We start from the raw sequence: 72089 nt of genomic DNA, 5'->3' as shown, positions 1-72089 counted from the left end.
CAATCATTCGTTTGATTATTTAAAAAAGGGCAGGTAAAACTTGTACTTTATGTTCAATACCAACAACAATGATGTTTAAACTAACTGTCAACTGTAAGAAAAGTAAATAATGTCCGTTCTTTTTCCATTTTGTTTTGAAATACAAGAAAAACTCTGAAATGTTCCGAAATTTTCGTAATCTTCAAAGTGTTTATGTATTTTTACTATAAAGTGTCGATTCAATTTTTTTAAGACATCTTTTCGAAACACCGCACTATGTATTTTGTGTAATTTTAAGATGTACATGCCAATTAAAATTATATAAAAACAACACAAAAAAAAAACCCCACTTAAAAATGAATTTCTGATCCATGATTATCAATGAATAATTACTGAATAATCAGTGGCGGATCCAGGACTTTTCATAAGGGAAAAAAGGGGGACGCTGACTTAAATAGGGGGGTCGCTCCCGTCATTATTCAGTGATCAACCAAATTTTCCACACCAAAAGGGGGGACCAGTCCCCCTAGATCCGCCTTTGAAAATTAATATATAACAATTTATAATTGAGACTATTTAGCATAGTTTAGTTTCTTCTTAATACATGTAGTTATCAAAGGTACCACTGAGGATTTAAGACGTGCGTTTCATCTACATAAGACTCATTAGTGATGCTCAGATCAAAACATCTATAAAGCCAAACAAGTACAAAGTTTAAGCACTGTGCCATGGAATATAACGACTGACTAACTTATTCCGGTTAAGAAATAAAACCCCTTAAATTGACTCCCCAAAAAAATATCGGCTGCGCAATTACGAGTGACAGGAAATAAAAGATGATGTTTTAGATTTACTACCTCATTGTTTTCGATACAATGTAAAAATAAGTTGTCTTTTAATTTTCAAATTAACACTTTATCAATTACGGGTCTCACTAATTAGCGACAACAAGCGTCAAGAAGCGACAACAAGCGTCAACAAGCGACAAGAAGCGACAACAAGAATTATTTTAGCGACAACAAGCGACAAGAAGACTACTTAGCGACAAGAAAACATTTTTTTTTATTAGATATAAAGAAATTTGTATTTAATGTTTTTTTTTAAATATACGAGCAGATATGTCTAATTAAAATGTTTTATTATATAGATAGACAAAGAAATGAAACATTTGTGAGGAAGAAAGAGATTGTGAAGTTTATATTAGTATATTGGTAGATGAAGAAATTTAACATTTGTGAAGAAGAAATTAAGAGATTGAGCTTCTTTTTCTTATTTTTAAATATGAAGAATATGCAATATGTGAATCTGTTATTTTTCTCTACTGTTGAAGCATATGATAAAAAGATCATAACATGTCATTTTTCATATCGCATGTATTATCAGCCCTCGGTCAATATCAGCCCTCGAGCCGTGCGGCTCTAGGGCTGATATTGAACCTAGGGCTGATAATACATGCGATATGAAAAATGCCATGTAATAATCTGATAATATAGTGTTCACATGACCAGTCCAGTGTGAGGTGTCAAGATGGACATAGTCAAATCTGAGACAAACAGAGGAAATAATTCTGTGATATTTGATGACCACATATATAGGTTATCAAATGTTTAAAATAATGAAAATAAATCCTTCAGGTGTACCAAAAAAACCTGTAAAGCCAGGATTACGACTGATGCGGACAGCAAAACAATTATAAAAACTTTAAACGAGCATAACCATGGAGTAAACCATCAGAAAGTAGAATCTCAACAACTCAGAGTCAGAGTTCGGAAAGCATCTGCATGGTGATATATGTTTTGGAAACTTATATAAGCCCGGAATCTAGATATCCACCGTCATTTTGGGCTGTTACACCCACTGCAAATTTCAAAAGAACCAACAATGGACCGGAGTAATTCCATACACATTTTAATGAACAATTTTATTCAAAACATCAAGGTTTTATTCAGGTTTTAACATTACTTGTATGAATTTAGCATTACTTGTATGATTTTATCGAGGTTTTAACATAACTTGTATGGTTTTATGATAACTGATTTCTGAGGAATATGTTTAAAACTTTCTTTATTATTAAAAGACTTTTTGAAAAAATGTATGTTTTATACTATTATTACCTGTATCTACATGTATTTACCTGTATTTACCTGTACTTACCTGTGATATTGGCGCAAATGAAAGATTTAATTTTTGGCGCAAATGAAATATGGTTTGTGGCGCAAATGAAAGATTTTTTTGGCGCAAATGAAATGCCAATTGGCGCAAAAGCAAAGCACCGCGCGTCAGACTATACAATTACACGCGCCAGAATATACAATCATTGTAAATAGTGAACACCTGTTGAAAACTCAAGATTGTCATTAATTTCCTTTCATCTTCAATCAATATGCATAAACATGATAAATATCGTTTAATCAGGCAATAAACAAATAAAAAGATGAAAACATTCACATTTCAATTTTCTTTTCCTCCTGTTTGATTTCAGTTCTTTGTATTTCACAATTTGTGTCAATATTTTCAGGACAATGATGCACAAATAATTCATTTTGCGAGCGTAATATATATTGTACGAAAAGAGTTTTAAAAAACAAATTATAAGATTAATAATATGTTCTAAAACACAAGGAAAAGTAATCTCATAATACAATAATTAAACGTAATACTGGCTGTTATTCATAATAGATGATAAAATATTATGTAAATAATGTTTCATTTTTTTCTATCAATTTTAACTTTCTTGTCGCTAAAATTATTTTCTTTTGCATATTCTTTTAATATTTATTGCAATAATTAATTTTAATTAAAAAAAAATGTTTTCTTGTCGCTAAATAGTTTCTTGTCACTTGTTGTCGCTAAAATAATTCTTGTTGTCGCTTCTTGTCGCTTGTTGACGCTTGTTGTCGCTAAAATTCTTGTTGTCGCTAATTAGTGAGACCGTCAATTACTGTTCTTTTAAGCGTCTCATTGATACCGATCATATCCTTTCGGAATCCAAAGTATAAACAAAAACCACAAAAAATATTATAATGAGATTGAATATTTTCAGATGTATGTTTTATTTTGTAAGTTAATATTATAAGCACAAAAGAAGGGCTTTTATCTGAATACTTATATATCTCCCAAAAAGTGTACTGCCTGTAAAGAAAAAAATCCCACCTGCATCAAACAGCATTGTCAGGGAATTTTCTTTATTGGAAAAATATATTTGATCAGTGTTTTTAGACAATGAAACCCCCCTTTTTTTGATGATCAATAAATTTGAATGTGGATATATAGATAGAACCCACCCTTTAATCTGGGTTGGGAACACCCTTTTAAAAATGGCTGGATCTGCATGCCCCTGTAATTTAATATGAGGCATTACATGCACATTACCTGTTAATGGGGACGAAGTCTGTATGAATTATTTTTTTGTAATTACATATTTGTTAAAAAAAAAAACGAAAATACTGTAACGTTTAGGAAATAACTGTATTGTATTTTAAGCTCCGACGGCATCAATTGGGGATTTAATGGTCGCAAATTAAGTTTACTGGCGATGCGTTAGCGTTAGTTTCTAATGAAACTGACAGAAAACAACGTTAAAACATGTATTTAAAATCTGTCATATGCCGTCTGTGCTTGCGCGTATATCCCATAGCATCAATTGTCAATTGATGCCATGTAAGAAAGTGACGTTATCCAATCAAAAATGAACGTTTTTTTCATATCAAGGAATTATTAAAAAATGAAATTGGTATTCTAATATGACGTGCTTCTTTAGCTTTGTAAACAACACTGTGATAAAATTCTCGATAAAATATACTTAGCGCAGACTCAGAGATATACATAATAATGGCTGTTACAATATACTTCCCGCGTAAATCTACATGTATTGGAACCTATTTGCAGACTCTCTGTCGATTTTATTGTTTTAAAAAGGACAATTAGAAAACGACAAAATATCTTTTTTTCTTATTCGTATGCATAATAAAAAGAAGTAATGCACAAGAGCTGGGAGAAATCAACGAAATAAAAATTAAATAAAATTCTGCGAAAGTCTATTAATCTTTTTGGCGCATTTAAGTCATTTCAAAACATTACGTCATACAAATGAAACCGCTAAAGTTGAAAGTTTTCTGTTGCGTAAACCATCGGAATTCGTATGATATTGTATTACAACTGATTTTTGAGGTAGGTTTTGTTTTATTTTCTATTCTATTGCATTATTCACATATTTACTCGTTACAGCAAGGCAACATGGCGGCTCCTTAGTTACAAAATGTCAACTTTGGATTTAACGGAAGCTTACGAGAAAAACATGTAAATCAAAAATGGCAAATGTTGGGTTTGAGAATTTAAAGAATTCAAAAGTTTTTTTTCTAGCAGTTATTCACGAACTAACCTACGCAGGCTACATATTTATAAAGATATTTGAGCTTTATTTAGCAGAGAGTAAAAAAGAACAGCCACACACACAGCACACCCACCCTTGCTTCAGTTTTTTAATGACCATATTTGTCCTATTAGAATCGAAATAATTCATGGAAGCCATATATTGTTGGAAATTTACACATGGCCTGGGCCATGTGTAAATTTCCAACAATATATGGCTTCCATGAATTATTTCTTAATTGCGTTCCTTCCTATTTTATACTAGACTGATATATAAATATATATTTTACTCAAACATGTCAAAGTTTCATACAAACGAGACCGAAAAAAGGAAGTACATTGTAGATTTCTGCGCAGATACGGGAATTCAATACATGACATCAAAAAAATTGAAAGAGTTCATTGGTCATGTTAGTACAATAAAAATTTTGTGAAAATTTTGCTGATTTTTTTTTTTTTTTTTTTAATTTTATTGATTTTTCTACTGTTATTGGGGACTTTATCCCCATATTAATTGAACACTTCTGGTACGGTTAGTAACTAATTGTGAAGGCAGAGATGTAGAGTTTTCTCCCTTAGTCATCTATTTTTTTTTTTCATTTATAACAGACATACATCATATCATGTACAAAATGATGTATGTAGTTCCTGAAATTGGCATGTGTTAACAATTGCTCCAAGCCATTAATTTCCTACTGAAATAACTTAGACGATTCCATCATGTCCATAAGACTGTACTTTGCCCAGACACATCTTGGAAATTTTACTTGTATTTGTAAAAAAATCTGCTGAATTGAACATCATTTTATATATTCTCAGGTTTTTATTTATGCCTATAAAGGTAGATCTTTTTCAGAACATCTATTTTGGTCATCTTTCAAAAATACTTTTTTTTTTTTTTATCTTAAAACATCATGAACATGAACATTAAACCAAGTATCTATCATTCAATGTACAACAAAACATCTAAAACTTGAAATTCAAATAGTAAACTATTGAATAATTAAAGATGTACTTAAATAATTTTAGGTTAATTTAGGTCTTTTCATGTAAGACTTCAATAGCTCATCATGCTCATAAAAGGTCATGTACCAAATTCCCCCAATGTGTACCAAAATTTTAGCTGATTCTAGATTTCTCTATTTGATTTGAAATCCAAATAATACCGGTGCAAAAATAAGGTAAAACTTATGCCTTGTTCACACGTTCATTTAATTTGAATTGAATGCTAATCGAATTCGCAAATCGCGTTCACACATTCTTCTTTTTTTAAGCCAAGATTTTGGGGATCAGGACCCCTCCCAACCCCTCCCCCATGATCAAATTAATTCGAATTGGCTAAATCTCAGTGGCCATGGTGGCGGATCCAGCCATTTTAAAAAGGGTGGGTTTCCAACTATATGCTCCCATTCAAATGCATTGGTCGTCCAAAAAAAAGGGGGGTTCCAACCCCCGGAACCCCCCCCCCCCCCTGGATCCGCCACTGAATCTCATTATCCAATTCCCTTTCGAAATGCATTTTTGTTAATACGAATTAAAAGTTAACGTTGTTCAGACAGTAAAGCGAATTTGATGCGCATTGTAATTCGAATCAGAATTTGTGTTTGGACGTGAAACGTTTCAAATGCAAATTAAACTATTTTGAATTAGTTAATGAAAATCTCATTAATTTACATGGTTGATTAAAAATATATTGATTGAATTGAAAAATTAGCTATCAACATGATCAAGGTTATCTATTAACATGATTAAGTTCAACAAAGTTACTGCCCAAAGTTTTCAAGAATTCTAAAGTGCCCACTAAAAATAAGAATATTTATGGTAACAAAACTGTAACCACAGATTAAGAAAAACAGATAATACAACTCATGAAATTATCTGTACATGCTGTAATAACACATGTATGTTATTTTACTCTAATAACTTATTTAAATTACACCATTGTACACCTTTACCATTCAAAGGAGAATACTAACAGCTCCTGACTTGACAGACACATAAAGAATGGACTAATAGAACCTCAATTTTCCATTAGGTTATCAGTCGATGTTTAAAATCATTAATGACATGTCAACTGCAAATGTTTTTTTATTTGATAGGAGTTATTGTGTTGACATATTGAGAACAGATGTGGATATGTGATTCAGAAGCAATGACAGAATATTTCGGAACAATTTTCACTTTCCTGTCCTTTCTTGCTCTGACAGCATGTAGGGTACCAGGTAAGGTTCATCTATCTACAAGTCATTGCTAGTAACTTAAATGTATGGTACCTAGGTAAAGTTAAGCTATTACACTTACTTGTAGGGCACCAGGTAAAGTTAAAGAATTTCATTCAAGAAAAGTACAAAATGATATCAAAGAATAAAATGAAGAACTATAAATCTCCTGTGTTATATTTGTATATTAAAGGTAACATTGGGAAAATATGAAGGTCACCAAAGTTATATTACAAAACAGAGGTGAAATATTTTAAAAGGATATTCAAGCTCATATTAAGTGGAAAGCGACCAAAAGACAAACTACTGTACACAATACACATAAAAGACAAACTACTGTACACAAGACACATAAAAGACCAACTACTGTACACAATACACATAAAAGACAAACTACTGTACACAATACACATAAAAGAAAACTAAAGACTGAACAACATGCATCCAACCAATACATGTAGTTTGAGTGATTTCATGTACTGTTGAAGGTGAGCAGATTCTGCTCAACATGGGCATGATTTGGCACCTTTCATGAAGTTGTCATCTTTCTGTGGACAAAACACATGATCAATTATATATAATACATATATTACATATATATTCTAACATTGATAGGATTGGATTATCGGCAAGGACTTTAAAATTGATAATTTAACTATCGAGATTGGATAAATCCGATAATCCACGAGTGATTATGTAAGAATCTGTTTCTCTAATGATTAAAAAATAAATTTTCTTTTTTTGTTAAACGAAAATCCCCTTCAAGTGCCTTTCACATTCCACAAAGTTTTCAATTTCATTAACACCTGTTAGCATACTTTGATTCATCCAGCTAGCTAAAAAGGTTATGACCCTTAAAATCATCCAATGATCTTTTTAGATCACTTTTGATTAAATTTTTTTGCCGGTATACAATGGGTTCAGAAAGGGATAAATTTCTGTAGAATTAGAGAAATGTACTTATAGCTAAAAAAATGTATGGCATAAGAATTGTTATAAATGATTAATAATTAAACCACTGGTATTTTATTATTTAAGAAATATAGATACAAAATACAATGAATTGTTTTAGTTACAATAATTATATACAATACATATTTATCAAGTATAAATCGACATTATAGACATCATAAATATCTTGTTTCAAAAAATTGAATTTTTCATTGTAGTTGTGACACTGAGGACAAAAGAAAATTGTACGACCTACATTCTAGTACACAACGTCTTACAGATTGAATGGTTTGCCGACATGTTATTAAACTGTACTGTAGAAGTGGATACCATTAAAACATTATCTGCATATGAATATTTGTGTATACAGCCTAAAACTTTGTACTTTCCTAAATGTATTGCTAAAGTTACAGTTTATGAGAAGTTCACCTCAGATCCACCAGTCATGGTAAGTAAAAGATCATAATCACTGTTGGGGGAGGGTTGGCACTTTTTTTTGCTATTTATAAGTAATCCTGCATCTTGTGAATATTCTTCTAAATTAATTGGTATCAATACATTCAATATGGGGTTCTTGTTTGAATTGATTGATATTTTGTTGTGTTGGGATTTTAATAAACTTATACATCTATTTCATTTGGTTTATGGTGGATATTGTCTCATAGGCAATCAAACCTGATCCATTTGTTTTTGATATTAACATTAGATTTATTTAATGTGTGTTTTTAGAATATTGGTAGTTAGGAATCTTGTGGTTATTTTGACAAGATAAAAGTCCCTGAACATCAGGAATTTTGTAATATATTTGGATAATTCAATTCCAATCATACATACACATTCATTTGTTGTATAAATTAGTGATTCACTCGCATGAAAAAAGAAAAGGAACACACAAATCTACAATGAAAAAGCATTGACACAAAAATTATATGGTACACATGTATATGTAAAAATGGTATACTGTGGATTCATTTTTATTCGTGGTATACCAATTTTCGTGGGTTTCGTGGGTCACAGCGAACCACGAATTTAAGAATTCAACGAAGAATAATCCCGAGAAATGTGTATGGAGTTGGATGTTTATTTCCGGTTATGTTATGCAGTTCTAGTATAGTGTTGACTAGCGATAAACATTGTAACATAACACGTGATTTTTATTGAAAGAAGATACAAGTTTTTTGATTAAATCTATAATAAATATATCGAATATCAGTTATAATTTACTTTTTAAAATTGATTAAAACTGTTCATGGAAAATAACTGCAAGTTGTTAATTACCGTGTCATAGTTTGGTTTACCTGTGATTAAAAATCAATAGGATTAAGTACGGGGATATTGCCCGTAGGTAATATTGTTTATGACAGGAACATTTATTTTCACACCTTATACTTATATCGCTGTTTATTATATCGTGATTAGGGAAATTAGCTTTCAATCATAAAGTTTTGAATGCCTTATAGAATTCAGACAAGAATTTATATAAATTGTAAAACAAACAAATAATTAGTTGTCTCTGCCCATTATTGTTATCAATGAACACTTTAACCTAGAATGACCAATTAAGCGAGGATTTTGACAATTCAAAACTTTTTCAATGAATTCCTTCTTTTTTTGGTTTTTTTTTTATTATTGATCGAACCAAGGATGTTATATGATCTCCTAAATCAAAAAGAAATCCACGAATTACGTATCTAATTTTTTTTGTTGTAATCAGTGATCCACGAATTTACGTATACCACGAAACGTCTTTTTTTCTCTATCCACGAAAATTGATACCCACGAAAATAAATGAATCCACAGTACACATTGCTGGATCAAAATTTTATGACAGCATTATTCACATGTCATTAGACAGTCAGATGTAAGAAAACTATTCAGACAAGCAACCGTACAGGCATGTTTTTAATCCAATCTAAACAAATCATAAAAAAAGTATGATGTATCTATTTTTTTTTCTCGACAGACACGTAATTGTGTGAACAACCTGGATCCTACATTTTGTACCCTAGGAAACAACCCATTCCTTATCAAGTTTGAGGCTCAGCAGAAATCTGGTGCCCACGTTGTTTTCAGAATAGAAGGCAAAAATGGACAGTATAGTACAGGTAATGTGTTGTTATTTGAAAATAAATTTTGAAAGTCTGTTTGTGCGATAACTTACTCATTGACCTTATTTATCTGTTTTAAAATTTGCAATATAAAAGACAAAACAGTTCGATACAAATTGTAAATAAAGTGTGTGTATGAGAATTGAGAATTTTGCTTATGATATAGAGAAGTGTACAGGGGCGTAGCTACCCGGAGGCACGACAGCACGTGCATCCACGTCGTTTTCACAACAACAAAAAATGATGAGTTGGTCAATCGGAATCGGAGACTTTTGGTGTCTTTTCCGTCTATCCCGGATATTAGTTTGACAACCTAGTTACAAGTGTTGATGGAGCTGTTCATTCAGAAAAAGATCGTAGCTCTGAAGTTGCGTGCACATTGATTCGGCATGCAAAAAAAGAAATGGCAAAATAAAAATTTATAAATTGAATGTTAAAGGAAACAACTATGTTGTCACTTTTTTTAATTGATGAAATATCATTAAATAACGACATTTGGTTTCAAAATAATTGGTTTTTTTTGGAGATTATGACAAAATAGGAAGGTTACTTGTATCTTTTACAAGATTTTTACTTTTGAATTTGTAATACTCAGTCTAAGATATGTAGTTTTGGAGCACATTTTACAGTGTACAGTTCATCAGTTTGGAATGAGATGTACCAATCGGCATTAGAATTATCAGATCCCTTCGATATAGTGAAAATATGCCGAGGTGATGTGGTTGACAGACTACCGGAGCCAATCACCCTGCAACCACGCCAAAACAGTATTGGAAAGTCTCATTATTTTTTGCGTTCATAGACCATATATGATAAGGCAACTGGAGAGTGGGGTCGCGTCAAGTTATCAGAAAAATGCTTCTTTGTGCTGTATCTGCTTCATCGTGTTGTAGGAAATATCACAAACGAACAAATCTCAATATTGTCTGAAACATCCGAAACTGACCTAGCATGTAATTTTGACGAATTCTATTGGGAGGTCGCTCGATGCCGAACACGTTCGCTGTTTTATAACATCTCACGAGTGCTACCATGCCATGATGGTCCTGAGATCTATCAGTCACGGTACTACGTATGTAATTGAAAACAAATGTACGATCAACAATGAACAACGAAAGTTACATAGCATTACTGCATATTCATAGGGATTTCAGTGTGAATGTTGACAAAGTAATAGAGAAGTTTGTTTCTGGCCAGTCAGGGGCGTAGCTGAGTTGAAATAAAGTGCAAGCATATATCGCAGAGCGGATGGAGGCGAAAATTTTTTTGGACCATTTTATGATGAAAATGATAAATACCCTATCTGTTTCTTACTATACCATATTTCAAGAAACGATAGTAACATCCTAGTGGGTTTCGTAATTTGGAAACCCGGGAACAGATAAGACACAAAATGACAAGCAAAAACTTTCAACATTGAAAACTAACTACAGATGAAAAACCATTGTCATTTCGTCCAAAAGACTATCGAAATCGAACGGCTACTATTTTGATTTCTACCGGGGTTAAACTTTGTGTCGTGATTGTAGTTGCAAGTACAGACACCGCCAGACACGATAATCCGGAAAGACTAAAGACTATCCGAAATTCAATTTCAGGATATTTTTTTTTTTTTTTTTGTGAAAAACATGTGCAAGCAAATGATTTTTTGCGTAAAGGCAGCTACGCGCCTGCCAGACCCGAAGAGCAGATTTTGGACAATTTTGAGTAAATTCTGTATCACAAATATGTGTTGTTTATGTATTACTATATTCAGAAGATTTATTAATAGTTTTACATTCATAAATTTTTATCTACATATAGCTGCTCTTTTAACCGTCCTATGACCGAAAACCGAAAAAAAAAAATTTGCTGCATAATAGGGTCCCAAAATTTTTTTGCCTCGCTCCGCTCGGCAGTAGTTGCTTCCACATTGTTTCTTTCTAGCTACGCCCCTGGTGTATGTATCAGAATTCCTAAGACAGAAATTTGTGTAAATCTTTCAAGGAAAAGATTTTTTTTTTCTTCAGAGGATGATGACGATGATGATGACCACAGTGCTGATGCCTTAGTGACACAAATTGTCTTAGCTGTTGGTTCCATAACTACATTCCTAGCCATTGTCATTTGTATATTTGTCTCCTGTCGACATTCCAGATACCGTAATTGTGATTCAGCATCCGAGAGATCATCTCCAAGAACTGTACAAACAGAGATGGCAGAAGGGGAGGTAACTCGTCCAGGTTCCTTGCCAGAACTTGACAGTTTGATTGGAAGTAAAAATAAACAAACAGGTAATGAAAAAATATTGAACATTTAAGAAATTTCAAAAGATTCTCATAATGCATAATAAGAATTATCTTGAATATATAACTACACAATAGACCACACTAATACTAACGACTATCTTCCAAATATCACCAAAAAATTTCTCATCTGTGTCATAGGCTATCTTAACTGTTTTCATTTATTTAGGTCAGACTCAATTATCTATCCATTGTAATGTAATACATATTTATTATTTTCACTGAAGCGGCGGCCAGGTCATTATGATCCAAACTTAGAAAGTAAGATACAAACTATTCTCATTAACTGGGAAATAGAAGTAAAGTCACTTAGGACTTATTCCAATGCTGGCAGTAAACATACTAGCCAAATTGGGGTGCAGTTTAGGCTACGAGGAATGTACACAGCCATGTCGGTCGTTAGGAAAAAATGGGAATGCTTATTTTGATGCCTTCTGTAAAGAGACTGCCACTCTCTCTGCAAGTTATAAATTCTAGCAAATAAACTGTAGCAACAAACCTTTGGAGGGGTCTGTAGGTAGGATATTTGAAGACAAAATTTCTTTCCCCAGTTGCAATCCAAATTTCCCAAATATTTATTGAAGAATGTCTCTTTTACAGGACCTATCTTTTGTTTTAAGAACATATCCTGAACATGCATGCATTTTTGCCACCCCACTTGCAAGACCCATACATTATAGTAAGCATTAAATGACCCCAGCATGACAAAATGTGAAACAATTCATATCTGAAAACAACAGCCTGATTTTTTTAAATTGTTTATTGAAGAACATTGAGTACAGTCTTTACTATAAATTAATGAAAAAATGTTGACTTTTTTAGTTTCATTAATGAGCCAACCAGGTCAGAGAGACACACCTCCACCTTCCTACTGGGATGTTTTGGTAGATGATGCTGTTGTAAAGTGATAATTCAATTAATCCTTTTTGTATGATAAAGTGATGATTTGTATGTGAGAATCTGTTTTTGTATGAAGTAACTTGTGTAACAACAATGAACAAGAGAATTGACAACAAATATATGTGCTGAACACTGGTTTACATCATATCATGTTTTTTTTTGTGCAGGGTTGTAGTTATTTTTCATTAAATCTTTCAATCAGGATATAGTGATGATTAAATAGTTCAAATTTCCTCCAGAACCATATAACAATAGGATAGATATGAAAAATATTGGTTATGAAGGCAGGTCTTAAAAAACATTTTTATATTATAAAACCACAATGTATGTCATACTTTGTAAAACAAAGTTAAAATAATATCTACACTTGTCTACTGTTGAAGTCCATATATTGCCTTCTAAATGTTTTGTCCATTTAATATATATTCTAGATTGAGTTATCCACGTCTGTATAATTATTCTTCTAGTTTATCTCATATTGTTTACACATGATATTTTTGTTGTTGTACTTGGATTTTTCAAAACATAGTTATGGCCAAGGTACAATCGTAGTGGCTATGTAGCTGCTATCAATATCTATGTATCAACTAGTCTATAGCTACACGTTCAATAGTCAAAATCTAAGTAGCACTCCATAGCTGCTACGATATTGAACTCAACCCTGTTCTACTAGTCAAATAAAATTCCATGTAATGACACGTTGTATCAAACATATCATTTTGAAATGTAAAATTGTTATTTGTGGGTAGTTGCAATTTTGTATATATCTACTCAGTGGTTCTGTTCATGAATGATGTTTGTTATTTTAATTATATGCTTGTGTAATTTACAAATTTGTGCTTTTAGATTCTTTTTTAATGTTAGATGATTTTTTTTACATGGGAGCAAGCATGCACAGTCTAAAACACAAATCAAGCCAACTTATACTTATAAGATACAACTGACCGCACATGATGTAATTTCTATGAAGACAGAAGTGATATTTGCCGAAGTCGAGAATACATATTTTCAATTACTATATTGATTGTGCAGTGTTATTATATAAAATTTCAAAATCTACTATTCAAAGAACATTTTGCAATACATCAATTTAGATTAATGAGAGACAATATTTGAGGACTTGAATTTTGATTTAAAAAGTGTTCAAAATAATCAAAAATGAAAAGCATCCCCGTTTTAATGATATTGAATAGGTTAGAGAGGAAAACTGTAAAAAAAAAATATATGCCATCAGATCAACCACTTGATCAATTTTGTGCATTGTATGCGTTTTTGATAAGACCTTCTTCAAAAAGTTTTAAAAATAGTGGCATTTAATTCTGACCGTCACCTTCAAGTTTGTGAGCAGTGTAGCTCTCTTTTATAAGTATAACTGTAATGCAGATTTACATAGTAACTCAAAGAGTTTGAGATGAAATCAGTAATAGTTGATTAAATAAGATACAATAGTGATCAGTTTGTTATATTGTCATTCACAGCACAATAACTGTTAGGGGACTATTAAGGATATTTGAACTAAAAATGTCTCTCTGATATAACTCCTAAGCTCTTTTATGTTTATAGTGATTTATAACCTTGCCTGCTTGGTTATAACTATACTTTCATAATAGCATCAAGGACTTAAATACTCAGTTCATTTGAATTAAATTATTACCTATTTTGAATGTGTCTTGATAATTGATCATGAGAGCTTGAGCTTTTCAAGCCAAAAACTCTATTTATAAATATTTTCCTTGTGCAATTTCTGTTTCTTTAATATGCAACATCAAAATATGTTTTTAATTTAAGTGTTTTGTTGTTTAATTGATCTCATTAGTTGTAAGAAAGTTCCAATTTAGTCATAATTTACATAAGTGTTCATTGTTATTGATGTTTATTTATATATACTACAATTTTGTCCTTATTTACATGTGTTTTTTTATTTATTTTCATTTTATAATTTAAGACTTATTTTTTATCAAATTACTTTGAGTATTTTGATATTGATTAATATATTAAAAATACTTAGAAGAAATTAATGTCGTTTCATTTATCATTTGGTCATTTATCTCGGTACTAAAAGCTCCCTCGCACTTATGTCACCTTTATAGTGTGTGGACCTGTTTTAGAAAAAGGCTTGATTTAATATCCTAGCTATATAAAATCATCTGTGATGAATATGATTTGCAAAGCTTATCCAGTAGCTATGCTTATTATGTGATGTCAGTTAATATTGGAATGAGTATATAAATTTATGTAATACCAACGATATAAAGTATCATAACAAAGTATAACTAACTATATTTATATTCCAGATGCCCATTTCTGGATAAACTGTTTTCAAGCTATAACATTTAAGGTTTTGAACCGCCTTGATTGTTTTATGGAAGAGTGCCTGCTTCGAAAACTTGAAGTCATGAATTCAATTCCTCACAGAATTAAACTTTACAAGGACTTCAAAATTGGTATTTACTGCTGTTTAAAGCAAGGTGCACATTATGTGGTATATGGAATGATTGCAAGGGGTAAGGTTCAGTTTAGTAGGTTTCATCTGTCCTTAACCTCATTTTCATGGTTCATTGGTCAATTTAAGGTTTTGTGTTTTGGTCTATTTTCAAGTACTTTAAGCAAGATGTCAGCTAATAGTGATTGTAAGGTCTGCATGTCTATTCAATAGAATGTATCTGTTTGAACAGCGGTAAACTACTTTTGCCTTTATTGGCCTCAATATTGTATTGAATACAAAATAACAACTGAAGATATCATGTTTATGCAATATTTTTAGGTAAACCTTTATCCTTAAGACTTTCAACATAAAAATCAATGGTTGGTTAAGGTAACACGATACCGAATGACGTTACGCCACGAGTTATCGTTCCTGACGTTATCGAATAACGTTCACACATACAAGCCAATGCAGCAAAGTGATTACATAATAAAGAAAAAAATATTTTTGATAATCATAACTATGTGACATTTTTAACGGTTACTTTTTCTAAATGCAGAGTGCCGAGAGTTTTGATGCAATACGTAACGGTTAACTTTTCGACATAGATTGTTTTATCGTTTTCCGGCAATTCTTCTGCTCATTGTTAACCTTTAAAAATGTATTACTTTACTTTTACTTTTAATTCATATTCTGTTTCTTTAATATTTTAGCATCTGGACGATTTATCTATATATGTTCTTACTCTTAGTTTATTTTTGCAATAAAAACTTTGTTCTTACTCTTAGTTTATTTTTGCAATAAAAACTTTTTCATGATGCACGCCGTATCCCAATGAAATTTTGTTTTTTTGAAAATAGAAATCTTGTCTATAGAAACTTAGGATGATGTGTAAAAAAACGGGGAATTGTACAACTATTAATTGGTGTTATAATGGTAGTCAAAAACACCGCTCGGGCAAAATGGAAAAAGGAAATTTATCTGGATGAGAATACGGATAGAATAAGGCAAAAAAGCACAATACAAGCAGACTTTGAAACTCATACAGAAAATAGTTTGTTAGTATGGAATGTAGAAAAGCGGTTTAACTTGGTTATTTTGCCGAATAACATTTCCTGTGTTCCAAGTGTAAACATTCTCATTGGTCTGTACAGAGTAAATCCGATATACTTTCGGAAACATTTTAAAAATAAAGTGCTAGCTTCGTAATATCATAGAACAAGTCTACACAGGACAGACAGCAACATAAGAATGAGGCCCGAGAAAGTTACCGTAGGCTGAGAAATACATTTGAACTTGATTCGGCAAACATTTAAAAAAAATAAAATCAGGTCCCGTTAGAGTCTGATTAATGCCAGTCCCAAGTATCCACTTGCATCTATAAATATTTTTGTGTGATTTGAGTTGGAAATGATGTACATGTACAAGATCGGAGACAAAATGACTGATAGATAATTAACATAGTTGCGTTTTTAGGTCATGGGTGGCATATTGCTCACATGATATACCGTCATTTTCCAGTGTTAGTCCAAATTTTCTCAACCATCTTCCCGGATCGCCTCTATTACAAAACTTATCTCTTATTGTATTAATGTTAACTTGTTCTCGTCCTGAACATGCATGACATATTTGCCACTGGACGTTTAAGCAACCAACAATCAATCCTACAATTTACACCCGTCACTTGAAACTTCAGTTGTTAAAATTTAAATCATTGCCTCTATTTTTTTCAACGAAATCGACAAAGTTTACGAATATTTACGCAAAAAGAAATATCTACGTTTCCGCTTGCTAATTATGGAAGTGGGGTAACATGAAACTTTATTTGTAAAAGTACAAGTACAAATAAAACAAAAAAATATATGGAACATGTCATTTGTACAAAGAATGATAAATAGAGATATGGGATTTGCAATTAATGAGATAGCAACATCTGGACATTTAACGACATTAAAACCAAAGACATCAAGCAAATTGTGACTAGTGGTAATTGGACGAGCATCTTTTTATTTCTAATTTGTAGTTTAAGTAAACGTTGACCCCCTAAATTGGAAAGTATAATTATCACAGTAACATTTCAGTCTCCTAGTACATATGTGTTTAAATCCTAAAACTTTTGTTCTTCTAGAGAAAATTTACTCGGAATTATTATAGAATGCTTTTTTTCTCCGCGTCCGTTCTACCGTCAATCCCGCACTTGGTGTATATAGGGTTTACAGTCTTTTTGCTTCAGGTTTAAATTATGTACCTGGTGTTACTACTCATATTAAAAGTGCGCATATCGTCTGGATTTTCCTTATTTTTTGTTCATGACAGGTTGCTGAATTAGGCGTTTTGATAAAATATAAAAGGCACGCAGACTCAGGCTTACATCTCCTACATGTGGAATTTCAAGCTGAAACTTTTATATTTCGCATTTGCAATTTGTTTTACTTATACAGAATGCATATATGATCTCAAGATTTGTTCGTAAATAATTTTCCACAAATGACACTGTGAAATTTTGCATACAGTTTGCAAGGTTTGTCCGACTTGTTGAGCAGCCAACTCACACATTTACACCACGCTAAACCAATGTGTGTAGCAAGTCAAGAATATGACGGCTGTTTATCTATCATTCTTTTAATGTATTTGAGCTTATGATTTCGTCATTTGAAAAGGGACTTTTAAGTTTTGAATTTTTTCTTTGAGTTTTGTTATTTTATTTTTTAGAATGTGCATTTTATCAGGATCATTATTTTCCCTCATAATATTCACAACTAACAGAATGTTAAACCTTTTTTGACTGGTGCATCAAATGTGTCTTTTATTAACAACTGTTTTCAAAATTGTATTGTATCGTCCCGAACATGCATGAACTATTTGCCACTGAACGTTGAAGAACTATCAAAAACCGATCAGTTATAAAACTGTTAACTGAATCAAATTTTTAAAGTACTCTAGTTCTGCATGGATGAAGCAACGACACCACCATTGTCTTAAATGATGGAGTTAAAAACTCAGTAATTCAAATGAATCCCACGTTAAATTTTTCATGTTATTTTCACGTGAACTTTACAAAAATATGAAGGTATTCTTCATGATTTTAATTAATTTTTTTAATCATCTTATTTTGAAAATTTACGTGAATTTAACGTGTACCTGATTTATGCATGATTCACGTGGAACCAACCAGTTCAAGCAAGTTTCAAGTATATGCTCGTTGTGAAAATCATGTGAGTGAAATTTCCAGGTGCAGAACGAAATAAATTATATCAGCAGAATTGTGTATTTCATTACTAGGATATTTACGAAACCCGACAGCGGAAATAAAAATAAAATAAACACCATTCAGATCCCGACACATATTTTGTTTTCAATATCTCTGAGTAGTAATACCGTAACGTTACATTCTGTATTCAATAACGTCACACGTTTTCGGTCCAATTCTAATGGTATCAATCAACTTTGAAGCCATTTATCTCAAAAACAAGGATGGTGACATATGAGTTTCTATACATGTATGGATTCAGTATGCAATTCTGGATATTATGTTAGTTTTTTTTTTATTTTCTCCGTATATAAGAACATAGCCATCCATTGGAAAATCTAAAAAGTTAAGCCGAAAAAAAGGCATTTCCCCTATATACCTAGGTAAATTTGTCGCCAAAATTGACGTTTTCCAATGAAAATACCAAGAAAACAAAAATGGTGACCCCCATTTTTTATTACATATTCCGATGTAACTTGATTCAAAGAACACGTGTGCCAAAAAGTTTGGAAATCGGGAGATATGCCATTCGGTATCGTGTTACCTTAATTAAGTCGATGAGACTTATCTGTGTGTGAACTTTTGTTTGTTCTTGCGGTTTACCACAGGTTAAGTTAGGAAATTTAAATTACATAACCCAAAGGTAGCATTGGGAAACTACTAAAACAGATCCAAAAGGTTAAATTATTTATCCAAAAGGTAACATATATGAGAATATATGAAGGTCACTAAATTTTTATTACAAAAGGGAGGCCAAAATATACCAAAAGTGTATGTATTCAAGCTCCCAGGTCGTCAACAAACTAACAAAGTCATGGCAAAAAAAAAAATGAAAAAACAACCAATAGACAAACTACAATATGTAATGTACACAAAACACGACAGAGAAAACTAAACACTGACGAGCACGAACCCTACTTAAAACCAAGGTTGATCTCAGTTGCTCTGTAAGAGTCAACATACCCTTCTTCACATGGCACATATCACCTACTGGAATTCTGGTCTTTCATAAAATTAGGAATATATATTTGAATAAAATTCATAAATTCCTGTATTTTCCTACATAAACATATATATAAAGTACAAAAGTCTTGGATTGAAAAGTATTAAAGTATTAATTTGGCTTGTTTAATTTTCATCAATTTTGACAAAATGTTTGCTTTGATCCATTGACAAAAATATAAAATTTCAAAGTACCACCCACTTTATCAGAACAAAATTCGTTGGTTATATAACGGTATGACAAACACCAATTTTGATCATTGAGAAGCTTATTATTTCCTAAGCAAAACAACGTGATTTAAACGCTTAGCTGACTTTTACAGAGTTATCTCCCTTTAGTGATAGGTACAACCTTATTTATCTAATGTTGATTAAAAGACCCTAGATGAACCTGATGTATAACATAAAGTCTAACATCATTGTATCACATCTAACAAAATCGCTCTCCACCCGTAACTGTAAATTGACTGTCTTTAATGATAATTACTCGCCTGATCCTTATGAACTTAACATATCACAAGATTTCCATCTCAATACACATATGATGCAGGATGATTGCAAAACTTAGTTACTTCCTCACTTCTTCTTTTTCCGGGCGTATGACATTTGCGCCGATTTTGAAAATTTTCATTCTTTCATTTGCGCCGATTTCATTTTTTCATTTGCGCCGATTTTATATTTTTTCTTAATTGGATTTACAGGTAAGTTACAGGTAAGTTCATACTTTTACATTGGCTGAGCACAGAGTATACAGACAAATCAAGTGACATTGCAATTGGTAAATGGCTATCCCAATGTTTCGGGTTACGGTTCCTTTCTCTAAATGAAATCGATGACTGCTTCACGTTTGACATTGTCTGACGCTCTTTCTGATGGCAAATGTCATACATTCTTAGACAACGTACAAGTACACATTCCATAACGGTCAACCAATTCGTGATGGCGTCCATAAATTAAAGAAGGGATTTTTTCAACTTCACCATTTGGAACTCTTGGTTTAATAGCTTCCTTGTGAGAAAATGCAAACTCTAGAAATGTCCCCACAAGTACGTATGCCAGACAAAGAAAAGAGACCTTCGTTATCGACAATTTTGCCAAATATAGAAGAAATAGAGACGAAATCATAAGAAAGGAATACATTAGATGTGTTGCCTATACATACTCGGCAAGAACAGATTTATGATTTGAATGGATTCCGTTTTTATGGATTTAAATGCTGCTACATATATTTTTAATTCGTCATTTTAGTATAAACAAAGTTCTTTTATCTTAGGTTTTTTACTTCTTGATTTTAAGCAGGAGACAACAGTTATATACATGTTTTGATTGACAATTCATAACACATGTACAACTGGCTAACGGAAGAAGTCTTTAATGATAAATGAAAATAACATTACTGGGATGGAGAGGTGTCTCATTGGCTCTCATACCACATCCTCTTATATCATTTCACCTGTAATTTACCTGTTATTTACCTGTAAAAAAATCGGCGCAAATGAAAAGAAAAATCGGCGCAAATGAAAGAAAAAATCGGCGCAAATGAAATGCAGATCGGCGCAAATGCAAAACGCCGCTTTTTCCATTCAATCATTTCCTTAGCTTTCAGTAAATGATTTTAAGTTCCTTATTTATAGATACAATATAAATGCTAAGTAAGACAATATTTTATTTATTTATGATATCTAAATATTTATATTGGATTAAAAAGACATCTTGACTACATGTAGTTTTGCATCTGTCCTATGAGTATACCCAGAATAACATCCCACCCATAACTGTCCTTTTGTATCAATATCCAGTGACACTGGATATATAATCCCCTGATCTCCCATTACCTTACATGCCAGTACATCTCCCTCCGCTGACAAGACATGTAAGGCAGAGTTGTTAAAATCACTCACGATGACATGACCTACTGATGTTATTAATATATCTGAAGGATGAAATAGGTTATCCCCTGAATTGACCTGAGAATGTCCCTGATAAGTCCACTTAACCTGTCCCTCCCTGTTAAGAACCACCATCCTCCCATTTTTACTAGAAGTTTTGTCTATAACCAGAATGTCATTGTTAACATTGGTTGTTATTCTATAAGGGATAGTAAATAATCTCAGTTTATGTTTATCATACTCATATGATTGTTTTGGTTTTCCATCCATTTCAAAGATTATAACTTTCCTACAACTTTTTTCTGTTATGTTGAATGGCTTACTTCCATCCTTAACACCCACTATAATCTCATTATGTTGAGTGACATGTATACTAAGTGGATACAATGGTGATAAATATAGGAAAGGTTTGATTTCTCCTGTCTTTGTTGTTAACAGACTGACATCGTCATACAAAGACAGGAGAACATCATTATTATCTGTTAATGACATGTCGTAGACCTGAACTGAAATATGTTTTACAGTTTTTATTGTGTCATCAATGTTAATTTTATGCAGAGTAGAGTCTTATGATTGGAAATCCAAGCTGTCTTGTTATCCATCATTAACACTCTATTCACAATGTTCTGATCTGTAGTGTAACTCTTGATAACGTCTAAATTCACATGTAGCAATCCCGTTGGTAGCTTTGTTTTTTGAAGTGACCCAAATAAGTTGGAAATGTTCTTCAAATTGTCCTTAGCAGGAATGAAATCTGTTGTGTCCTCAGGTAAGGCCTTAAAAGATGCATTTTGAATGTCCTTTTCGCTGAATTCTTGATAAGCACTGAACACCTGACCTGCTTGGTTTGATTCTAATATTTCTTGTATAATGCTTTGCTAATTAAGTAAATATTCTTTCACTTCCTCAATATTCTTCTCTTTTTCTGTAACAGATTTTTCTATTCTTTGTCTTTCATCTTTAAGTTGTTCTCTAAGTTCTTGAGCATATTTTCTGACTTCATCTAAGACCAACTTTTCTTGTTGATCAATTTTCTGAACAGATTCTGTGTAAACTTGTTCATATTTGGTTTTAAAATTCTTAACTTTGCTGCTTTCAATTTTACCAAGTGCGAATTTGTTAGAAAACTGAGATTCTAGTTCTTTAAGTTCACTCTTTTTTTCACTGCAGACTTTATCAATCGAATCCAGGTCATGTTTTTTGTGTGAATCAGTTATACATTCTGGACACACTAAGTAATCACATGTTCTGCAAAACATGCAATTCAACTTCCTCTTGTGAATCTGGCATGGAATATTGTCAGTTATAATTGTGTATTCAACTTCTTGTTTTGCTTCTGAACTTTTGACATCAACAATGTCATGTGTGAGAACTTTCAAATGAATTTTCTTACATTTCTCGCACATAAGTGTATTGCATTGTACACATTTCCATTTAATGTTTGTATCAGTTTCACACAACTCACACGGTTTAGGTATTTGTGCTCGTCTTAAGGATTGGGAAAACGCCATCTTGATTTAAAATAGCCTCTACAAATACATCAAAGATATTTAAATTCAAAAGTGAATCAGTGAAAATTTTTTTTTATGAATAATTGATATTTATATAATGCAGGCAAATTGTTGTTGCTTGTATTTTTATATCAGTGCATCATGAGATAGATTGTATGCCATAGGATATTAAAATTTGGTATCAACTCTCCAGATGTAGGTAGGAACCTCTCAAAGGATTTTATACAAAAAAGTTTTGAAATATCCCTTGGAGATCAATATCCTGACAAAAAGAGCAAATCAGCCACATTGCAAAAAACCATCACAATTTCTACCTCTCTTCCTTTTTGATAAAAATGAAAATACAAAATTACTGCTTTACATTGTTTATTTAAAATAAATTTGAGATCCGTACTACCTGCATTGAAAAGAGAGACAGTCAAACTCATGGACTGAAAATAAGCTGACAACGCCATGGCTAAAAATAAAAAGACAAACAGCTGACAAATAATAGTACAGAAGACACAACAGAAAACTGAAGACTAAGCAACACGAACCCCACCAAAAACTAGGGGTGATCTTATGTGCTCCGGACGGGTACATGTAAGCAGATCCTGCTCCACATGTGGTACCCGGCGTTATTCTTATGTTATTAAAAATCCGATAAATAGTCTAACTCGGTAGGTCACATTCGTGAAGAGGGACCAGACATATTTTTATGCTATTTTTATTTTTTCTGAGTTTATTTTATTCCCCTCGCCTCAGGTTGTAAGGTATACAATTGAGTGATTGATTGGTGTTTACGCCACTTTCAGCACTATTGTGCTATTCTCAGCCGTCAGTGTATATTGTTGGAGGTAGCCAAAGTGTCTGAGGAGAACCATGGCATTCAACAGGAATACTGACCATCCAATTAAGAGTGGAATCTAGATCACCAGCCACAAACTGGTTTCAAACTAAAGACTTCCATATCAACAGGCTAGTGATACACTAGTTAAACCTCTTACAACACTTAACCATCGATGCTATGAAATATATGTGGTAGGGGTCCAATCTGTCTATTTGTAACAAATCTATATTATGAGTGGTTGGATATAACAAAGACCTCGGGCAGAAAAACTGATAATACTAGAAAGTTAAGATTTGAGATAGACCTCTGGGACACTGAGACTCGGTATGGCAAGACCTTTCGTACTTAGAAGGATTATTTGTTGTTACATTTCCTTGATTGTGTTGAATTGACCGTTTTATTTGATACTTTCAATGGGTGTTACGAGACTGACCTTTTGTTTTAGTATTGTAACAATAAGTATTGAATTTGTTTTACAAAAAGTTATCACACTTGATAGGATAGTTTTCCATCATGTGTAGTTGTCCATATTGTACCAACATGTGTATATATTTTCTTATAAAAAGGTGATCATTCAATTACGCAAGAGGATAATAATTTGACTATGAGAGAGGAGGCATTATTGATGTCACTTTTTGAACGAGCAGAACATAAATATTTTGATCCTGGTCTTAGTGAATATAAAAATTCTGTTTGCCTATATATTCTGGCTACATCAACTATCCCATATCCCCTCTTCAGAATTACATTGTCGTCCCCTTATTACAGGTGATACATGTATTCTTTGTTTCTTGTTGTTAATGTGACCTTCCCTTTTCAACAAAATGTCTGGTGTGTGTTAAAAGAAGATTTTTATATCATTATTTTGTAAATCAAAATATTTAAACTGCCAATTGAAAATGGTGACTTTTCCTCCATACGTCTTTTCTTGACAAATATCTGATCAGCTCTTTGTGAATAACATTTCTACATTTTTCCGTAGAGACCAATCAACAAGGAAGTAAATAAGAACTTGTCTATACTTGATCCAGGTGATAACTTTAAAAATCTATCAACCTAAGCATACAAATACAACTGTAAATGTGGTATTGATTGGTCATAATTGTACTTTTATAGACAGATTTAAATATTTATTATTTGTTCTCAAATTGCTAGAATTGGATTATGTTTTTGTAAAAAAAAAAAACCATGACACATATTTACACTACATTTAAAAAAAGTTGAAAGGTTTAAGGGTTGTCAAGTGATCGAGTTGAAATTTCTTCTTTTGAAAACCACAGCAAATAAAATATCTTCAATAAGAAAGAAATGCACTGTTACACAATGTCTCCATATTTACACTAAGAATATGTATTAATCAATTGTTGTATAAAGCTAATAAAATTCATAAACTATATCAAGGTGTCCTGTGCATGCAATTTCTATAGTATATTATACCTGAGTACGGGTACATATTTTTATCCAAATATATATATATTTTAATATAATAATCTTTTAACTTAAACAGGTCGAGAACTCTAGATTTTCTGACGTCAGAATATATTTGCATAGTAATTTCCAAAAAACAAGGCCAATATGGCCTTGAAAAACTGACCAATCGACTAAATGAACTACAATGCATTGTGGGCTACTACGAGTAAACTACTACTTAAAACACGTGGAATTAGTGGGAAAACAGTCAATTAATTATATTGTCTGGGACTCTCATTACCAAAGTTTTTATTCTGCAAATACATTTAATGTAAAATATATAACGTAATCTTCAATTTGCATGCTCAGATTAAAAAAAATATTGTTTATTGGCTTCACGATTCGACTTTCTTTTTCGCCTTGCAAAAGTAGTTGAACCAGTTTTGTGCATTGTTATAAATTGAACCTGCATTAATTTCACGACATGACACAGTGAAATATCCAATGAAGTGACCACTGACCAGTAAAAAAATAATTTGAGCTCTTTTAAACAGGTCGGGACCACTACCTTATATGGAAATGCATAAATTAGCATACTTATGTTCTCGCACATGTAATTGTTTATTTACATGTGACGTAATTTATTTTTACCTAGGTTTTTGACCAATCAATAAATGAGTCACAATGCATGATGGACTACTACGTGTTTACAATCAACCAAGAACACGTGTTATTTACTGAAATACAACACATTTTTTCTGTTAAACCTGTATAATGTCATTGCAAAATCATTTCTGCCTAGAAAAACACGAAATTTTCATTGAAACACTTCTTTCTGTACTGAATGTGTATTTTTTTTTATCAGGACCTGAACTAATAGTAAGAACATCATAATATTCAGTATGCTAAAAAGAAGTGTTATGAAAGCGGCAGGGGCGGGTCCAGCCATTTTAAAAAGGGAGGTCCTAACCCTGGACAAAAGAGGAGAGGTTCCAACTACATGTCCCCATCCAAATTCACTGATCGTCCAAAAAAAGGGGGTTCATCCCCCGGAACCCCCACCCCCTGGATCCGCCACTGAGCGGGTACGGTATATAGCTCAATACATTTTATATAGTTTAAATTCATCCATCGATAATATCCGTTTGTTGCTAATTTTATCACAAAATATACCTCAGAGGTTTTTTTATCGTTCGGCTGCTGTCCTGTTGACATATGTAAAATATCTCCAATATTAAAAGTCTCTGGATCATAGTGGGTGCCATATTACCTATTAATTTTTTTCTAAAACGTGCTTTGTATATAGAAATAAGAAGATGAGGTATGAGTGCCAAATGAGACATCTTTCCAACAAAGACATAATCTAGTAAAGTAAGCAGTCATAGGTCCAATTCTGAAAAGTAAGCTATTAATGACTCAAATACTTGTGTAAAACAATCCAAACAAAAAAAAACCAAAAAAAAAAAAACCAGCCCAAATAAATATATAAAAGGACAAGAAATCTATCCCATCAAAAAAAAAATATATTGTATAGGAGCCTGTATTTCAATGGTTGTCGTTTGTTTATGTGTTACATATTTGTTTTTCGTTCATTTTTTTTTATATAATTAAGGCCGTTAGTTTTCTCGTTTGAATTGTTTTACATTGTCATATCGGGGACTTTTATAGCTGACTATGCGGTATGGGCTTTGCTCATTGTCGAAGGCCGTACGGTGATCTATAAATGTTAATTTCTGTGTCATTTTGGTCTCTTGTGGACAGCTGTCTCATTGGCAATCATACCACATCTTCTTTTTTTATTATAGATCCAACGCTGCAATTTTCACAAAACATATCAAATTTTCCACCTTGTCGCACATACATATTGATAAAATCATTACAGCTTATTTCTTATGCATGTGGAACAAAACTTTGGTTAGCTTGCTTGATTGTTTGTATATTGTACAAAATATAAAATATACAAGTTAAACTATGCCTATATATATATATATATATTGTTTAAAGATGTCAATCTTATTTTCAAAGCTTGTATAAACAACTATACAAACAAAGCAAGCAAGCCAACCAAAGTTTTACTTTGCAGGTTTAAGAAATCAGCTGTAATGATTTTATTCAGTTTGGCAAATGTCCGAGCCCGTTAAAAAACGAACAAACTGAATCGAAACTACAGTTGCTGACTTCACTACCTTAAAAAAAAGGGAACAGTTTGGAAGTCCCATATACTAAAATGTGACCAACAAAAATACTTATAAATTTTGTAAACACTGCCATGTATGTAAATATTTCTTCGCCTTTTTTACGAACACAAAATTCAAGGATCCCACATTTGCCTTTAGTTATCTATACGAACATTGCTGTACTCTTGAATATCAGCACCGGCTGTTATCGACGGCTTACTTTACACCAGTAAGTTTGTCTCATGGGTAATTGTGTTTTTTCGCTGTTGTTTCGTTGCTTCTGGTGGACAAATACATGAAATCTCTGTGCCATCATCAAACATGTTAATGGCTATATATCGGGTAATTCAAACCCTTTTTTCTTCACATAGAAACAACTCTTCGTTAATCTGAGCATGGAAGTAATACTTTATATCACGAACTATAAATGAGGATACACAAAATGAAAAACTAAGCGAAATTGTGAATCCCGCATTGCACGAAAAAATGTGTTGTATTTCAGTAAATAACACGTGTTCTTGGTTGATTGTAAACACGTAGTAGTCCATCATGCATTGTGACTCATTTATTGATTGGTCAAAAACCTAGGTAAAAATAAATTGCGTCACATGTAAATAAACAATTACATGTGCGAGAACATAAGTATGCTAAGTTATGCATTTCCATATAAGGTCCCGACCTGTTAAATGAAATTCACACAGCTGTATGTTCAATTCTAATGCTCATTCTTCATTTTCCTGAAACATTTAGGTAATAGAGAGTTAATGATGAAATAGTTGCACCGCGTAAAAAATTAGAAATTATCATGATATTGGTTAGTTTTCTCGTCTGTTTCCGGTAGGTTTACTAAAGCATTATAAGTCCAAATAACAGTTGTAAACAAAGAATTAGGCTATAATTATAAGTCAGTGTATAGAGGGTACTGCAATTTCAGTGCACATGCAATCGATAAAAACTTTGCAGACAAATCAAATGTTACAAATTTGAAGGAGCATTTAAGCTATATAATTTGGACAAATAATTTAATTCTATTTTTTTTAGGGTGACTCAAACATTAATAGAAGCAAAACAAAGTTGAAATCATTATTTGCTGTTCAGCAGTCAGTTTGGTTCAATTTTGAATACAAAAAAGCTAAAAACATCTCTGATATATGATTTTCTTGTCCCATCAGTGTGTCAAATATTAAAAACTCTTGTCATCTATAATTTTTTGTTGTTTCAAACTAGCACCTTTACTACTGTAGCATCAAATTTCAATGACTACCTTGTAGTTCCCATAGTCATGTCACAGGGATTTGTTACTATTTGCCGGGTTAACTATCCATGGAAACTCCTACAAAATCACGAGAATTAAATTTTTTTTTTGGGTTCCCATGGATAGTTAACCCGGCAAATAGTAACAAACCCCTGTGGTTAAATGATCGGTGCCTAAATAACAAATTTAACAAGCTTATGCGTTCAACAAAAGGTTCTTTTTTTTAATGGTAAATCACATTTATTTGATTGAACCTTAGGCAACAACCATTTATTTTTTGAGAGGGGGCTTATGTCAACATTTAAATAAACAAGTAGGACTCGAATTTATGGTGAAACAAATTTCGGATGAGCATTTTCAATATGAAAAGGCAGAAAAAATAAAATGGCCTGAAAATAAGATGATTCGGAATACAAAAATAAATCGTGTGGGCAAGCGAGAAAAAAGGTTTAATCAAATTTTCGCTGAACAGCAATAAAACAAATTTATCGAAGTATTCCCTCCCCTAAAAGTCAAAAGGTTGCTCGATACCTTATCAAAAACATGGACATTCTTTCAACTGAACGAAAGCAAAATATGAACTAGAATTAGAAAATAACACATTTATATAAAAAGTAATTTACCACAAACGTTTTCGGTACTTAAAAGTCATTCAAGTGAAAAGTTTTTCATTCCTTTTCTCTACCCGCGACAATTTTCTTTTTTTTTCAGAGTATTTATCTTTCCCAAGTGATGCTTCATAGTTAATTAGTCAGATAGTAACACAATGCTTCCTTTAATCCGTCTACCTGTCTGTCGGTCCATCCGTTCATAACACCCTTATAAACACTCTTGGATCTGCACTTCGCGAGATGTTCTGTTATCACTTGTTTTAATGTCAGCTTGTCTATGTAAAAGTTTTCAAACTTCTTTTCTCGATAGTTTATGTTTGATGCCGGGCCGACACACATGACACAGATCATTCATTTAACAAAGATTAATTGAGTTATACAGCGATGGGTCATAATTTTGCGAGATGTTATTGTAAAAATTACATCCGATATTACGATGCATTTACGTTTGACAACTGTATATTAAATTGGTGTATGTTCTACATATCATATATAAACATGCTTATAAGAATCTAACATTATTAATCCAACATCCAATGCGTATATATATCAAAAAAAATATATGTGCACCAAACAATGTAAATTCATACATGATAACTTATAGTACGGTGACAAGTAAGGTAAATTTAAAAATTTAATGGACCGAAATACCTCACGGCTAATTTTGGTCTTAATTTGAAGATAAATATAATACCCTTCGATTAAGGCATGTCATAGAATGCCAAACTGGTGCAGATTTGTGATAAATGCGATCAAAGGTAAAAAGGGGGGATTTTAAAAAATTGATTTTTTTTTTTACATTTTTGACAATTTCTCGGTAGTCCCTCATGATAACTGAGAAAAATTGCAATGGAAGCAAGCTGTGGGGATGCTGTACAAATTCAGCTTTTAATATTTATGCCAGATTGACAAAGATTAGTACTGTTGACCCCCGCAACCAACATGGAAGAAAATAATAAAGTTTATCTTTATTTACAAAAATTATTGATAAAAAATATTCATATTTAATATTCAGCTTTGCAATAATGTATTACAATATATAAAGATATTTTGGGGAAAGTTTTGTTAAGATAACATAAAGAATAAATGAGAAGTTAGTACTGTAAAGTTTACACGCGGTCCATGATTCAATGAAAACATGATGACATTCATCACTACTTTTTTAAATTAAAAATTATGTTGAAACTATTAAAATAGTCTTGATGAATAAATGTCAGCATAAACACGATAGTATATGAAGTTTTATTTATGACAATAGGTCAACCAGTGCAAGAGTAATAAAATTTGAAAATGCATGACGATTTGCGTCCCCCTTTTTATAAAACAATACAAAACAGTAGTAGACTTTTGACTTTAACTGTTTTAAAGCACAATATATATCTAGAATACCGATTCACAGAAATTTGGATAAAAATGAAGATATTTGTATATATCAGTAACATTTAATATTATTATTCACGTCCGATGATTTGAAGAAAAAACTAACATACATTCAGGGAGATCTACTACGTTTGTATTAAGGTCACTGAATGCATCATGACAAGAAAACATTGTTTGCCAGAACTTTTTGTCTATGTTAGCATTTTTTCGTTGTCTTGAACACCATTGACAAAATTTCTTGAACCATAGTGCCATCACTGTTTCATACGCTAATGTGTAAGTTCTAACTCCACGATTAAACTGCTTGCCTTGGAGAATCTGATCTACAGTACATCCTGCATATGCACCTGCATTGAATAATAAATCCCAAAGCCCAGCTGATGCCCATATTTAGTCTATTGCTGAAATATAACACGAAACCATGTGGAATCCACATAATCTCACAACGTGCGGGTGAAAAATCTTAGGCATATACCACTTTACTTGTTGGGCTATGGCATAAAGCTGTTGGTCGAATGTCTGTACTGGGCTATTCTGACCTACGACCTTTGACATTTCTAGACATTTCAGCATTGTCGTATACACTGTCGCCATGTTAGCAGGTTTTGCGTCTATGATTAGGGGATATGCAACGACGACATGATTTGCTTTTCGGTCGGAAAGTCTTTTGTTGAAGGCTGTCCAAAAAAGTTTTTTTTTTTTTTTTTATCATTTTGAAACCCAGGTATTTCAACAAAGTCGCGTGTAAGTGATCGGAGCAATACCCAAGCCATATCAGACACGTCAGATTTATTGGCTGTACATGATTTAATTTGGCTGTATGCATGGCTCAGTACATCTAGGTGGGTCGCATCTTTCTTTTGGCTTAAAGAAAGGCAACCATGACACGGGAGCAGAAGTCTTTTCATTCAGAGCAAGGGATCTTTCTTGACCGCGGGTTATTTTGACGTTAGCTAAGTCTGTCTGAAAAGTCGGATTATTCACAACTTGAACATCTGCGCGAGCCATAGAATGGAATGTGTTTTTATCATCAATAGTTTCTGCATTGATATCCACATTATCAGATCCTTCTTGAATGAAGTCTCCATCTGACATTTTAGGACATATGTCATTGGGGATGTATGTTCAATTTTGGAATCTTATAATTTCATGGTTTGCTGAACTAATCAAAAATTGTCTAACCTCAGTGTAAGACGCACAAAAGCCATGTGAATGTAAAGTTTCAATAAGTTTTTTCGAACCATATTCATGATGCAACTGAAGAGCCAATGTTAAAACTAAAAGGGGTGAACTGGTTTGTATGCAGAGATATCACACACTCGGCTAAAGTAATACATTTCCGTACTGTATCACCTGGGAATGAATTGTAATCCTTCTCCATATGAAAATAGTTGTCATATATTAATCTGGCAGAAAGTTTATAAAAGAGGTATGTATAAATTGCAAAGCCGTAGGGATAGAAACTTCAGCCAAAATTTTGAAAGATTGTTAACTGCGTTTCAAATTTTTTGCCGTATCATGAAGGGTCTGATCTTTTTGATGTATGGAACCTTTTCAAAACTGTTTTTTCATCTCAGAAATTTTTTATTCCGCTTTTAAAGTACTGGTTCTTGAACAAATGTCATGCTCCAACTCATTTGAAGCATCATCAGCAGGTTCCCTTTTCCAGTTCAGCATGTAGTTAGCGATGCATGTTAAATGATAAAGTGCTTTGTCCTTGAAGTTCTTCATAGAGAGTAAACTTACAATTGGATACTTGTCTTTTGCGGCATTTAATATATATTATCAGCACGTTCAAAAGACTTGACTCGCTGTAATTGCTTATCTCGCTTGTAAGACTTTTGTCTACAGAATAAACATTTGGACCAGTCTAATTGTAATACCGTTGAGCGTGTTTTAACGCAAGTCGATTCAAACACAGTATGGTTTGCACTGGATGTTGAGCATTGATCTTTTCCTATTTGAATTTTTTCAAGTGTTTTCTATTTGTATAGGCTTTATAACACGACCTATGATATTTTATTTGTTCTAATGGAATCACTTTCGTTGACTCAAATTCATCATAAAGGCGCGGTAAACATGTCACGGAATAGAAGTTCCTTCATAATATAAGTTCCAAAAGGAAAACAATATTCTGGAATATTATTTCCACAGGAATGAATATTACACTATTGGTCTCATATATATAATTAACTGGTTCTCCAAGCGCAGAAGTATACGACCGCATAGGTCCAACCCTCAACCCTGTAACCTGTCATTTATGTATTGCGTCTTAAAGAATAGTTTTCCCTTTTTCTGTTGCATTTGACAAATTTTCATTAGTAGATATTTAGCAAATAACGCATAATTCCCAATTACTCTGAAGCCTACTCCTTTTTTTGGAACTTAGTGAGCAAACTCGTGTCCATTATTTTCCGGATTATTTCGGGGGTTTACCGATGTGGTTAAAGATTAGTTTATTCAACAAAATCAACAAGAAATAAAACACATAAAAACACTAACACATGAAATCAGTATACTCAGTCAAAAACTAGACACAGACATTGATATAATTATGTCTTATTACATATGAAAATAAAGTTTAATTTTCTGTAAAAACACAGCAAATCACGAGAAGTCAGGGGAAAATAAGAAAAGGGAAAGCAACAAAACTTATTGAGCTGGAAATCGAATAGTAAAACTGCTATATGATGAGTATTATAAAACGGACCGAACACGTTATTTGCATGCTTTTTCGAAATTTTAGGTATTAAAACTTCTTGCATATTGATTATTATACTATATTTTGTGAAAATGTACCACTGGTGATATATATAAGAAATGTTATATACTTTGTCAGACGGTAATATTGTAAAAAATGAGATAAACATTTGAAAATCGTCCAATTCACTTAATTTATATGTTCATATGATCAGAACGTTTGAAATCAAAATAAAGCTGATACATTACTCTTTCATCTGATAACAACTTTTGTGATGATATCTTCATTCGGGAATTATTTATAAACGGTCCCGTTTTTGAAAATGAAAAAGGAAAAAATCGGAAAGTCACACTTTATCGCAATTTTACAAAAAACTGCACAGTGGGAAAACTCTACGACAGGGCTAAAATGAAAGTATAATGTTAACTCTATCTTCATGTGCATTTTCAGCCGTGAGGTATTTCGGTCCATTAAACTCCTTAACTAAGCGACTTTTCCTGATTTGTCACTCCACTATTAAAGGTAGCTGTATATTTATGAATTATGAGTGATGCTATAGATTTAGTGCTTGATTAGCATCGGTCACAATTTAAATATTGTATATAAGTGTAGGTAATTCTTTCTTAAATATTTATATGTATATAAATATTTATATGTATAGGTAATTCTTTTAAATATTTATATAACTATAGGTACTAAATTTCAGTGAATTTTATATTAGAATGGGTACGTTTTTTGAGTTACCCTTTTAATATTTTCAAATATTATAAGTGAAAACTCTCTCTGTCGTACAACACTCTATTTTAGAATACATTTGAATCAAGTGGAGAAAAGGAGACACACACAATTTTACAATGACAAAATTAATTGGTTTTATAGGCGTATTATGCACGTCAAAATATACAATTTTGTATAATTTACAAACATTGGCCAAAGGGAGATAACAACTAACATTTATTTGAAATGCTAAGGTGGCAGAAACCAGTTATTTTATAATAACTTTAGAATTTCATGGATGGATTTATAATTTAATTTTCTTGAAAAATCTTTCAAGCTTATAATTATACAAATAAAATATATGATTTCGAGTAACTAAGATGCTTGCGTGCTAATGTGAATATATAGAAAACCTTTAAATTTGGGTGTCTGTCCAGCATGGAGATTTTAAAGTTTATAATTGCATTGCAAATAAAGGCAAAAAATGTGATGCTCTGGTACAAATCTTATCCTCTCCTTTAGAATCCTGCTAATAGCAGACAAAAATTTTAGGCAAAAACCAAGAGATAAATTATATTCAATGAATTAGAGCCTTGTCCGCACCTATCCTCACCATCAAAATCTCAAGATATTTTTGTTTACATAAAACTGATTTTCCCCCTACTTTGATTGGAGCCGTCAGGTGAGGAGACCACAATTTTGACTTCTGATTGGACCCATATGTGAAGGAAATCCCCAATCTGTGTATGCAACTACTTAATTATGTAGTATAATAGCCTATAATTTACATTCATTCATTTTTTTCAGCCCACCTGATGCAATTATATACCTCATTGCTTAACTATGAGAGCCGTGGTGTAGTGGTTAGTGCATCGGACTACTAACACAAAGGTTCCTGGTTCGATTCCCGTTTGGGATGAAAATTTCAGGAACTCAATTTTCGGCTCTCCCTCGACACCATTTGCGAGTATGTCCCGTGTCATGCCAACAACTGGTTTTTGAATAAATGTGTTTAGTTCCGATGCAAAGACCCTATAAGTGAATCAATATTAACGCCAAAATATGCAATCTTTAATGACCTGACAACAGTATCGTAATTATATCCTTTCTTAATAAATCTATTCAAAGGTTTTGTTAGTTTTTGAGGTGAATACTGACATCTTTGTGCTTTATAAAGAATATTTCCATAAAAAATTGGATGTGAAATACCTGAACGTATAAGAAGTCTGCATGTTGAGCTGTATTTACGAATGATGTCCTTATACCGATGATAAAATTTAGTAAATGTTTTGACTAGTTTGTGATATCGAAAACCCTAGCCTGGTGTAATAATTTTTCAGTAATACATAAATTTCTCTCGTTAAAATCTAAAACATTGTTACATACACGAGCGAATCGTACAAGTTGAGATGTATAAACACTGTAAGATGGTGACAAGGGAACGTCCATCTAAAAATGGATAATTAACGATAGGAAATGAAAAATCATCTCTTTTATCATAAATTTTTGTATTCAGCTTTCCGTTAGTGATATAGATATCAAGATCGAGGAAAGGGCAGTGGTCATTGTTTGTATTAGCTTTATTTAAAGTAAGTTCAACAGGATAAGTTTCTTTAATATACATACTGAAGTCGTCATTATTGAGAGCCAAAATATCATCCAAATATCTAAAAGTATTATTAAATTTGTTTATCAGATGTTGTTTCGATGGGTCTTTGCTTATTTTTGTCATAAATTGTAACTCATAGCAATACAAAAACAGGTCCGCAATAAGTGGTGCACAGTTAGTCCCCATTGGAATTCCGATAATCTGACGATATACGGAATAGAATCCCCAAAGCGAACAAAAATGTTTTCTAGTAAAATTTCAAGGGCATATATAGTATCAAAGCATGTCCAATTGACATAGTTTTTTTGTTTATTGCTACTAAAACATGACCTAAAAGAGTTTGAACATATATATTCACATTCTGACTTTTTAAATGCCCATTTAATTAGGTGTGTGAATTAACGATATATTAAGATTGATTGATTGCTTGGTGTTTAATGCCAGTTTAAGCACAATTATGCTTTTTCTTGGCGGATCAGTTTTTATTGGTGGAGTAAGGTGGAGGGCTCGGAGAGAACTACCAACCTTCAGTACAAAAACTGACAATAATAGTCAATTCAGGTTGGAGTCAAACTCACTTTCAACATTCTGGATTTGAACTCACAACCTCATTGTTCACTGTTGACAGGCTACTGATACAGTAGTTCGACTACTTACTAAACCACTTGGCCACCGATGCCACCCGATATAATAAGATAACATTATTTCAATCATACAGACGCAATATAGCACAAGTTCGTGATTTGTTTACATTTTCAGATATAAATTTTGAAGATCTGTCCGTGCAGGAACTTAAAGAAGTATATTAAAGAATACCTATTAACTTGTAATATTAATGACAAAGTAGGAAGATATATTTGTAATAATTTTTATGCATAAAGCAAAAGAAGGTAAAACGATTGATTGATTGCATGAATGATAAGTGTTTAATGCCACTTTTCTCACTATATCAACTCTGAGGAAAATGCAAAACTGAAAATCCCTAATCAAATGGCAAAATTTACTGCTATATTTTATCATGCTTGTTGCTTGTTTCCTTCCAACAGTCACTTCTCCATTCTCATATAAACACTTGTTAAATCTCATAGGCACATGTCATGCTTTTCATACATACTCTTCGGGATTATCATACGTACATTTTTCAATTCCTTTACTTGTACACACTTCGCGATTATCACATGTACACCTCTCGATTCTCATTTGCACACTTCCTAAATCTCATACGTACATGTATCATCATAAACAACACAGAAACTATTCTGGAGAAGTTTAAATGGAAATCGAAAATTGTGCAGAGTTGAGAAGCATGCATAAGAGAATCGCGAAATGTCCATATTGGAATCAAGAAGAGTGTAGAAGAGTTTGTAGGCTTAGTTTTTTCAATTTTTTCAATTATATTTTTTTAAAGAATGATGATAATGATGATAAACACAGTACTGATACCTTAGTGACACAGATTGTCTTAGCGGTAGGTTCCATTACTACATTCCTGGCCATTGTCATCAGTATATTTGTCTCCTGACGACATTCCATATACCGTAATTGTGATTCAGCATCTGAAAGATCATCTCCTAGAACTGTACAAACAGAGATGGAAGAAGGATTGTTAACTCGTCCAGATTCTATGCCATAACTTGACAGTTTGATTGGAAGCACAAATAGGCAAACAGCTGGTAAGGAGAAACTATCGAACTATTGAACTTCAAAAGATTCTCATGATAAATAAAATAAATCATCTTAAATATTTAACTTCATATCAGACAACACCAACACGTAGGACTATCCTCCAAATATCATCACAATAGAACTCACCTAGGCCATAGGTAACCTTAACTGTTTTCTTCCATTTGTGGCTTACTCCGATGTCTATCCATTGTAATGTAATAAATATTTATCATTTCCACTGAAGCGGCCTCCAGGTCATTGTGATCCAAACTTGGGAGGTAAGATACAAACTATTCTGATTTAACGATGACCTCACTCCATGGTGACTGGACAGTAGAAATATATTCATTTTGATCTTATTCTGAGGCCAGCAGTAAAACTCTTACCAAATTTGGGTTGATCGTTAAGCCTGTGAGGTATGTGCACATCCTCGTCCACACTAAATATGATGCCTCTTATATATATATGTGTGTGGTCTAGCGGGACGGCTGCAGTGCAGGCGATTTGGTGTCACGATATCACAGTAGCATGGGTTCGAATCCCGGCGAGGGAAGAACCAAAAATTTGCGAAAGCAAATTTACAGATCTAACATTGTTGGGTTGATGTTTAGACGAGTTGTATATATATATGTATATATATATATAGTACTATGCTTTCAGCACGCAAAAATCCAACAAACGTGCGAATTAACAACTTAAGCAAAATTTCTGTCCCTTTCCAATATTCCTTCATTTTCCAGTTGCAGTCCAAATTTCCCCAACCGTCATCAAGGATGGCCTCTTTTACAGGATCATCCATTGTATTTATTGTTGGTTTGTTCTCGTCCTGAACATGCAAGTAATTTTTGCCACCCCATTGACAAAACCCATATCATATATTAAGCGTTTAAAGACCCCAGTATGACAATATGTGAAACAATTTATACCAGAAAATCATCATCCTGATTTTTTAATTGTTTCTTAAAAAAACAAAACAAATGACTTTTTTCGATTCATTAATGAGACAACCAGATCAGAGAGACACACCCAACATCCTATTGTGTTGTATTGGTAGATGATGCTGTGATAATTCAATTAGTCCTTTTTGTGTGATAAAGTGATGATTTATATGTGAGAATCTATTTGTGTATGAACTACCTTGTGTAACAAGAGAAATGACAACAAGAATATGTGCTGAATACTGGTTTACACCATGTCATTTATTTTGTGAAAGGGTTCAGTCATTTTGCATTAAATCTTACAATCAGGTCAGTGCTGATTAAATAGTTCAAATGTCCTCCAAATCAATTACGATAGTATATCAAAAATATTTGGTTATGTTGCAAGATCGTAAAAAGCATTTTTATATTTATGCACTTCATCATACTTTATATAAATGATGACCTCTCACCTTAAAGTTTGTAAACGGTGTAGCTGTCTAATGTTTCACAGCTGAACTTTTAAGTACTGATTTAACATGTATCTTAAAGAGATAAAAGCAGTTATGGTTGATTATGTAAGATAAAATAGTGTTGGTTTTATGAATTATCAATCACAGCATAGTAGCTGTTAGGGAACTATCAAGTATATGGGAACAGTAAAAGACTCTCAGATATTACTCCTTATATCATTAATATTAGTGAATAACGAATAATATCATGGTATGACTGTTTGACCTTTTTATGGTAGCATTACAGATTGAAATACTCTATTAAAATACTCGATCAGTTTATTTGAAGTTACCATGAATGAAAATTGAACTTGTCTGTGATAATTGCGAACTTAAGGTTTTGAAATCCATAAACTGTATTTATAAAAAATTTCGAAGTTACATTTCTGTATCTCTAATGTGCAATATCAAATGTTGTTCTATAAGCTTGATTTCTTTGTTCAATTGATCTCATTAGTTTGTCAGAAAGTTTCATTTTAGTCATAATTTACAAGTGTGTTCAATGCTATTGATGTTTATTTAAACTGTAATTTTGTTGTTATTTACAAGTGTTTTTATTTCTTTTTTTTTTTTAATTTAAGACTTAAATTTTACCAACTTACTTTGAGTATACGAATATTAATTGATACATAAATAAACATAGACTTTAATGTTGTACTATTTATCTCTGTACATACACTCCCTCTTACTTAGGTCACATTAGAAGTGTGTGGATTGTTTTAGCAAAAGGGTTGGTTTAATACCCTTGTTAATTAATCATCTGTTTTGAATATGATGTGTGAAGCTTATGCGGAAGCTATGCATATTATTTAATATCAGTTCATATGCAAATTCATATGGCAGTTGCCACTGATATCAGAATAAACAGTTAACCATCCATCCAACGGTCCGCTCAACTATCAATCCATGTACCGTACGAAGGCGTCTCAGCAAAAATATTAAAAAAGCCTTTTATGACAACATGATTATTTGGACTATTAATCAGATATATTAACAAAGAGGTAGAGCCAGTTTGCCGGGAATTTATTTCATTCGATAAGATAGGTAAATCATGTTTTAAATAGCCCGATAGATGCTAATTATAGTACATGAAAATACGTCACATCATCTATTTTCAATTTTTCATACCTTGAACAGGTATTCCTACAAAAACAAGGCCAAGACTATTGATTTTTTAATATTGATTTTATTTTATTATTAACATGAGTCCTTTATGCAAGGTGCCTGCAAGGTGCCATACCACGTAACTTGTCAAGGAGCCAAATAATATTGAACAAATTCAAAATCAATTCTCATTCTGAATATATGTATATCTGTATTTGTCCTGGTCTTTTAAGTTTTTTTTATCGTCTATAAGATAAGATAAGATAATACATGTATATATTTTAACCGGAGATCATCCTACATCAGTTGGTCATAGATCACCCTGTGTTACTAACACATGTTATATTGCCTTTTCTGTCATTTTAACAAATCGGCCCTTCGTTGTGATACAGATGCAACAGCTTCTTGATGTTTTACCTACAATCACGATTTGTAGTGTAATTGATTTGTTCTGTTGTGTTGTTTTATTTTCTGATGACTTAGGTACCGGTGTAGGGACGGTGGTAAAACATTTAGTACTAGTATCTATACAGTTTGTGAATTGGCGACAAAATTGTTGTTGACTGCATTTGTTACATATAATACCATGTTGAAAAAAGGTTTCGAAAAATTGTTTGTGTTGTTTTAAAACTTGTATACAATGGCCTTATTTTAAGTTATGTGTATATTACACCCGCAACATTACATGTAGGCTTCATAGCTATAAAATTAATTCTCGTGTTATTCGCTATGTACAGGCACCTACATCAGTTTGACGGCAGCTGTTCCTTGAATATATGTAATAAATGTAAACATGAATAGAAAGTAAGTCAAGAGTATGGACAGTCATAGGAATGCACACAATAAGCGATACATAAGTTTTTCTTTGATACATGTAAAATGATATACTAGTAAACTATATATAGTACTGCAACTGACATCGAAAAAGACGCTTAGTTAACGAGTTTAATGGTCCGGAATAACACACGGCTGCAAATTGTTTTAAATGATAGAATAATATCTATATTTTAATTTTCGTCGGGTCGTAAAAAGTTTCTATGGTCACATTTTTATATTTTATTCCTTTAATTGGGATACCCCTCGATTTACGGTTTTGGGTAGTTACCTTAAAATCCAAAAATATATTTTTTGGTTAAATTTCCCGCTAATTTCGTAAATATTTTCTATGCACATATCATCAAGGATCATCGGAATGATGAAGACATAAATATAATACCATCTCCAGGTAAAACTTTCAAACTTAAAGTTGGCTGTTTTTTAGATAAATATTTAACGCGTTTTTCTTTGAAAACGAGAAAACATATGATTCAAAAACAGTATTTGACATTTGAGAGGACAAAACATATTATTGCGATACTGCATGCAAATTTTGTTGGGCAAATTCCAAACAATTTTGTCAAAAACTCAAAAATAAAAACATCATTTGTACCTTTTTTAATTACGGAAATTTCCTATCCGTCAATCAGCTCCACCATTTATTTTTTCATTCACAATCAATTTGATAGTTTCGATGTGATTATGTAGATTTTGTAGGAAAAGTTAATCTATGTTTGAGTGATTTGAATATATATAGTAGTTCTTTCGTGTATTTTCTGTAAATAAGTTATATTTTTGTTAATAAAATTTTGACTTTATATAAAAGTTAACCAAATCCTTCGGATAAGAGGTTTTTCCGGATAATGACTATAGTTGACATTGTGTGAAAATACATTGTACGTCAATGTTTAACCTCAGAGCAATTAATATGCATGCAAGTGGTCGGGGGAAAAGTACTATTGAAGTTTCGCAGAGATTTGATGTGTGACAGAGAAAGGTGATGCTAAAACCAACTTCTCTTGATATTCTGCTTTCCGTGGTCGAATCATCAGTGATGTTATGAGACTTGCACCAGAAGGCAAAATTGGTGCGTCTTTAAATTAGATTGATTGATTGATTGTTAGTTGCTTAAAGTCCAGTGGCAAATATTTCATGCATGTCCAGGACGAGAACAAGCTAACAATAAAAACAATAGGTAGGTTTTGTCATAATAGAGGCCATTCGGGATGATGATCGGGAAAATTTAGACTGCCACTGGAAAATGATGGGATATTGGATTGGGACAGAAATTTTCCATTGCAACATGCCACCTACGGACCCCTGAAAGAGTTGATGCAAAGGTTTTTAACGTGCAAAGAACGTGACACTCCCTTTACACGAGGCATCGGATTTAACGGCCCCATTCTGACCGGACGTGACTGCGAACTTGATACATCCCGCACAGCTAAACGGACGCCAAACTTCGTTTTACTGCCGGTCGGGGGAAGACCAAGTGACCATATTTCGTTTCCCCAGTCACCCTTGGGGAACTTTAAATTAGAAACAACAGAAATTCATATATGTGATCAAATTGATCGACATGTATCCTCACAACCTGACACTTTTATACGATCTCGCGCTCAGTTTCTTCCTTGTAGTTTGGATATGAAAACAGGGTTTTGTATAAAAGAAAAACCTTTAAAAAAACCAGAAAACTACGCAAAACTGAGTCCTCTAAACGTGTTGACAGTCTTTTAAGTTGTGCTTATTAATGTGAGTAATCATTTATCCATGCATAACCAAGTACTTATTGAAGTCAACACCTGTGCAATTAAGTAAAACAGTCACTGAAAAATTAGAATTTGAACTTGCTGTCAGTTCATTAATAACGATTGTTAGTGATGTGATTTGTTCTTCCATAAGAAAAAGCCTTTTTCATGTAGCACATCCTCTATATATACCGATCAATTTTACCCAAGATTGTCTCTGATGCTTACCAAACTGCCAAACTCCAGAACTAACTAGATATTGTGACACCTAACAATTCAGACACAGTGGGGCCAAGGGATATGAATTATAGAGTTTAGCTCTGAACTCAATTTAGGGGATGCCATATCTGCTGCAGGAAAATTGAAGTCTATATTAAGATTTTCAGAATTACACCAAGTCCAAGGTGTGTCTGAAAATATCAAGGATACATTAAAAGAAGAACAATTACTTCATCCTGCCACCAGTGCTCTTATGAGCTATGTCCTCGTTTTGGTATTTCTATGGAAATGATGCCCGCATAGCTTGTTAATAGATATAGGAAGATGTGGTATGAGTGCCAATAATACAACACACCATCCAAGTCACAATTTATAAAAGTAAACCATTATAGGTCACGGTCCGGTCTTCAACACGGAGCCTAGGCTCAAAAGTTTATTTGAAAGTTAATCGATGAAAAATAACACAAAGGCGCTTCTGAACCGTATATTGTCCCTCAAGATAACAAAAATTCGTAAATGTATGACTATTACAAAATCAATCGTTTCTGTAGCAACATTCGCCCCATTACATTTGGGATTGGCAGTGCAGATACATCATGCATATGCATATTGGAATATGGGTCACGAACAACCATTGATCGAAACTTTGTACTCACATTTCTTTTGTGTTTCCTATGCAAAGGTAAGACTATATCTGACGAATCATGACGGTATTTACGCTCCAGATAGCATTTGTACTAAAAAAAACTGTGTTTGCTTTGAACAAACTCTGTCCTGCGCCGAACTTGTTCTTATAAAAAAGGGAAGTGTCTTGTAATGCTAATATGCGTACTGAATCCGCATATGATGACTAAGAGATTGATTCATGTCCCTATTTTATGAATACTTGAGCTATTGTGTGTCGCTTGTAAAAGTTATATAAGGATCATGACTGATTTTGAATTACAACATTAGAAAATTGGCATTGCATTGTATAATTTTTCATCCTTCCCTTAAAAAGTTAATGAGTTAACTTTTTTACCAGGATTATCCCACTAAAAAAATGTTCATGCACCAAACTGACTTTGTTTAACACTCAATTTTTTTTAAACCTCGCATTCGCCTCGGGTGACTATAGTATATTTTGTGTTATAACTGCTCTGTCCAGACTTTGCAAATACACAATATGTATTTATCTATAACTAGACACTAATTTTCACAAAATACACAACCTTTAAGATGCAAAATTAAAAACACTGTTTCAGCGCTTGAATTTTGTTTTTTTCAAAGATAGAAAAAATATTGAAATAATTTGATAAACTGGTGTTTTATACTTTAGAAAAATAATTCTGTAATATACTATAGTGAAATACTATACACAATATGAAAGTTTATGGATGTGAAAAGGTCAAGGCCACTTCTTCTTTTGCTATGTCTTAAATGGAAAAAAATCAGAAGGTTCCAAATCAACGCCATTTTGTAATGGCAGCTCTTCATATAAGTAGTCAAATTTGTCGTTTTATCATCGTTTATAGAACATGCTTATGGTTGAATCGTTTTTGTAGCATTCTATTGAATAAATATCAGAATATTTCTCCTTTTTGTTCTTGTGGTTGAAATATTGATATTTTTAGGTCTGACTTTTGACCTCAATTTCACAAAATTGTGACCACTCTGGATTTTTACGACCCAATTTTTCTTATTGTACACGTTTTCCTCTTTCCATCGATATATAATTTAGGTGTGTGTTCTTCCGGACCATTAAAGTTTTAAAAAATGAGCTCTGCTTGCAGTACTAATAGTAACAAAGAACCAGAATGACTCTATGAATTAAGCAAACATCCGAAAAAATATGATAGAAACATTAAAATATAATATAACAACACAAAAAATGCAAATATTCTGAGCGAGGTTTGAATCCTTTCTTCAAAACCATCAATTATTTGTAATTCTGTGCTCTACTGATGGAGCTACGGCGATGCTTATACATATATCTCTTATTAAGAAGCTATATCGGTACAATTAATCGATGTTACAATTTTTTCTTTAAAAAGTTGTTTTTTATGTAATAAGAACACACTAGACCAATTTCATTTTGAGGGAAAAAGTAGTATGAATAACAACAGTCCTAAAAAGCATATTAACTTATTTTGGTTTGAAATGTCCTTCTGGGAGGATTCCCTGTTTTTCCCACCTAAAAACACCCGAAAATCCGCATATTGGACTTTCATCCTTTTAAAGGGTTAAATTAACTATTGATCAGACATATCATAATATATGTAAATCGAGATATTGATCAAAAAGCATTTTTTTTGTGTTTTAATAGTAAATTTTATTCTGTCGGCACTTTTTGAAATTGGCCCTTCTGTGAAAAAAATCCCCGGCAAATTGGCCCTACCTCGCGTGAATTCGTATGCTTCTTGCACACAATAAAGACAGATTCAATTATAAAGTCGTTTTACTTTTGACCTCATTAAAATGTAAAACGAGTAGTCATTTTTTTTTAAATGTATAAAATTTTCATTTGTTATTCGTTCTGATTATTATCAGCATCTTACATCTAAAGGCGCTTGAGGAACGGACCACTCATTCTATTATATCTCTTTGTGTGTGTGTGTGTTTTATGTTGTTGCTAATATTTCTTAATATTGTTTTCCCTTATCCAGAAATAAAATGATTTACATTAAGAAAAACATTTATCTATTTGAGAAAAGTGGTTATTCATTTTTACCAGAGAAAAGTATTAAAAGTAGGTAAGGGCATACGATACAGTTTTGATCCCGTATTTACAAGTGGATGAAAATTTGCATATAGGCTATTTTTTACCTGATTAAATCAAATATGTTATAAAAAGTATACCTTCATGTGCTACTTTTTGAGTGAAATGAGGTCGAAATTTTGAATATTTGCTCAAAATTCGGATTCGTGGCCGTATTTTCCCTTTCGAAAGAAAGATATAACTTTTTTGTTTTAAAAGATAAACACAAATAGTTTTTTGTTAAATTATTTGTAATTTCTGTATTTAATAAGTATCCTAAAAATTTATGCATTTTTTATTCAGAAATGACTCATATTTATCAAATGGTGATGAATTGAGAAAAAAAACGTATTTTTCTGCTGTCTATTTATCAAAATTAAAAAAATTGCACTATTTACAGTTTTATAAAATTTGGTCCACATAATCTCCCTGCAAAATGAAACAAAATGTAGTTTTAAAAAATAGGGGTCCATGCACTCGTTTTCAAATGAAATCAGTTTGAATGATAAAAATCAGTCGAAAAATGCATCTTTTCCGATAAGTCGTAGTTTGACGTCGCGAAAATTACATTTTGCGTTAGCAACGTCATTACCTCCCCTGTAACTGTATCGTATGCCCTTAAGAAAGCGAGATTTTGATTGGATAAAACAATTAATTAAGCATAAGTTGAATTCATTTTAGCATAAGCTAAAATAATTTGGGCATAAGCTAAAATCATTTTAGCATAAGCTAAATTCATTTTAGCATAAGCTAAAATCATTTTAGCATAAGCTAAATTCATTAAGTATATGCTAAAATATAATATTTATGACCTTGATTCCGCGCCAACATTTATATATAAGCTAAACAATTCAGCATATTATGCTAAATTCGATGTTTATGACCCTAATTCCGCGTCATAAAATCGTGACATCAATTATCCACGAGATTAACAAAATTTTCCCCAATATGCGATAATTGACATGCATGAGAGTATTTATGAATCACAGTGTCCAGAAGATATATGTAATACACTATTATTTTTTTAATTTTCTGATACATTTGTTTTAGAAGAAATGCATAATCGATCATAAGCAGGAGGTACTGTCCCTATTATCTTGTGTAACCTGTTTGATTGACCATAAGCAGTACGCATCGACTTGCTTCATATTACCATAAATGCGCCCAGACATATCTGCGCACATAAATACAGCCTTTGACTTTCTTGGGGACAATAAGTAAAATGTGTCATCTCTATATTTGACTGCCCTAATTGACCATGTTCCTGAATCTTGCGGATCGTCGTGTTTTCCATGGACACACCAGCCAGTGACCTTACCTAAGTGCATTTTCACGTGATAGCTAGGCCACAAATTTGAATATATCGTAAAGAATTGCTTGCCAGCAATGTCTTTTTGTGTGAACTTAAATCTTGATTGTAAGTTTTCATGTCTTGACCATCTTAGAAATGACCCCCACAAGTTAGCCATGTATGCTTTAGATCCTATAAAGGCCGCACATTCAATAGTATATTCTGAATCAGTTGGGACAAAAGAACCATCTTCAGTTAGTTCCCTGCAGTTAAAACTGTTAGCTAAAACTCGATCAACTAAATTCCATTCACAAGCATTATACATAAAGTTGACTACCGCTGATTTGCTTTCTGTCTTGACAAAAGTGCTAAGTAGTTCTCTATCTCTTTTTTTTTCAATCTCGTATAGGTGCTGTATGCTTTCGGAATATTTTTCAATTTGTCGTTCATACATTGACCAAATTTTAAATGAATTGTTAATTTGTATAAATATTTCTTTTCGTATTACACCTAGATACAGGAATACAGTCACATATGTCATAAATTTTTTAAAATCTCGCCTTTTTAAATTATTTTTCAAATCATTAATACTTTCACCTAGTTTCCGGGTAGTTTCCTTTGTTTTGTCTATCCTTTCAAATGCATCAGTGATTGGATGCATGCTAAAATTTTCAAAGTCGAATTTGTTGACTCTTTTAAATAAATCTTCAAATACTCTAGTAACATGTTCACAATCTTCTTTTATGTCCTTTGCTTCTTTTTTGTGAAGAAAGGTGGTAAGTTCTTGAAAAATGATGTAAACATCGTCCACTTTAGGGGTCATAATTGCACCACAATCCTGATTCGTATTACTGCTTAACGTCACCATTCTGTCTCTTTGGTCAGCTTGTAGAGACTTAAAAAGTTGGCCAAAATTTGTGTTGATCGTGTCTGAAAAGAATCCAGAACATTTAAACAAATACACAGCTACTTTTGCATAGGTTCTATTTCTGTTCCAAAATTATATAGTACTGGAAATCTACTTTTAATATTCAGTACAATGTTGTTACTTTAAAATTATTGTAATATTTAGGTGCAGTACTTGATTTGTACTTGAAATTTAAGTACTACAGGTTTTTTCATTACACCGTTACATTTTCTGCATCTCGTAAACGAAACGCGCGTCTGGCGTACTAAATTATAATCATGATACCTTTGATAACTATTTGAAAGTTTGTCTATTTCAAATTTTTTTTCTTCATAAAAATCGTTTTATTCGGAATACAAAAGGACATATAAACACACATACAATGAAGTATTATATATTCTAATAAGACGTTCTTCTTTCGTTTTGTAATCAACACCGTGATAAAATTCTCGATATACTCGCAGACTGAAAGATATACATGATAATGGATGTTATCGCTAATTTGTGCATTTTTCCTTTGATCTTTTTTTGTGATAAATTTTCGCTAGAACCTAAGGAGGCATGTGGCATTGCTAATGAAATTGACATGACATTGACATGAAATTACAACGTCGTCAAAGGTAAAATAGCGATAAACAGATTATCATTGGTAATCTGAACTCGATTGCTTTTCTCGCTTTTGCCGTGCCGGCTGAAGCGAGAAAATCGCTTTGCCGATTTTATTGTTTGAAAACTTGCAATTGAAAAAAGACAAACGACCTTTATTCTTACTCGGATGCATATTTAAAAGAATTTATGCAAAAGAGCTCGGAGAAATCAACTTAATCAAAATAAAATAAAATTCCGCGAAAGTCTATTAATGTTTTTGGCGCATTTAAGTGATTTCAAAACATGACGTCATACAAATGAAAACGGTCGAGTCGAAGTTTTTCCGTTACGCGAACCATCGAAATCCGCATAATATTATATTAAAATGGATTTTTGAGGTAGTTTTTTTTTATTTTTCTATTCTATTGCAAATATAAAGCTCAGGATAAAATTCGAATATCATGGCCCATGTGTCCAAGAAATCTATGGCTTCCATGAATTATTTCTTAACCCTCTTGCTGCCAAAGGGACATTTATGGCTTCTACACACAAATCTTGTTGATTGTGTGGAACGTCAAAGGTCCATTGTAACGTCACAATACTCAAGGGCACTGACAACGTCAAAATACGGCGTCAAAAGGGCGATTTTGGCGGGAATGAGCAAACTGAATAAAATGCTTTAAAAGTATACTTTAAACGGATGTCAAGAAATGATACAGGATCATAAGCTTGTTAGTACTATAATACAAACTTATTTAACGTGTTTACTAATTATCTAGTTCGTCTTTTCATGTAAAATGTTGCATTCTTTCGAGAAATTTGTTTTACAGTTTTTTTTTTCGTACATCTATCAATCAGAATATCTCATATAAATCAAAAATCAGAAAGTTGATTTTTGTTAGAATTATTCTGTATTCCATCAACAAAATATATTTCATAACTAATCAATACCATTACCTATAATTTTATTCAGTTGGTCATCCGATATCGCAACTTCTTTCAGGTGGTCTTGCAATATCTTTTCGAAGGTTTTTGGCAAATCATCACACATCTAAAACATATAATCTGCTTTAATATTCGTGTATATAACATTAGATAGATAAAGGGTTGCTGCAAACAAGAAAGCAAATGATACAATGATTCTTAGTGGTTAGTTTAAGTTCATCCCTTCAAATGCGTTTGAGGGTGCAATAACGAGCTCTTTGGCCGGTACGAGATGTCTTCCAAAAACAAGAATTAGATTGAATTACATTTTTAGATTTTTTAAATATCATCAATATTTTTAAATACTTTTTTGGGGCAATTTTGCAAACATCAAAGTTACCGTAATGAGACAAAATTTACATTTTTCTCACCACTTTTAAATGCAGCTTAGGTGACCTGGATTTTTGTCACAAAATACTTGTTTGCTTATTTCATTATTTTATTTTTTCATTATTAAGTATTATTAAGCTACCGATTGCTATATTATTCCGTTAATGAAATGTTCCTTAATATTAAAGTATATGTCTTATAGCTCATTAAACTGACGACATGTTTAACTTAAAGTCATAAGAAACGAGTGACCGGTGAAAAATAATGTTCTTCCAATTCTTGAACCAATGCATACAAACATCATAAACTTTGTCTTCTGTTCAAGAATTTTTCATTCTTTTCGCATAAATTTCGTACTTTTTTTTCAATCGGTCATTGTTGTTGTGAAAATATGGCAGGTAATTAAAGTTCGTGTTTTGAAGCCGAAGTCTAACGATTGTCACCTGTTTGTCAACAATCAACAAAAAAGCATGGAAATTGAGCACGTGTTTAACATGTAAATTCAGATAATAGTTTATTTTAAGGACATGCATGCGTATTGCGATCACCGGATTTTTACGAGATGTGACCGTGCTCCTTCCTGGAAGGAAGCAATTAAAATAAAGTAAACGTCTTTTAAATATGAATAAATTAAAGAATTTTCTTCAGAAAAAAGTATATGCACATTTATAAGTTTTATCATGAAAACTATCCATTGAGTTATAAAAAAAACATATGCATTATTTTTTTTAATTTGAGGTTTCTTATGACTTTAACAAAATCCATTTATTACTGATCGTTATATTTTGTATGTACCGTTAAACTAAAGGTATTTGTTATTATACCAAAACTACGTAGTTTATTATTGCTTGCTCAATTTTCCACTGAATACTATATAAAAGGAAAGTAATCGAGAGTCTTTTATTTCGTTTCTGTCATTTTGATGTGAAAGAAACGAAAGCACTACCAGGTAAATGATGCCACGTGAATGGACGTGTTTAAAACAAAACACATTACACAATATACTTATCATAAACACTATGACTTAAATTTTCAAAGGCAATTGATAACTTATTTAACTAGAATAACTAAGAATATCAAACATGTTTTTTAGTGATAAATAAAATTCGTCATTTAGGAATATACATTTTAACTTGTTAATTATTATAAGCAGTTACCATAATCTGTCTCTAAAGGGCCATTCGGGTCACACTGTCAATATTTACAGGTTTGCTAGACAAACACATTACAGTTTTTCGCATACCCTAGAGCAAAGCAATAAGGTCGCATACACTAGAGTAACGCGAAACAGCTGTTTCACTTTTCATAGAGTAACGCGTTGCACATAATTCGCGATAATTGGCCAATCAAATTCAGGTTAATAATTTCGTGAGAATTGCGCAAGGCGATTGGCCTTCAGTGCACTTCTCGAATACTAAATTCTGCATACAATAAATCTCTGATACAGGCACTCAATTTCAATTCGATATTAATCAGAAATACGTGTTGATCTAAGTAAAGCCAATGAACTCTTAACACTTTACTCTAGGCTGAGTTAACAGACTGGTACTCGTTGCACTACGGTACACGATTGAATAGGAACGCGTTGCTCTTGCTTACTCGAGCCAACTGTAACATGTTTCTGTATATAAGTAGGTTACCAGAACAAAAATGTTTCTCTATCGAATATGTTAACAACTGCATCGTGACCCAAATAGGCCTTCAAATTTTCATCTTATTAATTGATACATCATGTAGATACCCATAATAATACAATGAATAATTTATTTTTCATACCTCATCTATTTTGCCTTTCAAGCCCATTAGAATACTTTGCATTTGACTTCCATCCAATGGTGTATTCATGGTAGTGTCAATGTCTGCTTTTGTCTTTTTCTTTATCCCGCAGACATCTGCTAAAGTAAGAATCGCTCCAACCAACTTCTCTTTTTTTGTCTCGAATTCATTGTTGGAAAGTAAGGCTTCTTTAGGGTGAGCATAACATGTGTTTCTAATATCAGTTATGACTTCTAAAGCTTTTCTTGTTTCACAACAATGTTGTTGGATATAAACGGCAACGTGATTTTCAATGCTAGAAGGGTGTAGAACATTAGCAGATAGTTCGCAGATTTTGATACTATGATTTGAACAACAATTACTTTGTAAGCGAGAAGTAGTTGTTGATTTGTAGAGTACCAGTAATTCCTGTTTGTTAATAATTGCCGATTTAACAGGAAACTCAAAACTTGATGTACAAAGACAACACGGAAGGCTGGCAACGTTCAGATGATAAATTAAATGTTTCTTTTCATCTAAGAATTCCTGCATATTCTTATTTCGTAATTGTAAACAACAATACCAAAAAATATCAGAACAGAAACTAGTTAGAAGACATTTTGCGATTGTCAAATCTAGAAAACTTGGGTTGATACATTGCTTTGGTTGCAATCTGTTGCAGCAAGAGTTACCACAATTATTTTGGCAAAGCGATTCAGTATACAGAACATCAATTTGTACTTTTGATAAAATTCTTCGTGTTGAAGTGGACTGCTTTTTACTCCCATCTTTTATACATTTGCAGCACCTCCGTCCATCATAGCAAAGATGATATATATCATGTTGATGCTTAATGAGGAATTGTTCAAATGTTAAGTGTTGTTGCATAAGACTGAATTCAAGAAGGCAAATCACCACAGCATTGGCATTGTTGATGACTAGAAGACAGAAACGCAAAAAGTTTTCTTTTTCTGTGCAACTAAGAGGTTTCATTATTCACAGATATTGGACCTGAAATGATATTTCATATTCATATCATGTTAGTTCATAATTTGTGTTCAAAAGATACATATGACTCACTAATAATGTCAAGGTTATATTTATTAATTGGATTACATTTAAAATAATTAAAATAATGAATAATGATGTGATATACTAGTAGTTAAGAATGCACTTAGGTGAGGCTTAGGATTTTGTGTCAGATGTTCTTACTCCTTGTTTTTTCCCTTTCAATACATGGTAAAATGTTTTGCCCCATACCCCTTCTCTTTTCATAAAAGACTTCAATAGCTTATAAAAGGTTATTTTCCAAAATTTAGGCATTTTCTTGTTTTTTTTAAATCTCGATTTGAGACCTTAATAATACCAATGCAAATATAAGCTAAAAGTCAGAGTCAGCCTTTCCCATTATTTAAAAAAAATCAAATTTCGTGAAACGGCCATCCATAAACTACCAATATTTTTGGCTTCTTCTGTTCCTTAATAAATGCACATATGTAATAATATTTATTTGTTATTGTCCTTAGTGCATTATAAAAATGACTTGTAATCGCCAGACATTATATATTAAATGCAATGCTGTTGATTAATCTTTTGTTACTTCAATCTTAGCTAAATAAACTCATTATAGATACTAGGACTGAAATTTTTACGCCAGACTCGCGTTTCGTCAACAAAACATTATAACGGCGTCACACATCAGCGTATAGCGCCGAAGTACGCCGAACGTGTTAACAAAAGCATGTACACCGCCAATACGCTAGTAATTTTGGGTGCATTCAACCTGTCAATCATATCTGTAACGCGTGCACAACGAGCTTTTAGCGTGTATTGGGTGTACGAGAAGCGTACCTAAGCGTTTATCGGGCGTTAAAGAAACGTATGGTTGTGTATGCCTGGTGTTTGTCTAACGTAGATTGAATGCACGCTACGAAGGAAAAAGTTTCTTGAACGTATTTGAGACGCGTCCCGGTCGTATCTTGGACGCTCTATTATGGGTTGTTTGTGACAAACACACCCGCGTACGTTTTAGTTTAAGTTGAACGATCTCGAAGCGTATACAACGTGCCATAAACGTGTCTCAATCGTATCTGTAGCGCATCAAACGCGCTTAGACACACGCTTGAGCTGGATGAAAATGCGTATGCTGCTTAAAAATTTCCCCGAGTTGTATCGTTCACCAAGCGTATACCTTTGTATTTCGACATACTTCAAACGGTATGCAACGCGCGTTTAACGATTGCTTAGCGTTCTTCTCGCGTGCAACAAACGTATACCGACTTTGTCAATTTTCTCTGTACGTTTGGTGCACGCCGGTCAACGCCAATGTTTGACGCCGGCATAACTCTAGAAACAAACAAGAGTTTCAAAGTCTAATCAAATACGAAGTTAAACAGCATTGACAACCAAAAATTCCTAACAGTTTTATCAGCTAAGATAATCTATTCCAGAGGCATAAAAAAAAGGACTCATCATTTCAAAACTTCAAAGTTTTGTAAACATTTATTTTATAATTATGACCATATCAATAAAAGTGCTGACAACTGGACTGCTGATAAATTATTATCGAATTACAAGCCTTGACACACTTTTTTTAATGACATATTAATCAAATGTTGGTATAAATACAAAGTCTAGAAGATCAACAAGTATTCTACATTCACAGGTGCACGTAAAGGTTGCCGTTTACATGATAAACTACTGAAATTGCAATTTGTATATTAGTACAGTAAGATAAAAAAAAAAAAGATATCTTCAATAGTTCAATAGTTGTCGTTAATTCATGTCCGTCATATTTGTTTTTCGTACATCGTTTTGTAATAAAAGAGGGACGAAAGATACCAAAGGGACAGTCAAACTCATAAATCTAAAACAAACTGACAACGCCATGGCTAAAAATAAAAAAGACAAACAGAAAAACAATAGTACACACGACACAACATAGAAAACTAAAGAATAAACAAATTATACCATAAGTTTTCTCAATTGGTCAATACATAGGGCTGAGCGGTATATTTTCAACATGTATATGCCTCGAATTTGTTTGAGTGTAAAAGGTAGATCACAAAAATACTGAACTCCAAGGAAAATTTAAAACGAAAAGTCCCTAATCAAATGGCAAAATCAAAAGCTCAAACTCATCAAACAAATGGAACACACCTGTCATATTCCTGACTTGGTACAGGCATTTCCTTATGTAGAAAATGGTTGATTGAACCTGGTACCGTTTTATAGCGCTGAACTTCACACTTGTACGAGAGTCGCATCAAATTCCATTATAATGACAACGAGGCGTGAACAAAACAAAGAGACATAATGGGAAAACATTTCAAAATTAATTTTATACTAAAATTTCGTACTACCATTTCCACTTTCATACTGTAAGCATTATAGTAAGCTATAAAACCTGGCATGCTAAGATTTGAACCAATTCAAACGAGAAAACCATGTAGAAAATAGTGAACCAAATATAGCTAGCCAAACCTCTTACTTGCACAACAGTTGCATCAAATTCCATTATATTGACAACAACAAACTGAAACAGAATAAAGAGGACATCAACTAGTGGCACTCACTACTTTTCAAGATTCTGAATAACTGTAGTTCAACATACAAGCAGTCGAAAACAAGGTCAGTTATCTTTCGTTATGTCATTTTCAAAGGTAACCGAATGTCACCATCAAAGTGTATGATCGTAAGGTTTTAGTTTTAATACAAAGTCTAGAAGATATACTTCTAAATATAAAAATGTGTATGTAATACATGTTATCTTTGACTTATCAGGCTGAATATCTGATATTATTAAACATTGTGAATTAGTAAATTTAAATAAATCTGATATAGTTTCTGTTTACTTAATTGTTCTCATATAACATTGTATAATGCAACTTGAAAAAGCGTGAAAAAATGTCACAAGGATTAAACAAAACAATAGTCATAAACTTGATAAAAAAATCAGAGCTATAATTATTAAAGTTGTCATTCCAAATAATGCATGTTTTGAAGTGAATTTACCTAATTTTTCAAACTGAAATAAGCCCTATTAAATCATTATTTTAGTATTAGAATTTATTTTTGCTTTGATAGTCGTTTTGTTTCAGGACTTTTCCCGCAAAGACTTCTAGTGATTACTATGTATTGCCGTTGCTTTACTTGTTTAAAAAACTTATTCCAATGTAAATCAAATAAAGATATGTTAAAGATATTGTCAACTTTAAGATGCGACGACCGATACCATGTACACATGGATTCAACCTCAAATTAAGTTCCAGGTGTTGCAAAATTCTTTTATCCATCACAGTGTTGACAATTTCGTGTCATAATAATGTTTATAGAACGAAATTCATAACAGTGTGGTCGACAGTAAAACGTTTATTAGTAATTGTACTGAAAAGTTTACCTTTAACTTGTTTGTTATACCATCACTAACAACAGTTTCACTTTTAAGAATATTAATGTCCAGAGCTGATATCAATAAATAATAATAAAAAAAAAAAGTTTATTCATGGTAAAAAAAACCAAAAAAACTTTTAAGTTAATAGGGACCCGCGTTATTTCAGAAACTATCTTATTGATTAAGAGAACAAAAACTTCTACGTTGTGATCATTTAAGAGTGGCCTTCTATTTATTCAATGTTAACCATGTGGACTTTGTTTTTTTTTATATACCATACATCGATTCGTTCATTCAGATATTTGTCAGTTTGCCTTGGCTCTTCAAGTCCAACACACAACTTCTCACGAAATTGGTATTTTTCTTACAAAAAATACATCCATGTGATGTATTCTTTTCATGGAGAATGAATGTTGCACCTTATTTTATTTGTTATCGTGTTTTTTTGTGTGTGTATCATTGACGTATAAGACAACCTGAATCTTCTTTATTCAAATTTAAAACATACGAGATGGCAATTATGACACAAAATAACTAAATTAAACTTACAGCAGAAGAAAGATAATGAACATCGCTTTTATAGTCTTCTAAATATCGAAGACGCGTGGTCTTTTTAAAAATGATGTAAATTTATAAAGGAAACAACAAACAAAATAGTTCGAATATTTATATTGGAAAAAGTAACGGTGTGTAAATCATAACAATTATTTTATTTCAATGAAAATCAAACTGTTGAATTTTTTCCGCTGCGAGCAAATTTTTAATTTTGGTCGCATTTTGAAAATCAATAAATCTTGTATTCTTGTTGGAAGCTGCACTGTGTAGTTTATACCCGTTTTTTTCAATGCCACACAAATCCAACACAGACAAAAAAAAATGGTAGGTTCAAGAAATAATTGATGCAAACTATACTTTATTGTAGTTTTAACATGGGTAGGCATTATATTCGTGATTATTTTTGCCCGAGCGATATCGAAAAACTATTATAAAAAGTGTCCTAGTTCAGTGAAAATGTACGTCATACTTATTTCCTAAACAAATAAATAAACAAACATTAATTAACATACAACACTACCAAAGGCCAGAGACTCCTTACTTGTATGATTTTGTAAAAAAATGCATCTTTTTAAAACAGTCGAAAACAAAATTGTCTGTCCAAAAGAAAAGTCGAAGCCCAAAAAAGATGAACAGTGCATTGTTGAAACATAGAAGCTGGTTGCAAAAGTTGACGACAAGATCTATTTTACAACTTGAGTATGGCCTAATACTATTAACCTGAAATAAATATATTTATTTTTTCAATTCCCTTGATACGAAAGATCTACATGTTGCCTTGGGCTTTTTTTTTCTTTTTTTTTTTTGCTCTTTGGTTGGGTTTTTGTCTCAATGACAATTCAATTTTCATTCTTATCATAGATTTAACTGCATGTTAAAATAAGAATATGAAGTGTGATAGGCAATCAGACACATTCTTTCCAGGGACCAACAGGCGTTATCAAGCTATAGGTCCCCGTATGGCCTTCGACCATTAGCAAAATAGACACTTTATAGAATGAAAGCTCCAAGAGGTCTTGGAATGAAAAAAATAAACATAAAAGATGAACGAGAAAAAAAATAGGGATACCGCATGGAAATTGGAAAATGGTCCGCAACATTAATTTAGTCAACTCACTTAGTTGAAATTAAAGACCTGGCGAATTTTAGCCTTTTTGCAATGGATGTGATGTATGTTTAAAAAAAAATCATGGTTTGTTTGGACATTTTTATAAATCAAGTCTTGTTTTTAAATTATTTGCAAGTAAGTTTTAAGTTATGAACAAATAATCACTCACAGAAAGACGTCAAATCCATCAACAAAAGAAAAAAATTAATAGACGACCGACAACGCACAGAATATTATGTATGTGTTCCGGACCATATGAGTATTTGGACCATACGCATATATCATGACCATAAGGGTATACTAATATGGTCCAACCATACACGTATGGTCCAAATACTCATAAGGTCCGGAGCATATTTTATTTGCGATCACAAATGCACGAAGACGTCCATTTCTATGTAAATTGGGTCGATTTTTTTATATAGATAAGATGAATGCGTTTCTGTTGCCAAGTGTTTTTCACAAGTATAGTAGCAGTATAGCAGAACGGTTTAAGTTTCCTATATACACCAAATGATACATTTTGCCAATACAATAACGTAAATGCATGCAAATTTCACAAGGTTTAATCCAAATAGCTTTCTTACTATCCAATAACTTTCAAGTACGAAAAAGACAGGGCAGAAGTATATTTTGTCTGTATGTTTCGTATTTGCACAACTTTTGAAAGTGGATTATGCATTCGTTCTAAAATAAAATTAGACCAGATAAAAGTTAAAAGATAACATAACTCGACAATCGCAATTGTTAAATCCGAAAAAGATAATCAATCAATACATGCATTCAGTAAGTCATTCTTTTTTCTGAAAGAACATGGCTTTGCGATATCTTATTATGAAAATTGATTGTCGAAACATAACAAAAACACAAGTAAAGGACGTTTAATTAATCAATATAAATCAAAACACAAATTCCTGATTAGTATTTCGAATTATTTTATATAGGCGTTGAGAACCTTTGGTGACCCCACGGTTTAAATGTTTATATTAAGGACGTCGTGAGCAATGGGCGTTATAGACGAACGTTCACCTAATCTGTCCCAGTCAATGGGATATTAAAGTGCGCCAATCAATGTCCATAGCCACACTGTTATGAATTCGATACTATTGATGATCGGTTATATATACCATTTCGTTTACATCAATCAAATATATAGTCGACATCCTGATTTGGAAAATATTGTACCAACATTGTGTTTACTAGTGATTCAAGTGCATACATCGCGTTTACATGTTTCGAGCTTAGACATCGGGTTTTAATGATATCGTGTAAATATCGTGTGTAAATTAATTGCTATGTTTTGTAACATTTTAACATCATAAACTTCGTTTACTGCTATGTGGATAATAACGTAACGTACGTAGATATCGTGTCTACGTAGCCAAATTAAGAAATAATTGATGCAAGGTATACTTTATTGTAGTTTTAACATGGGTAGGCATTATATTCGTGATTACTTTTGCCCGAGCGATAGTGAAGCTTAAAATAGCACGAATATAATGCATAACCATGTTGAAACTACAATAAAATATAGCTTGCACCAATTATTTCTATTCTGAATAGGACAATTAAGGTAATTTCTATGTCCGATAAGTATAAGTGTAAAAGCGTTTGTGTAGTCTCTTTCATGAACTTCCCTTTTTTGTTTGTAAAGAAGTTACGGCTCGCACTGTGATTTTTTAGTGGGAGTAGTTTGACGCCAGCATGAACGGTTGTCATATCTAGATCAACTATGTCAATTTCGGAATGCAACACATAACAGTCATAATAAATTAATGTGTAACATCATGTGCACCATTTAAGAGTTTGGAAGTGTTTTAAAGTTAAGGATGTTTGCTCCTCTATTTTTTGAATTTTTGCCAGATTTTCGGAATTCTCTGATTTTATCCATGTATTAACATTAAAAAAATTTGCCCCCTAACCCCTACTTTTCTTTTCATATTTTTATTAGATATTGTTTAAAAAGCCATATTTCAAAATCTTATGAAATCCTTGTTATTTTTTCATAGTTTTTTAAACAAAAAAGTGCCAATGTTAAGTGAAAGAAAAATCTAGAGATAATTCTTTCCTGCCAAATTTTCAATGGCTTATATCTCGAAAACAAGCACACGGACCCTCCATTTTTTCTGCTTAACATTTAGTTTCTTTATCTATATACTATCAATTTATAACAGTCTTTAAAAAAGATTGTTATTTTAAAACCGAGTAGCGAACATCCTTAAGGAAATATATTAAGTGCGAGATAATTTGATACAATTCGTTATTCTGAAGAAGTCAATATACGCATGTGCTAACACATTTTATTGGATTTAGAGCATTGGTTTGTTCACAAAGCGAAAGAAGCACGTCATATTAGAATCGAGGATGTTTCCATTTTAAAATCGCTTCATCCTCGTGTTACACGCCATAATTTATAGATTTGATCGCACTATGATTTTCTTTACAAAACTTTCCATAAAAGCTTTTCTTGACCAATATAATTCCATTGTGTAAAACATTTTTTTACTTTTATGTGGTACTTTAAGATATTACTCAAAATCCAACTTTTTTATATTTCAAAAGATAAACACAAGCACATTTTTGAAAAAAGCTCTTGAATATCTTCTAAGCATAAAAATAACCTGGTTCTGTGTAACAACTCCTTTTTATAGTATATTTGTATAGTGAAAAACAATTCGTCGGTGATTTGTTCATGGAAATGAGTTCATATTAACGCTAGTCATATGCACATCTTTACATTGTGTTTAACGTAGGTGATGTTCTGTAACTCATCAAATATATACTCTATACACAATAGATTGATACCTTAAAAGCTTGTACAACTTACCCTCCGCCGTTTCACGCCGTACGCACAGAATAAAACATAATAATAAAACTATTCGACAAACTCTATGACTACTTCTTCCCCATAGTAAAAACAACAGTTCCTTTTTAGAAAATTTTAAGCAGTCCAAGATTTCCTGAATAATAACATTTGTCAAATTCATCGTTCCCGTACACAAACTTTAAAAGAAACAAGTTGAACTGATATTGTTTTAAAGTTACAATTTCAATGTTACATTTTCAATGTTTTATTACACATGTTACATTATCACATTATCAATTGCAGAGGAAGCCACTTTATCATATATTACCTAGCAAGACCATTATGTATGTACATGTACTAGGATAAACTCATCATATATATCAGGATTGAAATTTTATATTTGCGCCCGACGCGCGTTTCGTCTACAAAAGACTCTTCAGTGACTCTCGAATAAAAAATATTAAAATGCCTAATAAAGTTCGAAAGAGCGTAGAGGACCAAAAATGCCTAAAACGTTTTTCCAAATACAGCGAAGGCAATCTATTTCTAAGGAAAAGAAAAGCCTTATTATTTTAAAATACAACGTTTTGTAAACAGTGTAATTATGACCGTATAAATGACAATTCATGTCAACACAGAAGTGCTAACTACTGGACTCGTGATACGCTAGGGGAATAAAAACTCCACCACCCGTGGCATCGACGCAATGGTTGTAAATTAACTCATCATAGATACCCGGATTGTAATTTTATATTTGCGCTAGACGTCAACAAAACACTTACCAGTGAGGCTTGAATAAAAAAATGTTAAAATGACCAAATCAAATTATTTTAGTATTTTGCTTTTGTATGCTTTCGTCCTGAATATAAATGGACTGACGTCAAGCAGAAACATCAAGTATAAGAAATCAAATAGTATAACATCATCTGTCAAATGTCACTATGAAACTGTTCTATGGTTAATCTGTTAACTTGATACACAGTATAACAGTGTCTCTCAGAAACTGTTCTAAAGGTTCTATAACAAATATCATGAACATTCCTGACTGACAGTTCTACAAAAAATATCATGAACATTCCTGAACAGGACTGACCAAAGTTTTTTGAAAAAAATATCTTTGACGATTTGACTTTTAGTTTTTCGACACATTTATCTGTTATTGTGTGCATTTAATATAAATTATTCTATATAAACAATACCTTTTCGTTTTAGCACATATGGCGTTCAGTCGATTATCCTTAATGAACTAGTAATTATCAGATATCACCACTTCATTCTAGATTTTACTCCTACATTTGTACTTCCTACTAAATATATATGTACAGTTTTGTAAAATATAGATAAAAACGATAACAATTTATTTATCCCATTTGGAAAATATATAACATCATCTATATTAATTAATTAAGATAAGGGTTTTAAAGAGTATTTATGTTCCATACTTGTCTTTAGTCCTAAGTCAGGTATATTACACGCAACTGTTCTGTACTGCAAATGGCATAACATTACGTTGTTACAGTACATGTTTGAGATCCATTTTTGAATGTTGTGATTTAAGCAAACATTGTAGAAATCTGACTCGTTATTTGAATGTCCTTCTCGTACGTAGCTATCTTAAATAAGATTTATAATGCAATGTTTTCATTTTTTAAAGGTTAAACTTTACAAATACAGTTGGTTCACAAAAGACACCTATTTATGGGAAGATACTAACTTTTCCTATATAGATATTTGTGTGTTTACTTACTGATTTCATATATTAATCGATAAATATCAGCAGGATAAAGAATTAAACTGAATTATCATGAAGAAAGAATTAAAATAATGGTAGCGAAATAAATATTTTAGGTTAAACTTACTTTTTAGAATTTCGGGGGACACAGATGGTGAAAATATGCTGCACAGCTGTATGTGTTGACCTTTAGAAAAGTTAGTAGCGCGTTTCCCATCCCAGAATACAACTTTTAACGAAATTTCCAAGTAAACTTGGCCCCTTTTTTTTTTTTTTAGAAAAAGGAGTTCCTATTGCTTATTGCATTGTCTATATTAACAGACTCCTAACCCCTAGTTTCAGTGACGATATATTGAAATAATTACATTAGATGTATGTTTCATTATAAAACTTCATTATAATTGGTTAACTGCACATCACGTGTTATTCCGTAAGCAATTGCATTACTCAATAAATTTTTTTCATTCATGATAACACGTGGTCCTACAATAAAGTGCACAGGTGAATTAAATAAAAAAATCATAACATTCGTGTTTTCATGATCATAGCTAAAAAATGTAATTATAAGTATTGAATGCTTCTTTTTATAACTTCATAGGGTTGTAAAAGCGTTGACCGAGCGCACACTTTTAGAATGAAGCGCTTCATACAAAATGTACTTCGGTCAACGCTTTTACACCCCAATGAAGTTACAAAAAGAAGCATTCAATTCTTAAATGCAATCTCATGGGTCTCTACTATAAGACATCACAGCTTACGTCGAAACAATGAACTATTTCTTATCATTTTTTTCAAACAATAACGAACATAGCATTCATTATGAAGTTATAGTTGGTCTCAGTCCTGCAACATTAAATCTATGACAAACGGAATAAGGAAATTGAAATCGAACATCCCAAGATACCAGGCTTCACCGCACTTGCGGTTCATCAACATTAAACAATCAGTGATAATCAATCTGAAATTCAAGTCAGTTCCGAAGTTGTAGATCATAACGAACAGAAATTAGAAGTAAAACAAGCAGTGGTCTAAATTCGACTCCTGTAGATGAAGGAAACCTTCATGAATCAAATAACTTTTTACATTTTCTAAGCGGTAAAGGAATAGGTTCAGTAAGACCCCTTTTTGGCCCCAAAATATAGCAGTTTTACAAAATTGTGAAAATGTAATCTTTTAGCTATTTACTGGAAAGTAGAATGCTTCTGCTACGTAAATATGGGCTGTTTTTTGACAGTACAATGCCCATATATCGGGTACTAGCGTCATTACGTGATGCTAAATTACTGAAATATTCACACTTTTAGCATTTTAGTTAAATTTTAGACGGTTTCCGTCTTAAATGAAAGTGGACGCATTCGTGTTCATTCATAATATTCAAATGTAAGTTGTATTTGATGATAATAAAAAACATGTATAAAGGTTGAGAATGAACACGGATGCGGCCACTTCCATTTTTGACAAAAACTATCTGAAAAGTGATGTTTTTGATAGATTTTTCATATTTAAGTTTGAATCGGAGCGTTTTTAATGACTAAATCAGTTAAAATCTTTCACATGAACTAATTGAATCAATTGAAATAGACACTTAAGTGTTAAAAAGGTGTCAAAAATCTTTCGTTAGATGAACCCGAAATTTGAGGCCAAAATCGGTCCTTACCTAATGTTTAACTATTGCTTTAAAATCGGTCCTTACCTAATGTTTAACTATTGCTTTAGATAAGGATGCATGTTGGTACTCCTTTACAGAAAATCACCGTATAGATGATACAAATGTATATGTCATGTCAGCACATCTATGCTAAATACTGAGCAAGTGTTTTTTTGGAATTCAACGTTTATCAGCAATGGCAGAAAACACCACTGGACAAAAATAATTTAATTACTTCCTTCAATATTATTAATTACTAGTACACATTATATCATTTTAATATTTTTTTTCTGTGCAAAATTGTTCTTTTTAACTTTTGTTATCTCGAAACAATGTAGTTGTTTTCATTATTTTCATTTATTTGTGTACATTTTTGTATTTGACGGCGTTTTATTTGGGTTTTTAAAAATTGTTTTATATCTCACAGCGGAATACTACTGTTACCTTAAATTTTTACCCCTTATTTTATTTATTTTGTATTAACATTGTATCGTAGATCAAATTTATTCGTTCAATGTATGTCCACTTGTGTTGACATGTCTTTTGATTGAGTTAAGCCATTTCAATTGATATGTTTTAGTGTGTTTTTTCTATCTTGTGGTGTTTAACTATTGCTTTAGATAATGATGCATGTTGGTACTTCTTTAAACGTGTAAACCCACTGCATTTGTTTGCACCTGTCCTTAGTACGGATTTTTTTTAAAACTTTATGGACAAAGTTTAACCGTAAGAAGAGTTTCTATGGAAAGTTGCATTGTCTATATTTACAACATTGCAACCTATTGGTAAGGGCTTTTGAAACGGCAGATACAGAAGAATATGTGTCCCTGATAGTCATTTAACGCTATTTTTTGGGCTACCCTTTATACCAGCTGTTTGTCTTCGTCTCTGATTTCCATTGCAATACAGTGGATTTTGTAATTGTACAAAAGATTAACATAGGTTTTATGCATGACGTGCAATGTAACGAAGGCAATCGTAACTACTCGGCCATTCTCGCTATGCAGTTATTTCTTCGTGCAATAGAAAGGCCGAGCAGTTCCGATTGGTAACGAAGGGAAAACCGCACTTCGACTACAACAGTACCTCTGATATGACTTTGTTCTAGTGTTTAAAGATTTCTATTGATTAAAGATGGATGTAGCATGGAGATGAAATCATGTTGTTCAGGCATGTCGATTCGTTAATTCTTCCTGAATCGGGAGGATTCCGCTCTACAATAAAACAATCGGAAATCAGCGATAATCGAACGTTTTTCTTCTTCTGTAATTTAACAGAGGTAAGCTGCATAAAATTTTCAAATTAAAGTTCAATCAGAGAACCTCTATTGACCTGTAATGCCTCAATATAGAAAAAAGACCAGTTTGATGTTGTTATTTAATTAGCCCTTATGTTGTTTTAACTATATTTATTTAAGAGTGCTTTTTTTGTACATGTATTGGAATGACCTTTTGTATGAAGCGAAGAAGAGCTTCATTCTTAATATGTACGCATGGTCAACGCTTAAAATACCCTCTAGAATTACTAGGGGAAAAAAAAGCTTTCAATTCAATATCGAACTGTGTGTAGAATTTGTCTTATAGTTGTGAATATCGTGATTATAATGTATGCATTTTCATTTCCAAATTGTTAACGCTGTCTAACGTGTCACTAAATTATGAAACCAAGAAAAAATAGTGATAAAAATTTAGATAATTTTTGACACAAACAACGTCCATGTAACGTTCGGTATTTCACGTTACGTCTGCAAAGTATTTTCTAGAGAAATAAAAAGAAAAACATAGAATTGACCTGTTTCTGTTCCTCATCATAAATGCATTTATACCCTGAACCTGGGAACAGTATATCTTAACTTTTAGTTTATAACTTATTTTCCTGCCTGAACACTTCCGAATATTGCCTATTTAGACACGTGGGATATTCTACTTTTCAGACACCTCTAGTTTGTTAAATTCGTTTGGTCTCATGTTGTTTTGTGATGTATATTTGTGTATACTTTGACTTCATATTAAGTCATAGTTTATTTCAGACTGTCGGAATTCTAATGGGAACCAATTGTGCCCCTCTTCTTGCCGACTTATTTCTTTATTATTATGAGGCTGACTTCATACAGGAACTTCTTAGGAAGAAAGATAAGAAGTTAGCAATATCCTTTATCTTTCCGTACCGCTACATAGATGATATTCTCTCACTAAATAATAAAAAGTTTGGTTAATATGTTCAACGAATTTATCCCATCGAACTAGAGATAAAGTATACTACAGATACAGTTAAGTCTGCCTCATATCTTGACTTACATCTAGAAATTGACAATGAGGGTCGGTTTAAAACTCAACTTTACGACAAAAGAGATGATTTCAGCTTCCAAATTCTGAAATTTCCATTTCTATGTAGTAACATTCCAGCAGCATCCAGAAGGTTGAAAAAGAAAATGGTGATATTGTAACTAACCAAAAAGATATACTTAAACAGGTTAAAATATTTTATGAAAATTTGTACAAAAACAGAGATGTTGAATGTTGTAAACCTAAAGATATTGAAAATAGTCTACAAAATGTAAATGTTAGAAAGTTGTCTTTAGATGAACAAGATAAACTAGAAGGTGAAATATCAGTTGAGGAAGCTGGTGAATCTTTAAAAAGAATGAAAAGCAATAAAACGCCTGGATCAGATGGTTTTTCAAGTGAATTTTTTAAATTTTTCTGGCCTGACTTAAAAATTTTTGTTGTAAGATCCTTGAATGCAGGTTATGATAAAGGGGAACTTTCTGTTACTCAAAAACAGGGGATAATTACATGTCTTCCAAAGGGTAACAAACCTAGACATTTTTTTAAAAACTGGCGCCCTATATCTTTGCTTAATACTGTATACATGTATAAAATTGTCTCTGGGGTTATAGCAAGAAGATTTAGAACAGTTTTGACTAAACTTATTGATACTGATCAGACAGGTTTTATGAGTGGAAGATATATTGGGGAAAATCTAAGATTGATCTATGATATTGTAACAAACCGCCGCCACAGGCCGAGTAATTGTGGAAGGGTCTGTTGACAAGTTTTGGGGCTCTCGTCAGGAATATTCTGCATCTTGGGGTTTTTCCGTCTTCTACCTCTAAAGACGAATGGATGCCAGGCAATGCACTCATATTTCTCAGTCCATAAACTATAGGTTCGAACGTATATTATATTTATTATTACATGTTCATGGTATATAGTACACAGACAATTTATGCAGACATGCAGACGCTTAATCAGTAATCAGTTTTTCGGGTCATTTAGGTCACTCAGTGTGGTGGGGGATAACTGCCTTTATATTTACATTTCCTTAAAAATACTTCATCTTATATTATTAAAGCATATTAACCTGCTTGGCTTTTCTGTTGGGCTGGGTCTGGTAAAGATAAACTTTCAAGTTGCAAGTTAAAGCTACTAGTTAGGCTTGAGCTAACAAGTTATCCGCCATTTCACTGAGTGGAACCTTATTTATATACTTTTGAGATCCCTGAAAGCCAATCAAAAATAAGGGATCTAGCCAGGGATCCCTGAGGGCCAATGAGAACCCTATCAGGACTGACAGGAAAATGTCCGATAAAATAGGGGCTTGACAGGAAAACCTGCACATTTAAAAATCACATGTAAAATGGACAGTAAAATGCCTATTCTTTAATTATTATACAATTGGGCCAAAATCCTAACTTTTCCTTTATATAAATTTAGCAAAAGAAGCTTAAAACTTCGTTAATACTTGTTTCCAATTTCTAGCCGTGCGTAGGACTAGAGCAAACGCCGGGAGTACTGATACTAAATTCCAGCAGTAAACTGGTTACAATATAATCCCTAAGAAACTAATCTTTAACAGATATAAATAATGAAGCCTTAATAAAACTATTAATGTAAAGACTTATTTCTTACTCTTATAGAATACTTAAGAGATTTAAGATATATAATAACAACGACAAAAATATTTCCTACTGCGGTCACATGACCTGTAAAATGGCTCTTCACGGAGAAACAACAAAAATGCTTTGGACCGATAGTAAAACTTAAATATTTCCTTACTGAGACACTTTCAGGACTTATAATGGGTTGAAATATAATCTCAGGTATATGCTTATTCGTGCCAGACACCTTACAATCTATGAAAAATATGTTATACAGGAAAACGAGTTTGGTAAACAAGTGGAAGGGGCACTTGCCAAACAAAATGCATAAAGTTAAAAAGTTGCAAATATAACAGTATGTCCAATTCAAATAAATGTTCATAAAGTCCATAATATTTCTGTTACAGGCCATCATCCAATAAAGTTTTCATCCATCTGTAGTTGACTTATTTCTTCTGTTGGCATAGTAAATTCCAGGTTGTAAAAATTATTAAATGTTATATTTGTCCAGTTGTTACAATATCATGGAATATACTGAAGATAATGATATACCAGGCCTTTTATTGTTGATAGATTTAAAAAAAAGCCTTTGATTCCATTTCATGGGAATTTCTTTTAAATTTAATGTATTGAAATTTTTTAATTTTGGCGATTCTATTATAAATTGGGTGAAAGTGCTCTATCAATACATTAATTCAGCAGTCATTCAGGGAGGAAATCTTTCAGACTTTTTCACTGTTGAACGGGGTTGTAGGCAAGGTGATCCATTATTGCCTTATCTCTTCATTCTTTGTGCAGAAATTTTAGCGTTAAAAATAAGAAATAACAAAAATATAAATGGAATCAAAGTTCTTCTTGCTGAACACAAACTCTCGCAGTTTGCTGACGATACATCATTACTTTTAGATGGAAGTGAAGAATCTTTAAATGAGGCATTATTGGAACTAGATTGGTTTGCGAAAATTTCTGGTTTGAATATATTTTTTTCCAAAACTCATGTGATTTGGATTGAAGTAAAAAGTACAGCACAGAGACACTTTGTACAAATCAAAATCTTACTTGGGGAAGCACATCCTTTAATTTATTGGGTGTTAATTTTGATGTCGATTTAGAAAACATAGTTGAAATCAATTATGATGAAAATATTGTAAAAATAAAAAGACTAGTCAAACAATGGTCTAGACGTAACATTAATGTTATTGGTCGAATTACTGTTGTAAAGACACTTATGTTGCCAATTTTAAATCATTTAATATTGTCAATACCTAATACAAGTGAAGATATTATTAAACAGATAAATGAACTTATGTATAAGTTTATATGGAACTCACCAGTTCATAGAGTAAAAAAAGATGTAATACAAAAAGATTATTGTGATGGAGGCTTAAAAATGATTAATTTACATGCTTTTATAAATGCTTTGAAATGTACTTTGATAAGAAGAATTTGTAAAAACGATTGTAAATGGCGAAATATATTTTTGTCATATGTTGATAAAGATAGATTCTTCACTTGTGGTAATAGCTATGTAAAGCAACTACAACAAAGTATTAAGAATAAATTTTGGAAAGATGTACTGGGTGCTTGGCAAATGGTAATTAAAAAAGAAATGAATTTGCACGACTGGGAATATTTTCTTTCCAGTCCAATTTGGATGAATAACCTATTCCAAATTGACAACAAACCAGTGTTTTTCAAAGACTGGCATAGTAAGGGTATTATACATGTAAATGATATTGTTGGGGAGAATGGTACCTTTCTAAATTTTTATCAATTTCAGGAGTGTTTTCAGATGGATATAGACATCATGAAATATAATAGCATAATTTCTGTGCTAACTAAGACTTCCAAAAAAATTAATAGGGGAGATTATTAATTAGTATCTCCTTTCATACCATCAGTAATAAAGACCATTCTCAAAAGCAAAAAGGGATCTAAAGATATGTATTTGGTGCTAAACAAAAACAACACTGTTCCTACAGGAGTAAAAAGATGGGAAGCAATTTTAGTTTTAGAAAATCAAAACTGGAAACAGATTTTTTCAATTACCATTTGCTATTACAAAAAATACTAAACTACAATGGCTTCAGTATAGAATTAATCATAAAATTCTGGCAACAAATACGTTTTTAAACAAAATTGGGATAGTGCAAAACCCATATTGTACTTTTTGTAACACTGAACTTGAATCAATTGAACATATACTGTGGGACTGTTATTATGTACAACAATTTATTGAGCAAACTGAAATGTGGTTTCTCCAAAATGGTATTAGTATACCATTTACACAAGATATTTTTTTGTTTGGAAATTTATCACGAATGTACAAAGGTGACCCTCAAAACAATATTTTTCTATGGATTAAACAATATATTTATAATATATACACGATATTTTAAAGGAGAGTTAAGTTTAACGGCATTGATTGAAAAAATAAAGCATCATTATATTTTGGAGACGAAGATATCAATTAAAAATAAATGTTTTGACAAGTTTAATCAAGCTTGGTGCATTTACCAAGAGGCTTTACAGGATAATTTGGTGGATTAGCAACTATACAAAATTAGCAGACATCAAACTAATTTTTTTTTATATTTGTTTTTTGTTTTTTTGTTTTTTGTTTTTTGTTTTTTTATTTTTGTTTTTTTATTTTTATTAATCATCTTTTAATTCTTTTATTTATTAATTCTCTATACTTTTTTTGTATGTCCTTTTTAATAAGATACAATTATAAAATCCCAACAAAATGTTATTTTCAAGTTCTATACATTTTCTGATAGGTTGTATTATATTACATTCATATATATGAGCTTAGTGTTTGATAACTGTACTGTTGTATATTATATATGTTGGATAAAAAAAAAAGATAAAAAAAAAAAAAACATTCCAGCAGCGCCTGTATACGGAGTATATATTTCCCAATTGATACGATATTCCCGGGCTTGTATTTCCTATCATGATTTCCTTGATAGAGGATTGCTGCTCACAAAGAAGCTATTAAACCAGGAGTTCCAAATGGTGCAGTTGGAATCATTCGTAAATTTTACGGACGCCATCACGAGTTGGTTGACCGTTATGGAATAACCGTTTCACAGATGATATCAAATATGTTCCTTATGTCGTAACTACAATACCCTCCCCTTTTAATGAATGTGACTTACCGAATTAGACTATTTACCGGATTTGTAATGACATAAGTAACACGATGGGTGCCATATGTGGAGTAGGATCTGCTTACCCTTCCGGAGCACCTGAGTTTACCCCAAGTTTTTGGTGGGGTTCGTGTTGTTAGTCTTTAGTGTTCTATGTTGTGTCTTCTATACTATTATTTGTCTGTTTGTCTTTTTATTTTAGCCAAAATTTACAGATCTAACATTGTTAGGTTGATGTTTAGACGAGTTGTATACATGTATATATATATACAACTCGTCTAAACATCAAAACAATATATATATATATATATACGACCATACAATAAAACCTATTTTAATGAATGGCAGGGAAATTACAGGAATGTTCAAAACTATCTCTGCAGCATGCCAGAAAGAAAGTGAATATTTATTACAGCACCTTTACATATGAACGATTTTTTTAGATGAATCCAATTTAAAATTAGGTTAAACAAATAGTCTTCTAACTTTATAGCTGTGCTAGGAGAGCTTGATGTATTCCCTTTATATTTTTCAGTTGTATTATCAATTAATATGAAATATCGGTTTAGAATTAAAAAAAATAAATATGAAAGATGGTTTACTATATGATACCTTTATGTGTAACAAAAACATGTTCACTAATAATATTGAATGCTTTAATACATCCATACACATACATTATTGTTTTCAAAAAGCTGAAATATTCCTAATTTGGAAGTAAAGCTTGACTTTGTTATCAAGTCAGTTAAGCAAAACCTTTGTTATAGTTTGGTAAAATTTTGGTAGACAAAAAGAATAGATACAAAGAGTAGTAAATTAGATTTTTGATTTCAAACAAAAAAACTTGTTTCTCTAAAGAAATGTATCTACATGAATCTTTAACAAACTAAAACATATGCAAGAGCAACAAAGCTAAAGATTCCTGGCATAGGTAAGACACAAAAATGCGGCGAGTTTAAACTGGTTTTATTCACGCTCATTAGCCCATCATATCTCCATCATCTCTAGCCAATGTATAAGACATATATAATTTTAACATCCTCAATTTTGAGTGTCACTGACAAACAATAAATTTTGCTGTCCCTTACGAATATTGTCCGGATCTGGAGCTGCCCCAAAAAGCCCACTTTAAACGAACTCTGCAGAAGGGGTGTTTTACATATATGTACTATAGTTTAGTTGCTATCTCCCTTTACGTGTACGTTTAATACGACGGTGCTATGTATGAAATTTAAAAAATAATTAAACTGCAAGCCATCTGCTGTATTTCAAAAGGCTATCTGCTTCTTCAGAAAATACTATACGTAGTTAATATCTAGTCCATTTTATTTTAACAAGAGACACAGATATAGTGTAAACCACAAAAATAATCAACAACACTTTGTACAATTCTATAACTAATCATCATTCCAAAATGTTATACAGTTACACCAAAAAATTAAATATTTTAGTTTCTCCATTTTTACGAAATTCGACTTTCTTAACTCGCAACTCGACTTTTGTAACTCGCAACTCGACTTTTGTAACTCGCAACTCGACTTTCGTAACTCGCAACTCGACTTTCTTAACTCGCAACTCGACTTTCTTAACTCGCAACTCGACTTTCGTAACTCGCAACTCGACTTTTTTAACTCGCAACTCGACTTTCGTAACTTGCAACTCG

At 32.2% G+C, this 72089-nt stretch overlaps 3 protein-coding genes across 4 annotated transcripts in view; 1 reads left to right on the top strand and 2 right to left on the bottom strand.

Annotated features, from left to right (window-relative positions):
- LOC143082204 (uncharacterized) overlaps window positions 1–143 on the bottom strand; it is a 10930-nt gene extending 10787 nt beyond the window's left edge. Inside the window, exon 1 of the mRNA XM_076257788.1 lies at window positions 86–143. The gene's annotated coding sequence lies outside the window, so the exon portion shown is untranslated. The remainder of the gene's footprint in view (window positions 1–85) is intronic.
- A 2814-nt stretch (window positions 144–2957) lies between these two features.
- LOC143082186 (uncharacterized) lies at window positions 2958–14674 on the top strand. Of its 2 annotated transcripts, none has more exons than XM_076257772.1 (6): window positions 2958–3038; window positions 6450–6572; window positions 7739–7968; window positions 9484–9625; window positions 11638–11901; window positions 12736–14674. In XM_076257772.1, exons 2-6 carry the CDS (start codon window positions 6479–6481, stop codon window positions 12819–12821), a joined length of 816 nt encoding a protein of 271 aa, XP_076113887.1. In that variant the 5' UTR covers window positions 2958–3038; window positions 6450–6478; the 3' UTR covers window positions 12822–14674. The 2 variants fall into 2 exon arrangements, with proteins under 2 accessions (XP_076113887.1, XP_076113893.1); XM_076257778.1 differs by having other exon boundaries at window positions 3006–3024.
- A 6516-nt stretch (window positions 14675–21190) lies between these two features.
- On the bottom strand, window positions 21191–61326 carry LOC143065498 (uncharacterized). Its single transcript, XM_076239192.1, has 2 exons — window positions 61214–61326; window positions 21191–22908 (listed from the first exon to the last, which is right to left on the bottom strand). Exon 2 carries the CDS (start codon window positions 21869–21871, stop codon window positions 21191–21193), a length of 681 nt encoding a protein of 226 aa, XP_076095307.1. The 5' UTR covers window positions 21872–22908; window positions 61214–61326.
- Between the last annotated feature and the right edge of the window lie 10763 nt (window positions 61327–72089).

This window comes from Mytilus galloprovincialis, chromosome 1, assembly GCF_965363235.1.
Source record: "Mytilus galloprovincialis chromosome 1, xbMytGall1.hap1.1, whole genome shotgun sequence".
In the NCBI taxonomy this organism is placed as follows: Eukaryota; Metazoa; Mollusca; class Bivalvia; order Mytilida; family Mytilidae; genus Mytilus; species Mytilus galloprovincialis.
This window is presented reverse-complemented; position numbering and strand designations above follow the sequence as displayed.

What these genes read in the sequence shown, in the direction of transcription:
- LOC143065498 (XM_076239192.1), bottom strand. Translation starts at nt 21,871, where the DNA reads ATGTCATTAACAGATAATAATGATGTTCTCCTGTCTTTGTATGACGAT.
- LOC143082186 (XM_076257772.1), top strand. Translation starts at nt 6,479, where the DNA reads ATGTGGATATGTGATTCAGAAGCAATGACAGAATATTTCGGAACAATT. An exon ending in GACAGCATGTAGGGTACCAG is followed by an intron (nt 6,573 to 7,738) that starts GTAAGGTTCATC and finishes TTTTCATTGTAG; the next exon opens with TTGTGACACTGAGGACAAAA. An exon ending in AAGTAAAAATAAACAAACAG is followed by an intron (nt 11,902 to 12,735) that starts GTAATGAAAAAA and finishes TGACTTTTTTAG; the next exon opens with TTTCATTAATGAGCCAACCA.